Here is a 72,089-nt window from a genome sequence, read left to right as displayed (position 1 = left end):
GACTCAAATCTTGAATCAGGCTATGACTAAGACCAAACTTCTTCATCAGTTTCAAGGAAAGACGATGTGACAAGTTCAAGAAAAATACACTCAAATCACCCACCGAATCTGAAACTAAGTTGAGACCCTTTGATTTTGATCTGAGGATCAACGTTACAGAATTCGAGGAATTCTGTTTGGAATTCAGACCTGCGATCTAGAAGTCTTGGATACGGATCTAAGATATACTCATTGTATTCAAAAGAAAATCAAAATTGAAAACTTGCATAGAAACCCTATTTTCTTAAAGGACTATCTTATGCCAGAATGCTCGAGGGAGCATTTGGTATATGTGTTTTTCTAAGGGAAGTTCGGTTGCAACCGCTGGCGGGGAGTGTTCAAAGGATAGCTCACGCGGCAAAGCCTGCCCAGGTCTTGACTAGCCTCGGTACGGTTAAAATGGTGCACTTTTCTGGTACGAAGGACGAGGGCCGACAAAGCGGTCTCTGAGTGAAGTGCTAGGACACCTAAGGAGGATCTTGGAGAGTTCTGACCAGGCGATGCACGGGCTAGCGGTGCCGAGGACACCCATGCGTATGTCGTGGAAGATATTGTATGATGGACCAATGTTTATTGTAATCTGCTTACTGGATCTCGTTTTGTTGCTGACCAGCTGGTCTCAACGGAGAGTCGAGAGTGATACTGCTTTTGTTGAGAAACAAGGATTGGATGGAAATTTTGAGTTATGACATCTGTAACCAATAATTATTTATCAATGGATTGTTTTATAAGTGAAAGTTTAAAGAGGAGTGTGTGCGTATCTGTATTCTAAAGGCAAAATTTAAAGAGGAGTGTGTGCGTATCTGTATTCTAAAGCAAAATTTAAGAAAGGCATTCAATTATGGGTGGGTGAGTACTTGTCTGGTTCTACCAATTCGAGTGGTTGGAACCCATGGGCCGAGGCTGGAATCAGTAGAGTTTTAATAATAAAATTGATTAATAGGAATACGCTTAGAACTCGAGTAGTTAAATAAAAGCCTGAAGACTTCTCAAATGAATAGATTAACGGTTGTGCCTGATTCAATTAGGAAAAAGGTGTTGATTCTTCAAGTTAAGTCTGTAATAGTTTCCTTCTATCTGGTTTAATCAGATGAAGGTTAGTTTAGTCTCTTGACCCCGTTAGAAAATTCATTAAGAAATTCAAAAAGGTGGAATCGTCCCCGTTTTCCGGGCAAGGGAAATTTTCCCAGTTTCGGTTTCGGAATGATCACCAGATTAGTCTCGTGCCCGGACATTCGAGGGCGAGGCCCCGAGAGGGAATCCCTACCCCGTGCAAGAGGAAGCTACTTCCGCTGCTACCAACCAAGAATTTTGGTGCGCAGAGGGGGCAGTGGGATCTCACAATACTCATGCGTGCTCACCCATATACTCCATAATCATCATTAGTGATGGACACTGCTGACACTCGTGCGTGCTCAGCATGCTCACCCATATACCATACTTAATGGAGTCTAGGTGAGTTGCCTCATGTTCCGGTGGACCTTTCCTATAACTTTGACCACAACACTAACAACAAACATATATTACACTTCAAGTTGGACATATGAAAAACACAAATGGAGGTGTGAGCCATGTCCTTAGTAGCTGATGACAATGTTCCCATAAGAGCCTGTAACCCAAAAAGGGCTTACATAAGATGTAAGTTGGTGCCAAAGGCCTTGTCAAAATTCCAAGGATCAATATGTCATGCCATTGCAGATGTAGATGCAGCATATAATCATGTGGTAGTACTTTAATTGATTAATGTCATGATGATGAGATACAAGCTGGTGATGATGAATGTGATTGCAGATGTAGATGTAACATATAATCACATGATAGTACTTTAATTGATTGATGTCATGATGATAAGATACAGGTTGGTGATGATGAATGTGATGAAGCCCCTGATGTCAATCATACTATTGTGGAAACCTAAAAGCCATGGAAAATATTCCCATATGAACTTTCTCTTCTTTTTTAGACCTTTTTCACCACTTCTTTGTACACAACCTTAGGGTTATTCAAAAACCACAAAAGAAAAAGTGGTGCAGACTTTATCTTCTTTATGAATGCTACTAAACAACTGTTAAAGTTGGAGGCTCCATCATTGTTGTCTTTCTCTTCTGCTAGTTGATGACCTACAAGGAAGATCTATCCTAGAGATATTTTTCTTGTAATCATTTATAGTAGTCATCACTGGGTGATATTGCTACATCACTGGAGAGTGCTGCTAGGTGTGATTATAGCTACTCAAAGCTACTTGTGAGCATCATGACTATATTCCCACTAATGCTACTTAGATAGGATAGACATTATAGATCTATAGCCAAGGTTGTCTAGTGGGCTTGTTGCGAAGCTACCAAGAGGGGTGAGGTTTGTTGTTTTGTGTTACTTGAAGATGTCTTGTTAAAGGCTCTTATAATTTCAAACTCTCTTCTTCTTTCTCTCTCTCTTTCTTGCTACAATGGGTGAGGAAATTACATAAAGGAAATCTCTCTCTCTAATCTACTCTTTATAAACCACAACTTACTTCCTTTCCACATGGCCAAACGAGAGGGAGAAAAGGGGGCTAGGGAGAAAGGAGGATTTTTGGATTTTTGAAAATTGAGATGAAGGTATGATTTTTAAAGCTTGGGTCTCACTCAAGTTCATGCTTGGAAAAGGTTTTTTATGTTATATGGCTTGGCCAAAGTAACGCGCAGGTCACCTACTTGTGATTATTAAAGAAAAAAAAAGGGAAGTACCCTTGTATGTTGTGATTATTAAACAAAAAAATGGGGAATGCCCTTGTATGTTATGATAATCACCTACTTGTGATATCTTGTGATTATTTTTTTAAAAAAAAGGGAAGTACCCTTGTATGTTGTTTAAGCCAAGAGCTTACCTTAGCCTTTACAAAGCCTATGTTGTTGGGTCTTGTCTTTGAGCTACAACTGAAACTTCCCATGTGGGCGCGCTAGCTCATCCATTGCATCCTCACTCCATTGTCACACCAGAGTTCTCCTTTCTAAAGGGGTGAAAGGGTGCACTAGCTCATCCGTCCTCGCATCCTCACTCTGTTTTGTCACACAGGAATGCTCCTTGCCAATGGGGTGAAGGGAGATATCTCAAAGCTAGATGGAGGAAAGAAGACAGGATCCTTTGTGATGGTTCTCTCTCACAAAAAGCAAGGGAAGAAGAAGCTAATCAAAGAGGGAAGTATACAATCAAACCTATTCAAGCATGCATCCATCAAGCAAGCATGAATTCAAAATCATACTAGTAGCAAGAAGAGGGAATAAAAAGAACTCACAAGAAACTATTACAAGGGAATGATTGTGTATTGTTTATTGTAAAAAAGGAATTATATACAAGTGGCTAGTTTTCACACTAGGCTAGCCAAACTTAAAAATGATCCCATCTCTATTACTAGCTGTAAGCAACTATATAAACTAAGTCCGTAAACTTTCCCTATTTGACATTAAGCTCATGGTAAGGCTACTTTATATACTGTAGAGTCCTCTTATAAAAGTTAAGTTGGGTGGGTAAGATGGAAAAGCGCCTTACAGTAGGTCGTCGGGTAGGCAAAACCATGTTAAACCAATGGAGTATCCCCCTTCCTAATGGTGATTGCATCTAGTATCACCCTAGGCATGCACCCAAGTCGGTGGTGGGGTGAAGCTGTGCCAAGAAGTGGATGGTGTTCATGGTTCAAGATATGCCATGGAGATGGCAGCCGAGTTTATGTGGTTAGGTCGGGACTGATCAGCTTTGGGTAGCCCTGATAGTAGCAAGCAGCTTGCTGAGGTGGCATGGGAAGTGATAGGCAATGTAGAGGAGCCTCTATTGGTTGTGAAAGTGGTGTGGATCCTTCAACATGAGATAGTTGGTAAAAGTGGTCCGCACCCTATGTTTGGCAGAATGAGTGCTAGGACCCCATGGAAATGATTAGCATGGGTGGCTAGGGGCAAGGTTTTACTAGCATTAACTTACAGTCAAAGAAGAGGAAGTTGAGGCAGAGAGCATATAGGCATGGAAGCTCATTGGTGGAGGTACCTACAAGGTTGATGGCATAATGAGTGCTAGGACCCCATGGAAATGATTAGCATGAGTGGTTGGAGGTCGACATTATTGCATGACGTGACAGGGTATTATGGCCAGATCTTATAGTGTTATTCTTAGACATTGGGCTTCTTCATGGAAAATATATTGTCTAGGGGGGTGTGAGGTTTTGTTGGCATTAACTTGGAGTTGAAGAAGAGGAAGTTGAAGTAGAGGATATAGGCATGGAAGCTCATTGACAAGGTCGAGGGTTCTCTAGGCAATGGGTCATACCATGGGCCAGGATTATTCCCATAGTGGTCCCCCCATCCAGAGATGTACTTGGAAGGTACTGAGGTCATTGTTGCCTACATCTTATTCTCCTGACATGGTGGATGGCTGGCTAGGTGAATAAAACACCCCCCCCCTCTCTCTCTCTCTCTCTCTCTCTCTCTCTCTCTCTCTCTCTCTCTCTCTCTCTCTCTCTCTCTCTCTCTCTCATGCACATGCACACACATACAAATGAGCCCCTCTTGGAGCCTACTACCTTTGAGGATTGGATTCACGTTCTTGTAACCATGGAACTCTTCCATAGAGCTTGGGACAAGGTTTACATGATTGGACGGTGCCAAAAATGCATCCATGTTCATGCTTGATGCATTTAAAATAAGAACACTAGTGATGGAAGTGGCTCGCCTTGAGTTAGAGTTCCCCCAAAAAAACCACCTAGCTGCATGGAATGCCCTGGTTGACACCAAGGCAAGCCACAATGTGTTGTCTTGGGAGACGTGGACCTCATTAGGCCACCCACCCCTCGTGCCATCCACAGCCAACCATTACTGTGGTAAATCTATAACCATCAATTATTTTAAAATATAGTTTCTAATTGGATCTAAACTTGCATCATGTAAGTTTTATATGACTACCATAGGTTCATTGAAAGAGAGAATCATCCCCAGAAGGGGATGGATCGCAGCCATGGATTACATCATCAATTGTGGCAAAGAAGCACTGCAATGCTCAAAGCTCCCCTTTGAAATGGTTACCATACCCTTGTTCATCCTCACTTATGAGCCGCCACCTCAAGTAACCTCTAACACTACACAACACTCTCACCTCGCCCCGCATTGTCGACACACCCTCAAACCATGTAAGTGAAGATGAAGAACACCTCCCAAACCTCAGAGTTAGCAAACCCTTTAAGGGAGATCACTAAGAAAGAATAGGTACCCAAGAGTATCGTGGCTAGCCAGGGTAAGTACAATGCCCATGCAAGGAGCTAGGGCCGACCGGCGCTCGAATCCCAATCATGAGTAGAGATCTGCCACCCATGCAATACTGCTCTACCCAAACTCCATGTCTCACTTGATCCCTATTCAAGCTTTGTAGAAGCTAGGGCTTCTATGAAGGGAGCTCGTTCATCTGGGTCCTTAAAACCTCATCATTTACACAATCCTAGGAGAAGGCTACCTCATACAGGGAGGCGGGGGGGGACAACCACATAAGTGGTCTATAATTACAAGTAGGTTCACCACCAATCCATGCCACCTTGGCCCATGCAGGCCTCCCATTGCCTACTAGCCCAAAGAAAGTTATAGATCAACCAGTGAACCTGACCAATGAAAGCCTGAGAAAAGGGCTATCAAGAGGTGACATACCACATAGTGGCAAGAAGGACCTCGTCCCCACCACAATCCAGTGAGCTAAGGAAAACCTGGCTGAACTCTAGTATAGCAACTTCTTTTGAATGCTCAGAAGAAGAGGGGCTAACTATCGCTCCGAGGAAATATCGATACCAACCTGGAATCCAAGATAGAAAACTAGAGTGCCACTCAAGGGAAAGCCTTAATTGGCCTCCAAGTCGTACAAACTCTGAGAATCCATATGGCTTGTGCAAATTGATGTGTGCACCAAATGCACAGCATAAGATCTCAATCGCATCTGGGGGATTATCTAGAGATTCCCTTCATCTCTGGATAAGTATGTTGATGTGTCATTCGCAAACTCTAAGTAAAGAAGCTCCTACAAACGGATGGGAAGACGCAACCCCTGAAGCACTATCTCCTATGCGAAGAGAAAACTGCTCATGGCATCAACAATAAACAAGAAGAGAAAAGGTGCCAATAGGTAGCCCTACTAGACTAAGCGAGAAAGTGGAAATCTATCAACCTTTGGTTCCTTGAATGAGAACCTAGCTGTGCGAAACTGAATAGAGCCCAAAAACACCTCAAACCCACTCCTCTAGAAATCCCATTGCCTCAACCTAGCCAAAGCGGTTGCCTCCCAAAAAGTGAAGATGTTGTCAAGAATACTTGGATCCTGAACAAAAAGTGAAGATGTTGTCAAGAATACTTGGATCCTGAACAAAAACCTGTCTGAGTGCCATGAATCAAATCAAAGAGCAAAGGCTACAGTTGTCTCACCAATGTGGCAGGCTAATGGATTTAGCTAAGATTTTGTATGCGGTCCCTAGGAGGGAGGGTAATGGGCCTCCACTTGCCAAATCACCAATCTATCACCACCCTCCTTGGAAATCAAATGAATCAATCCTTTTTATAGCCTCTTTTTAGCATGGAGCTTGTCGTCATCTACTGCCTTCCACATGAGATCCCAATGATGACAAAGAAATAGGGAAACATAAAGCCCCTCCTCTCTAGGGCATCTGCCCCTGGGAGAGCCAGCAAAGCCTCCACTAACTCCTTTGAAGTAAAGTGTTTCAAAAGGAAAGTCTACAAAGCAGGGGACCACCTCTCTCATGTCATAGGCTGCCAAACCTGCTCATGTGCATCCATCACCTGAGAGGATAGGGGGGCAAGTAGGGAATGGAAGAAATCCGTAGTAGGCAATGCTCACACCTAGGGGGGGATCAGCAACTATGGATCCATCCTAGCCTTGTAATCTACGAATACCATCGCTCCACCTATGTGGGCCTATAATCTCGAAGAAATCTTTGGTGAACCTATCTCCCGCCTAGGTCCAAAGCCTAGGTCCAAAAGAAATCCCTAGCATCGTATTTTTACTCCACCCTCTGCTCCTCAATGGGTATTAGCTTTGCATAGGATGTAGCCATCTAGGCCTTCATCTAGGGGCTATCTGGGCCTTGATCTAGGGGCTATCTAGGGTACTCTCTGAAGCCCTAGGCAAAGAGGCAAGGCTTCATTGTTAGAATCTCTCTGAAGCCAGCCCCACTCTGCTCTGTGCAGTCTCCTACAACAAATTGATCTCTGAAGCTAGCTAGTTTGCTTTATGTGGCCTTTTGCAACAAACTATTGATCTCTCTAAGGCTTGTGTTCAAAGCCCCTACAAACTGACTCCTCCTTATCTAAAGAATCTTCTCGTAAATGGTAGGTACAACCCTCGATTAAATGATGCTCCTGTTATTATAGGAAGAGAATGTCAATAGGTATGCAACCAAAGCTTTGTCAAGCTCCTCTCTGAGGATCTTGCACCTTTGCAAACACTGCAGTCCTCCCAAACCCTAAATGTTCCATGAGACAATCTACATAACTAAGAATGATGGGAGGTGAAATTGCCAAAACTACCCTCCACTCAAGGACTCTTGAGCATGGGTTTGGATGGAGAGTAATCACAGTCTATCTTCGGCTAAAGCCTCACCAAGTGGACATGAATCTTGCCCTCCATGTAGAGCCACTCTGTCTAGGCCCTAGAATATGCAAACTGGGCTTCATTTGTCACAATGAAGGTATCTGTAGGAGGGAGGGAGGAGTACTTCCACCAAAATATGAAGAGATACAAAGATAAGCACCTCCAGATTGGAGGATACCAGCTCCATATCTGCCCCCACTGAAATATGAAGAAATACAAAGATAAGCACCTCCAGATTGGAGGATACTAGCTCCCCTCTCGGGTCCTTGTGGCTAAATCCATTCATATCCATTTGTGCCAAGGGCCAAAAGTGAGTGACCACATCCAAATTCTAGAAAGGCGGTAGGACATAGGCTCCTACTCTAGTCTGTCCCCTAGCACCACACTTAGAGGGAAGGAGAAGATCATCGTGCCACTCTTAGGGGTGGAAGGCCTAGAGTGAGAGAGATAGATGGAGGCCACATGCTCCTCAAATAGAACCATAATAAACATTATCAACCAACCGAATCAGCACCATAATAAACACTATCAGCCAACCGTATCAGCACATGTAATAAACACTATATCTTTCGAGTTTAGTACCGAGTGCACTCACAGGTTCCCACACGCTGGCTGTATACAAATTCCCAAGACAAGCGTAGTAGACTAGCAAAGAATTCCTCGTATTTAGTAATCAAAATTGAGAATAAGTAAATTATCCCCACAATATTAAAAATAATGGGCCCCACCACAATGAAATGATTGGTTTAGGTAAAAGGCACAGACTAATTGAGACTAAAGACAAAATGTTTCTAGGATTGGTAGGCCAGACATGATTTTGGATTGTTGTAATCTCTCTACTATTAGAAAGTTTCTGAATATATAATGTATATTGAAATAAATATTTACACAATGAGAGCCCATCACCCAAGACTTGGTCTCAAGTAGTCTTGTCACGAAGCTCTGCTGGTGGAAGACTTCTTTGCATTCATGGCTCGCATCATCGGAACCCCCCCCCAAAGTTGTTTTGGGCATTGGGGTTTCTTTATTATTTTTCTCGGTATGAAATAGGCCTATTTGGGGCACATCTATGAACTAGGCATATGACAGGCACTTTTACTAGATACTTTAATTCCCCAATAATTACAAAGGACAAGAATTTTCCTTGGAATTTGTAGAGCTGGTACAGATTGTATGATTGGAAAGTCTTCCAAGGACATGGGTAGGCCAAGGACATGGGTCGGTGTGTCCGTAAAGGTCTTTCTATAGCGATAATAATTCATCCATACTATATTAGGTATGCCTACCTCTAGGCTTACATTTGCAGGTTCATGTGTCCATGCTCATGGCTCATGTGTCTAGACCCACAGCTCACATATCCAGACTCACGGCTCACATGTCCAGACTCATGGCTCATGTGTTTAGGCATGTCTCACGTATCCAAATTCATCATGGCTCATGTGTATGGGCTCATGGCTACGTATCCACACTCACAGCTCACGTGTCCAAGATCATGGCTCACATTTTTAGGCTCACGTGTTCAAAAGTGGGCTCATGTCCCTTATCCAAGAGCTAGTCTGGCTTGGTTTTTGGTGGTTTTGTGATTTTTTAAACTTGATAGGGTGTGTTTAGTATTCCTAATCCTAATATTGGTTATAATGTAACTAATTAAGTGTTTTAAAATTTTTTTAATGGTCTAGCATGCTTCTACTCTATCAATTCGACACTGCATGCTTTTTTTTAAATGGTTTAGCATGCTTCTACTCTATCAATTCGACACTGCATAAACCAATTATGAAAAAACATTGAATGCATGAACAAAAATTGACAATTTCACTCTAATTCAAGCTAATGGAGCTTAATGCTCATGTTTTCGGAGTGGGGTCCACTCTTAATCACGATTTCTAAGCTAATTCTTGGATTAAGGCAATGAAATATAAGCCTCTTAGGCTCTAATTTCATGCAAATCACAAAAAAAAAAGTCAGATTTTGCCCTACCAATAAATGAACATAGATTGCCTTAATACAAAATAAACTTTAAAAGGAAATCAAGATCAATAACCAAACACATCCAATGCTCCAAAAATTTATGTTTTTTGGAGTGTGACGTCATAATATTGGGTGATCCCCAATAGCCTAGAATGGAGGAAAAAACGGAGCTATGCTCTAGGCTACTCCCTAGCAGGTGACACCAAATATGTTTTAAGTCATAAGCTTACCTTAGCCTTGCCAAAGCATGTGTTGTTGGGTCTTGCACCATAAATATAACTTACTATGTGCGTGCGCTTGCTCATCCTCATGTCCCCTGACTCTGTCTCCTCACTCCGTTGTCACATCGTAAGGAAAGTGCCATGCATGAAGTAATGTGAACCATCTTTGACCTTGACTTTAGCAAAGTGTCATGCATGAATTAATATGGGCCATCTATTAAGGGTAAACAAACCATTTGAATAAATATGTCCCTATAACAAATGTGTATAATAAATATGTGTGCCGCCATTTTATGTACAAGATAATGACAGCCACCAAGCCACTACATAAAATATCACATAAATATAATGTCGCAAAAAATATAATATTGCCTTGAACAACATAGTGATGCCAAAATGTGCATCCAATATACATGGAAAAAATAATCATGATGCCCGTAGCACTAGCCCTGCCACCATTGATCTGCTATCAAAAACACATGCACAAGATTATATCTAGTGACTATCTACCTAACATGGTGCGACCAGTACTACCTAGCGGTATGTCACCGACCATGTGGCAAATAATAAAAAACAAACATCCATGAAAATTATACCACTAAAATATTTCAATAATTACCATAATCCATAACATGCCTGGGGGCTAGAAAGCAATTGATCTCAGTTGGTTATGAAGCTAGGAAGATGCCTCAATCAGCGAGTTGGTTATGAAGCTAGGAAGATGCCTCAATCAGCGAGTTTACACAAATAATGTTGCCTCAATCATCAGCAGAGCAAGACTACATATAGAGTGTGTTTTGTCTCAATCGGCGAGTCTGCACACACAAATAGGTATCTGTACACTACCTCAATCGGTGAGTCTATACACATACTGTACTGCCTCAATCGATGAGTCTGTACACACAAATGGATATATGTACATTGTCTCAACTAGCGATGCACATAGTTGGAATCAAGGTGACTATGAATGCTAGGCAGTAATCAAGGCACAATAGCCAGATAACAATGATTCAGGTATCCATTGTGCTTTCTCAGCAGAGTGATTGTGGGATGTCCAATCTAAAAGCATTGTCATTGATTTTCTTGAGAATCCTCAAAGGCCCATAAAAACATGGAGCGAGTTTAAGCTTGGGGTGCTTTTCAATGCTCTTAAGTCTACGTTTTTTTATTCTTAACCAAACGATGTCATCCTCTTGAAATTGCATAGGTCTTTGCTTCTTGTTTTTACTTGCTTTGTATATCTTTCTTGAGCTTTTTGAATAGATTGAGTCACTTCAGCCAAAATCTGGGTATGATTACAAGCAAAATGGTATGCAGCTAGAACTTGTGTTTCGATTCTAGAAGTTAGAGTAGGTAATTTTTTACCATAGACAACTTCGAAGGGTGCCTTTCATGTGGCAGAGTGGGTAGTATTGTTATAAGCAAATTGCAAAATGTGCAAATGCTCATCCTAATTAGAAGGTTTGTCAATGGTATAGGCCTTGTCGAAGGAGCAAAGCTTTCTCTGTATCATAAGCAAGAGAAATAGCCTCATAGAGAGAAGAAGGTTGGAACATATTCACCTCTGCTTGCAAGCCTTCTTCAAGACCATCCTCATACTTTTGTTACAAAGTGTCATGAACATCTTCTAGCATGTGAAGATGTAATAATGTTTGCCAAAACACTCAGTGTATTGTGACACATTGTCACGATCATTCGAAGAGAATTTTCTCCATGCACAATGTGCCTGCAAATGAAACTGAGGTGGAAGGAAAGACTCTTTGACTTTATCTTGGAACTCAAGCCAAGTGGTTAGCTTGTCAGCAGCATTGCGGAGTACATTCCACCATAGAGATGCTTTATCAACCATGTGATTAGTGGCATATTTAATTTTGTCTCTTTCATCAGCAAAGTAATCATCAAATTGACTTAACCATGAAGAACAATGCGGCCATCCTTTCTACAATCAAATTTTGTAAAAGTGAAAAAGCGATGACTTATCTTTGATTCCCCAAGTGCTTTGGGCTTCAGAAATTGCTTTGAGAATCTTGGTGAGATGATCATCTTCTAGAGAATCATTGGCCCGTGCAGCACGCACGCTTCTCATGCTCCAATAAGGATTTCGTGTGCATGCGGCGTTGTTGCTCTTCTTGGAGTTAAGCTTGGATCAAAGAAAGTCTTTGATCGAGTGTGGACTCAGGAAGTGGAGAATTGGTGATGCTATGAGCATTGTTCATATGCAAATCATCACTTGAAGAAGAATTCATTTTGAATTTAGAAAATTGGTTACCTCGTTTGCATAATGCAAATCACGATTGGGTTGAGAAAAGAGATGTCGAGTGTTAAATGTGGGAAGAGGATCACCTTGCTTTGAATAGATCAAGGACAAGAGGTAATACTTCCACAACGAATCTACTTCAATTTTTTGCTTTTGCACCACAAAATAAATATTTGAAGTCGTTGTTGATGAAGCAAGAGGGTTAATTTAAGAGGTAAATTGCTGATGGAGAGGCCAGCATTCACAAGCACATTGCTTATGAATCTTGCAAATCACTTTGCACATGAATTAACAATGATTTTTTTTATTGCTATTTAAAATAAAATAGGGGTGTAATAGCTGAGAAGAACGAGGTTGATGAGGTGAAGAGGGGAGAATTTACAGAGGTGAATTTGGAGGTGCGAAGTGGATTTTAAAAGCAAAATAGTATAGTTTGGGGAGAAATTATGGAGGGAGGTGGGTTTATGGAGGGAGGTGGGTTTATGAAAAAGTGGGAGGGTGAATGAGGAGAGGGGAGAAGGAAAAGGAGAAATCCCACAAGCCAGAAGATGGGGAGTGGGAAGTGGGGTATACATAGTGTGTTGGTTTCATTTACATGTATCCAAGAGGTGAAAGAGGAGAGAGAGAGCCTTTGGGCTTTGCTCACTTGCTCCTACTAATGACCTTGATCGTCTATAGGGCCTTGGGGCCTTTGTGGGCCTGCTACGATGTACTTGGCTACCGTTGGTGGGTATGCCCAATTCTGTAAACCAGGCTGGCGCCACCGCGTTCACAAAGCGTGTCTCAGGGATGCTTCTTTGCGCAGCAAGTGGCACGCTTACCGAGGACTAATTTTTTGCCCAGCAAGTGACACGATTACCAAGGATTGCTCGTTGTAGCACTTCTGGATGCAGGCCTAGCTCTGGCACCACTGGCAGGAAGGTTGTGGTCCTCATGCACAAATTTAATAAAATAACGAACAAAGCTCACTCTAGCTCTCTCAAAACACCATAGCTTATTGAGAAATAAACTTTCATGAACATGAAAGAAGAGAAGATGCACGACACACACATTGGGTACAATCTCCTCCCACTTGCTTGATGGCTCACCCTTTCAAGCAAGTGTATTTAGATATATTATTTTGTGAGCCAAAAATTACTTTTACACTCCACTTTGGACCTTGCCCGTAAACTTTAGGAAAGTGTCATGCATGAAGTAATGTGAACCATCTTTGGGTCTTAACTTTAGCAAAGTGTCATGCATGAATTAATATGGACCATATACTAAGGGTCAACAAACCATTTGAATAAATATGTCCCTATAACAAATGTGCATAATAAATATGTGTGCCGCCATTTTATGTACAAGATAATGACGGCCACTAAGCCACTACATAAAATGTCACATAAATATCATGTCACCAAAAATTAATATCGCCATGAACATAGTGATGCCAAAATGTGCATCCAATATGCACACCAAAAATGTGTAACCATATACCGCATGCACGAGCTATCAAAAACACATGCACAAGATTATATCTAGTGACTATCTACATAACATGGTGCGACCGGTACCTGGCGGTAAGTCACTGACCATGTGGCAAATAATCAAAAATAAATATCCATGAAAAATATACCACCAAAATATTTTCATAATTTTCATAATCCATAACACACACACACACAGACACACACACACAGAGAGAATGAATGAATGAAAGCATCCATGTTATAGTTTTAACAAAGGAGATGATAGAACATTTGCAGCCTCCCCCTACAATGGGTTGTTTGAATGTTCCTCCTCTATTATGTGTGCTCCTACGAGAGAGAGAGACACAGAGAGAGAGAGAGAGAGAGAGAGAGAGAGAGAGAGAGAGTCCCTCCTCATCACTGCCAAGACACAAAGATAAACAAACAAGAAAAGCAACATCTCAACAAACCCACCCCTCCAAGCATCTGCGCACGAGAGAGAGAGAGAGAGAGAGAGAGAGAGAGAGAGAGAATGTCATGCATAAGTCCCTGCTCATCAAGGCCAATCCCAACTTGGATCATTGTCTTGTGTGGAATCATCATGTTGTGTGGATATTTGTATTGTTGCAAACTATACATATGGTGTTTTAACATCATGTAAGAATCACCTAAACCAAATTGTTGGTTGTCATACAAATGATTAAAGACTCTGAAGATTTTATGTTGAAGACTTATAAATGTTATGTTTTAAGCCATGTTCCATCATTAAACAAATCTTAAAGCAATTGATAAGTTGATCACTATCATGATCTAGTTCACGTTATAAGGTAGGACATATAGCCCATATCTTTCTAGTATTTCAATCTCTATGAACAATGCTGGTAAGTGAGTTTTGATGTCAATGCAACAATATATATTGACACTTGCCAAGAATTTGCAAACTTTCACAATTTGAATGATGGATTATCATTTTGAATCAAGTGATTTTCTTTAAAGAACACACATCATCTGTAAACAAACTTTGATTTATTAAAGAACACACATCCTCTGCATGCTCAACACAAGTCACATTTTGCAATCAAAACAACATGCTGAATACCTTGTATCCTCGTGCACACAATGTATATTAGGCATGTCAAGTCACCAAATGCCTGCTCCAATATTAAGTTGAAAATTCTGCAGCATTAGTAGGTATTGCTAAGTACAGAAGCTCCAATTTCCATAAAGAAACTTGGCAAAGAAATAAAAGTGTGTTACAAAAGATCCCATTTTGAGTTACAAGCGGTTTGTCTCTGCATGAGAAAGCATAAAGAGGTATTGCGGACGCATCTTGAGGGCAAATTTAGTCATGAAGTAACAGGGATCTTTGATAGACATGCATAGGGTGAAGCTCATCCAATAAATCAATATCCCGAAAGCCATCAACATCCCGTAGACCGAGCCACCGTCTCCGTCTTAGAAATTCATTAAAATCAGCTTCTGTGTAGAATGTCTTCTCCTCGGTGGCATCCATCAGGCGCCCACTTTCATCATGTAAGCACACCTTGATTGTCAAACCTGTGTATCAAAACTTCCTTACAAAGAAGCCAAATATCTTAATGTAATGAATATCCGAATGTAATGCCATTGCAATCAAAGATTTTCTTTTTTGGCCTAGGGCATGGAAGGTCTAAGTGAAGTTCGAACGTATTTTTTGTTGAGAAACTGCTTCAAGAAGTTTAATAGCTCCTCCCCCCCCCCCCTCTCTCTCTCTCTCTCTCTCTCTCTCTCTCTCTCTCTCTCTCTCCAACTTCTCTTGTTTATATATTTACCTTCATCCAAATGCAGGATATAGGACCCCACTGGCATTGCACGATCGAGGCTACGCACAACTCCATAGTCATCCTCCAACCAAAATGCCCGCTTTGTACGTAGTCCAAAAGCACACTTGATTGCTTCTTTGATAGCTTCGGATGTCCCATCGACACCAATCTTCCTAATGGTATCACCATATTTGACAATTATCACTTTCCCCTCATGAGGTAGGTGCTCATCTTCACCTGCAATAAAAATTGGTTAAGCACAAAAGATTGGTTGAGTACCTGCAATAGCACTGTCACCAAAGGCTGGATAATAGAGACTTCTGTCAGAAATGCTTAAGTAAAACTTCAGTTGGTTTAAGGATGTACCATTTGCCATGGGATCTCTCCAAGCCCAGGGTTGTATTCCATTCTCAACAACAGTATCAGCTGATGGCAGGGCCAAAGAGTGCCCTTCCTGATCCAGCCTGCGCTCAAGATTCAGAGCAGATTTGCAAGGTCCTGTAAAATATCAGCATTAATTCCAGGAAAAAAACAGCAACTACATCAGTTGTTCTGGTGCAGAATAGAAAATGCATGCCATCTGCAACTCTGGCATTTATAACAAACAATGGGAGGATCAGACATAATCGCCAACATTTAAAAAAATATGTGGAATCTGGAGAAAAAGAAAGTCAAGAGCTTAAGTTTGATGCAAAGCTTCCTGTCTGTCTCCTAAAATGAGAGTGCATGTGCGCTCTCACATGTGTGCCTGCATGCGCGCAAGAGAGAGAGAGAAATGAAATGAAATGTTATATTAACGTCTTCAAAAGGCCATAATGACCTATGAGACCAAAAAGTTACATCATGGTGGATCTGATACAATGTCTGGATTAAAAAAAAACCAGAAAATGAAAAATAAAGATGATACTACCGGCATCCGAGAGAGAGAGAGAGAGGGGGGGGGGAGGCATGGCACGCGCCAGCCGCGCAGGGGCGGGGGAGGGGGGGGGGGGGGGGAGGACATGTTCTTCTCTCATGAAAAGGCGTTCTACACAAGGGATTTACACGGTGAAACCCTAGAAGCATTTTCAATCGTGTGAAAGAGGCTTTTCGGGTTGCTGCACACGTGTGTGTGTGTGTGTGTGTGTGTGTGCGTGCGCGCGCGCGCGCATGTGCGTGTGCGTCACGTGCACCTTGCACTAGGGTACATAGTGACACTGCTATCATCAGTGCAACAATTGTACAAAAGTTCTACCTTTTTATAGGAATATTTGTCGTTTGCCATGACCCCATTGTGAGCCCTCAATCCAAGGACAGTTAGGCACGAGCTACGTAGGTCAAATAGAGGTCGGTCGAGAGTCAATCCTCTTAACCCACTTGGAGAATTCATCTGATAAATCATGTAGAAGTCAGCCATAGTCTAGGTCATGCATTAGCAAGCATATAGATGCATTAGGTTTGCCTATGGCCAGCCCACAAGAGGCAATAAACAGGCCATAGGGGACCAAAGGTAGCCAGTCGGCAGCCTGTAGGTACCCCATCTGTAGTTGGCCAGCACTAGGTACCCTAGAGCATCAGTCGGCCAGCATGGCAGAGGGCTGTGAATCAGCCAGGCTTGGGACAGCAAAGCGCAGCATTTAATGCTGTTTAAAACAGCATTTTTGTCCATAATAAACATGCCGACAAGGTATGAACAGACCGACCAGCAACCTGAGGCCATATAAAAGCAGGCACATAAATCATTGTCAAATCATTCAGTCTTCAGCTCAAGCATCAGATAGTCATCCTATGATCTCTAGGCTCTCAGTGAAGCTCCTCTTCAGCATTCAGCCAGCATATGTGCAGTCCTATAGCTATCTAGACTTGCATAAGTGGCTCGAAGAGTCTTCTATAGTGCCTCGGATTGGTGAATACTCAGCCGACGTACGGTCTTCCTCGTCCTTGCGTTGGGCAGTCATATTACTTGTTCTCAAGCATTGTACAACATTCTCCAAAGAATTAATATAAGCAAATACTCTTGCTTGCAGGAGGGCCCTTCAATGGGTAATTGGGAACCAATACTGTGTCGTCTACTTCACTTCTATTCTCTTCTCTCTCTCTCTCTCTACTCTGTGAATTGGATGCTAAAGATCTTACCACATTAAGGCATAAAGAAGGCCCTGTTGTGCTTTACCACGATCATAGTTGTTTCAGTACGGCGTAGGACAGCATACCATACGGACTCGTGCAGTTTTTTCCAGAAAAAAAAATTGCATTTTTTTTTTCAAACAAAATACTTTTTTTGGTAGGCAATGGTCTTGTTTTTGCTTGTCTATGGCTGTTTGAGCTTCCTTTGTACTCCGATGCTTTCCTCCTTTTTAAAATACTCCATATCTCAAATTGGAAATACCTAAGTTTATAAGTATTTTTTTAAAGCACCGTATTTTATCATACGATAAGAAAAAAAAATATATCATACCGTATTTTCCCATATGGTATCGTAATGTACGAACCATACCGTATCGTACCTGACAACTATGACCACGATCAACCGCAGTGCATGTAACATTGGTATGAGAGCATCAGGTTGGTGACCAATTGTCACGTGCATCCCACACTTGGATGCCGCGTAGACATATCTGTACAGAAGGTGCAGGACCTAGGATGGTAAACTGGTCCCATGTGAGGCCAGTCCAGGACGAGTCAGCCAAGGTCCCATCCCAGTCGTCCGAGGTCAGGTGTGCATTGTCCTGCATATGAGTCCAAGGTCGGGTGTGCATTGTCCTGCACATGAAACAGTGCAAGTCCGCGCTATGAGTCTCCCTCTGGAATGATGTCAGTGACTCTGTGTATCTGGTATGATACCGGATGCCAAAACACTGTGTGTAGACAGTTAGGGTTTGCATTTAGGAAAAGGGGCCAGCCCATAGGGCTACCCCAGGAACTCTTGTGGGCATGGGGAAAGCTTAAGACAATCCCCATAAGGGCCAAGAAGGCCCTGCCTGTACCCACCAGCCATGGGTAGGTCATGGGAGGGCTACAGACAGCCCTAGGGGCTTGGCATGGGTAGCCGACTGGTTATCCAGCCCTAGGAGGGTTGTAGGGCAAGTGTGGGGCAGCCCATACAGGCTGCCCAGCCTCCAGTACAGCAGGCGCACAGTGCCCAGCCCCTTTTTCCATGCGCCTAAGAGCCCAGCAGCCATTTGATCTTGCGCATAAGTGCCCAGCCTAGTGTGGAGTATTGCGTAGCATTTATTATACTTTTGAATGTATTTATTCAGTCGTGGGACAGATTTGAGACAGCCGACTGCTGTTAACCAGCCGACTGGCTGTCTAGAGGGGTATAAATACCCATGCCGCAGTTCAGTTCATTCATCTCATCTTTTGCCAAGTGCTGAAGCTCAAGCAAGGGCCAGGACAGCCTAGATCAAGCTAACGTAGAAGGGGTTTATGATTGAAGGTCAAGGGTAGAGATTCATCTCAGCCAAGAAGGTTCAGTCAGTCTTTTATTTTCAGTATTTCACATCATTCTAATAAAAGCAAATACACCATTCGTGGTGGGGGCCCTACAAAGGGTATTCGGGACCCAATACTGTGTCCTCTTCTCCCTCTCTCTCTCTCTATTTTTCTACACATCTATATTCAGTTTTGTGCGTTAATTTCATTGCGACAAGTGTGCTGATTTCTGAGCATTGAAGTTACCGATGTTCCCCGAAGCTTCCGCATGTTACAGTGGTATCAGAGCCTACTTCAAGTGTAAAGATTCGGCAAAGTGTAAAGATTCAGCATTGAAGTTACCGATGTTCCCCGAAGCTTCCGCATGTTACAGTGGTATCTGAGCCTACTTCAAGTGTAAAGATTCAGCAAAGAAACCGGAATTTTTTCTCGCTCATGTGGTTGGTTTTCAAACTTTGGTGGACTACCCCTTTCGGAGTGACTCCTGTCCCTCGAGGGACGGTTGGTTTTCAATCTCCGGAAGTCTCCCACACACACTGGATGGTCAGATTGCGCTCCGGAAAGGAAGTGCGTTTTCCTGCTATGGCGAGCTTCGACGACGACAAGAGACCAAGAACCTTGGGACCAAAGTGCACCAGGCAACCCAGCTAGGGCAATAGGCTTGAGTGTTACAGAGATGTTCCAGCATATGATGCGAGCAATCGCAGACCAGACGACCAAGTTGGAAGAGCAGAAGGCGCAGATCTTGGCTCTGGAAGAGCGTACCATTCTCCAACGCCGCATTTTCCATCTCCTCCTCCCTCTCCTTCTATATCCCAGATTCCAGATCCTCTACACAGGGACCCTCTCCCTTGGTCACGACCGCAACCGACCTCTTTGCTTGAGTTGCAGATGCGTGCATTGGAGATCTGACAACGTGAAGAAGAAGCCATGTGACGCGTGGAACATGAGCATTACCTTGCTGCTTTGGACGCCAGATTGACACCAACGGTGCCCTCGAATCATTTTGCCGAGAAAATGAACTTCAGTAAGTATAATGGTAAACTCGACCCCACAACTCTTTATTCATGGTTGCATCGGTTTGAAGCTTACTTTGCCGCAGTTAGAAAGACAGATACTGACAGAGTGATCTTAGCCAATTGGCACTTGGAAGGTGAGGCCATTCCTTGGTGGACCCATTGGACTCATGCCCACACCAGATTAGGCATGGCAGCTTATGTGTGGGACGAGTTTGTCCGCGACCTTAAGTAGCGGTTTCTACCGCCCCACTACCTTGAGCGACTCGAAGACGAGTTCAGGGGAGCGCGTCAAAACGCGCAACCAGTCCTTCACTTTGCCAATAGAATTTCGACTTTATGTTTGCAATTAGGCTTATCTGATTCGAACAAGAAAGGGCAATTTTTGTAGTGGGAGGTGCGTACGTTTAGGCCAGCCACCTTCGAAGACGCACTCTCACTTACGCAGAGTGTAGAAATGAAACATAATGGTGGCAAGCCCAAGACTTCCCAGCCGGCTACTCCCAAGGCTACAGCCTCGGGGGGAAAGGGCCAGATCAAGACGGGGTCTTCCCCAAGACAGAGCATGGGAGCCTCTGGCTCCAAGAACTCAAACACTGCATCCAAGCTTACTCCAGACCAGAAAGCGGAGACAGGCAAGACAGGTGGCAAGTTGAGTGCTGAGGAGATTTCTCAGTACAAGGAGGGTAGGTGTTTCTTTTGTCATACAAACGGACATACTTCTCAGGAGTGTCCTAAGAAGACTACCGCTCCAAAGACCGTCACCGCAATCCCCACAGCTTCCATGGTGAGCCCAGCTCCCACACAGACCCTAGTGGCTGCCCCTAGTTCTTCAAATCCCAATGCTTCAGTTGGAGCAATCATTAGCCGGGAGCTCGAAGATAAGCAGAAGGGCGCCCATGACCAGGAGTATGAGCGCAACGAATTGCTCAAGACCTTTGGCTACATAGGTGGCCAGAGAGTCGTTGTCTTGTTTGACAGCGGCAGCACAAAGAACGTGGTCACGGAACAGGCCGCTCGGCGTGCCCATTTCGTCCTGATTTTGGTGGACAAACAAGTTGAGGATTTTAGCACAGGCATGACAACGAGTGTCAAGTATGAAGCTCTAGGTGCTAAATTGGTTATTCAGGGCATAGATTTGTGCATGATTTTATGGTTGCCCCTCTTGTAGAAGCAGACATAATTTTGGACATTCAGTGGTTTCACAAGTTTCTTCCTGATTTCAAGTGGGACAAGCACACGTTCCACATTACTCGCAATGTGTCAAACGCTCCGGTGACCATTAAGTGTGAGCCAGGAATTCCAAACTTTCCGCCTCTAAGCCACTTACAGGCTAAGCCAGCACTCAGGAAAGGCGCACATTGTGCAATGACATACATCTAGACAGCCCAGACGGTGGCCAGTGCTCCCGAGAAGTATTTGGCTCTCCATGAAAAGTTCCAGAAGATTTTTCTTCGGGACAACCTCCCTCCCCAGCTCCCCCCGTCCAGATCGGAGGACCACAAGATTGACCTCCTCCCAAGCTCGAAACCCCCGAGCAAGTTTTCGTATCGCCTTTCCAAGACAATGGAATCAAAGTTGGACCGCCAACTCCAAGAATTGTTGCAATCTGGCTTCATCTGCCCCAGCGTGTCGCCATTTGCAGCACCAATCTTGTTTGTCAAGAAGAAAGATGGGTCTTCTCGGTTGTGTGTCGATTATCGTGCACTCAATAAGCTGACTATCATGAGCAGATTCCCAATGCCTCGAATAGATTATATTCTTGAGAGGCTGAATGGAGCTAAGGTATTCTCGAAACTCGATTTAAAGAGTGGGTACCACCAGGTGCGGATTGTGGAGGGGGACATCCCCAAGACAGCCTTCCGTACGGAACGGGCCCACTATGAATTTGTGGTCATGCTGTTTGGCTTGACAATGCCCCAGCTACATTCAACTGCATGATGATGCGTGTTTTCCGGGATGTATTCATATTTCTGGACGATATACTAGTATTTTCAGCTACTATGGTTGAGCACCATGACATTGATGTGGAGAAAGTCCTTAAGTTGCTGGAAAACAACGAGCTCTACGTCAATGAGAAGAAGCCAAAATTTTATTTGTTCCAGGTGCATTACCTAGGATACATAATTAGTGCAGAAGACATTCGACTTGATCCGGCTAAGGTGGCCGAGATTGTCAATTGGGAAGTACCTCAGACAGTTTATGACATCAGATCCTTTGTGGATATATGCCAGGCATACTCCACCCACATAGACAAATTTTCTGACCTCTCGGGGGATCTCACCGATCTGCTAAAGGGTGTCAAGACAAGAAGGCAACGGATTCGAATGACTCCACGAGCACTGGAGGCATTCAAGAACCTCAAGATGGCTTTATCAGAAGCGCCTTGTTTAGCACTTGCCTCATGGGACGATCCATTTCAAGTGATCACCAATGCGAGTAACATCGCAATTGGTAGTGTGTTACAACAGAATGGTCATCAAGTAGTTTACATGTCTCGTAAGTTACTGCCCGCAGAGAAAAATTACTTAGTCTACGATCGTGAACTCCTTGCAGTTATACAAGCCTTGAAACATTGGAAACATTTTCTTTATGGCCGTGACTTTGAGGTTCGCATTGACCTTCAGGCATTGCGCTGGATTCAAACAATGCCAAGTACACAGTGGAGTGACCGACAACACCGCTGGAACCAGATATTCCAACAATTCGGTGGTATGATTGAGTACCTTCCAGGAAAGACCAATCCAGTGGCTGATGCATTGAGCAAGAAGGGACAAGTGACTTCGATTCAGACCACTAGACTCGACCTTGTTGGTACGGGACTAGACGACATGAAGCACATGTACGCGGATTCCGAGAAATTCGGTACACAGTGGAACAGGCATTGGATGCCATAGGACCATGCCACTTTTTGATACACGATGGTTGGCTTTTCTACAAAGGCCAACTATGTGTCATGAAGTCGTTCAAGGTAGCTCTTCTCCATGACGCCCTTGACGCCATTATTGGTGGTCTCTGGAGAAATTGGAACAGCAATATTATTGACCAAAGATGAGGCGAGATGTGTTTTCATATGTACAACGCTATGATATTTATCAAAAGGTGAAAGCTCCTCGTGGAAAGAAGATAGAATTATTACACTCCTTGCCAATTCTTGAGGGACTTTTCCAAGATATTTCAATGTACTTTGTCACGAATCTGCCTCCCAGTCCGAGTAAGCGTAATACTCAGTGCTTAACTATTGTTGATAGATTTAGCAAATTTGTTATGCTTATTCCTTGTAGGGCCAATGTGACCGCCCGAGGATGTTGCCCACTTGTTCATTCAAAATTGGTACCCGATTGGCGGGATTCCTAGGACCATACTGTCAGACCGAGATGCCAAGTTTACCAATCATTTTTGGAGGGCATTGTTTGATAACTTTGGTACTAAATTGAATTTTTCCAGTGCATTTCACCCACAGACGGACTGAAACCGATCCCGTCAAGTGGGAAAGACTCCGTTGGACATCCACACGCTTAATAGCACAACTTTAAAACCACAAATATGAAATGGACAACTTAAAACAACTTGAAATTTAAATGAAATGAAATGGAAAATGGACACCAGCACTGGGGCCGGAACGGGCCGACCCCCCCCTCAATATATGATATATTTATTGGGAGTATTTAATGAATACAATGCTCCATGGGTTCTGAGAACCAGATAATGTCCATGTACATATGAAAACAGTACCAAACAAATAGCTCGAATTTCGATGTAGAAGCTCGAAGCAGATCGACCACTGGTGTGGTCCAATCGCTACGGTCCTGTGCTTTCACTGGACTCCGCGGAGAGCACCACACTGGTGTTCCGAGACCACGCACAGACAAGCGCTCTCGTACTAACGCCTGGCTCTCCCGATCTCAGCACCTTTGGACCGAGGTTCGCCCATATAGCTTGGACAACCCGGCACCGAACGGGTGTAGGCCGAGCGGGACGAATCTTTTACCAGATTTAAACATATAATACTTTACTCAAATCTGAAAATCACTTACTTGTGGATGGTTGATAGGAAAACCAATACTCATGTGTGCAGTTACTAGCGACGAACACCAAGATGCAACAGCACGTCGAGGGGAGTAGTGGCCTGTAGAAAGATATAGCCTCCTGAGGAAGAGGGAGCAACCGCCTATGAAAGAAGACACAACCTCTTGCCCAAAAAGAAGTTGGAGTAGCCGCCTTAGGAGAGAATTGCCTTGCTGACTGCAGTGGAGGAAAGGCAGCCTGATGGAGGAGATGGAGGCATACAGTCACCTGCAGCCTGAGAGGCAACGTAGCCTTGCTAGAGATAAAACATACAGGCAGCCGACAGCCTATGGTGCAGTCGCCAGCAGAGATGGTCAGCCGCCTGTGAAGAGCAGCAGCGTAGCCTGCAGTAGAGGGTCGCCTGTAAAGAAGTCAGGCGCTGCCAGCAGTAGGGTCAACCGCCTGTAGAGTGTTTGGCGCAGGCAGTAGCAGCATAATCAGTCCTCTGCAGTTTTCAACGCAGCCACCCACAGCAATGTTCAGTCGCCTGTAGAGGGGCAGAAGCACATATGGATTCAGCAGCAGCCGCCTGAGAGCATGCTTGGCTGCAGCCAGTCCACAATCGCCTCCAAGAGAGGAAGCCCAGGTTGGTGAAATAAACGCCTGAAGGAAGCGATGGGTCCCCACGCTTGAGAGAGAGATTTCTTTTAATTAAAATTCAAGTGAAGTTAACCTTAGAGCTACCCACGCATGCATGTGGGGGATGAGTGGGGGTTGGTGACCATGCCCACCCCCACACTCACTTAAAAGTGAGGCTCCCCACCTTGGCCCCAAAGTGGGTGCCCAAAGGGGGTGCCCACTTTTAAATAAGTGTGAACCCCTAACCTTATAAATCAAAGGGTTAGAATTTAATAACATTAAACAACATGTACCATATACTTACCACCTGTTCACATGCACTGAAACTCGTCAGAATACAGAGCAGACTTCACGACTCACTGGCAGGCGTCCCCGCTCAGTAAGTAACACGTCAAGCAGGCAAACACACGAATACATGTCATGCGCAAACAGTTTCAAGCATACAAATATGTGTGCATGTGCAAATAGTAACATGGACATATCTCCCGTTCATGGAACATGTACAAAATATCTGTCGGCACAAAACTGGCACGACATAAAAACATAAAATCCTGGTCTTCCTATGGAGTGACAGTCCCATAGGTAAGACACAGTTCCAGGCACGAGTTTCCCTAGGTGTGACAGTCCCATAGGTAAAACACGGCACGAATACTGGCTCTTCCATGGCGTGACAGTCCCATGGATCGAACACAGTCCAGGTCATACACGGGTGGCACTGATCTGGCTCCCGTCCATACGACACCATCTTGCTAACACACGGGTGGCACCAGTCTGGCTCCCGTCCATGTCAGCAAAATACTGGCCTCTGCACATGAGACACCGGCCTGGCCTCAAGTGAACGAGACGCAAAAAGTAGGAATGGACCAAATGGTCGGCCAATTGGTGACATCCCCCCGGGCTTCTAAAGAGTTGACCTCAACTTAAAAGCCTCAAGATATGCCTGCAACAATTGCGGATAATCTGCAAAATAATCCTCATTTACCCATTTGGCATCAATAGGCAAATAATTTTTAAACTTCACAAGGTATCTCCTGGAAAGCTTTCCTGCAGGTAGCTTTCTCTCCTTGTGAAAAACAATCTGTTCTGGCTGGAGGATCTTCTCAAGCTCTTCAATCTCTGGCGGATCTTCTGTGACAGGCTCATCAGGATCTGGCCCCACATACTTCCGAAATAGACTCACATGAAAAGCATTGTGAATCTTCCAATGACTAGGTAAAGCAAGCCTGTAGGACACTTCATTGATCTTTTGAATCACCTTGAAGGGTCCATAATAGCGAGGAGAAAGCTTAGGATATGATCCTTCTCGTCCTGGCCTCTTCCGAAGCCTAGCCTTCTCAAATTTCAGCAATACCCAATCACCTTCTTTGACTTCCATGTCCCTTCTATGCTTGTCAGCAGCCTTTTTATGCTTATCCTGAGATCTTGCAATGGCTGTCCGCACCTGACTAAAGGCAACATCCAAGTCACGAACATATTCATCAGCTGCAAAAATCTCATCCTTTGTACGAAGGATGGGTGGCAAGACCACTCTGCCATAAATAATCTCAAACGGAGCCTTTCCTGTGGAAGCATGGATTGTATTGTTGTAGGCAAACTCAACAAGTGGAAGATACTTCTCCCATGCACTCTTTTGATCTGCTACATAACACTTCAACAAATCCAACACAGCTGAATTTGCAGCTTCACTTTGGCCATCCGTTTGGGGATGATAAGCTGATGAAAACTCAAGCTTAGTACCCATATTATCAAACAAAGCCCTCCAAAATAGGCTAGTAGTCCTGGGATCTCTATCCCCAACAATGGATTTAGGCATGCCATGATGCTTGAAAATATTAGCAAGAAAAAGCTTTACCATATGATCAGCTTTGATGGTTTTCTTGACGGGCAAGAAATGAGCTTGCTTGCTAAACCTGTCCACAATAGTCCAAATAGCATCATTCCCATGCTGGGATCTAGGCAAATCCATAATAAAATCCATCGTGATACTTTCCCAAGGTTGCGAGGGAATAGGCAATGGCTGAAGCAAACCTGGAGACTTTTGCCTGTCAAATTTCACCTTTTGGCAAGTAATACATGCACGCACATAAGCCTCAATGTCTTTACGCATGCTTGGCCAAAAGAAATACCTCTGAATCATGCGAGTAGTAGGCATAATACCTCTATGACCAGCATATGGTGGAGCGTGATATTCGTCCATAACCTTAGGACGCAAATCCTTCACTACACAGAGGCAATTATCCTTCATGAGATAACCCTCATGGATAACATAAGAGGCATGTGAATGACCAGCCATCAAATCAGTCCAAATATGGCAAAAATCAGCATCCAAATGATACAAATCTCTCATAGCAGATAGATCTCCATGAGAGGCCACTGAGACTGCAGCAATATAAGGCCTCCTAGATAGTGCATCGGCCACTACATTTTTCTTTCCTGGAGTATGCACAATCTGAAAATGAAACATGGAAAGAAAATTTGCCATTCTCATCTGCTTCTCTGAAAGCTTAGTTTGAGATAGAAAGTATCTCAAGCTTTGATGATCTGTCTTGACTACAAATTCAGCCCCAAGAAGATAATGTTTCCAAATCTTTAAGGCGTGAATTACAGCCAAGAGCTCTTTCTCATAGATATCCATATGAAGCTCAGCATCATGCAAACGACGGCTCTCGTATGCAACTGCATGCCCTTCTTGATTTAGGACAGCTCCTATGCAATCACCACAAGCATCACATTCGACCACGAATGACTTGTGCAAGTCAGGAACAATCAATACTGGTCCACATATGATCGCATGCTTGAGCTGCGAGAAAGCATCCTGTTCCTTTGAAGTCCATTTGAAAACAGTTTTCTTCTTCGTGAGATCATGTAGAGGAGTGGCAATCATGGCGAAATGCCTTATGAAACGCCTATAGTACGAACATAATCCCAGAAAACTACGTACTTGATGTACGTTTTGCAATTCGGGCCAATTCCGAATGGTCTCTATCTTTGCAGGATCCATTGTAACTCCATCCTTGGATACAATATGTCCCAGATAATGAATCTCTGAAAGGAAAAACTCACTTTTCTTGGCATTGACGAAAAGTTTATGCTTCCGCAACTCTTCGAACACTGTGACCAAATGAGTTCTGTGTTCCTGCTCATTCTTGGAGAAAACCAAGATATCATCAAAGAAGACTCCTATAAACTTGCGATGGGATCGGAATATCCTATCCATCATACGATTAAAAGTAGCAGGAGCATTGGTGAGACCAAAAGGCATTACCAAGAATTCATATAATCCGAAGGCTGTCCTGAATGCAGTCTTATGGACATCTTGGGACACCACACGAATCTGGTGATAACCACTCTTTAAATCAAGTCTGCTAAAGCAAGCTGAACCATCAAGCTTATCCAAGATATCATCAATACGTGGAATAGGAAATCTGTTCTTGATGGTAAGCTTGTTCAAAGCTCTATAGTCTACACACATACGGAATGATCCGTCCTTCTTTTGAACTAGAAGCACAGGAGAGCAGTAAGGTGAGGAACTGGGCTGAACCAAACCTTTCTCTAAAAGCTCGTTTACCTGCTTCATAATTTCTTCTTGTTGTGCGGCACTCACTCGGTATGCGGGTTTGTTAGGAGGAGAACTACCTGGCACAAGATCTATACGGTGATCTTCGGGCCTTTGGGGAGGTAATTCACCTGGCAACGAGTCAGCAAAACAGTCTTTGAATGCATTGAGAAAATTCAGCCTATCATTAGACATAGCATCCACATTTTGATGATTTGGCACAAGACTATCATGCACAAAAACCAAGTACGCTGAAAGACTCGTTTTCATTGCTTTATTAATTTGGATGTGTGATACAACTGGGATGGAATCCCCTTCTTTGCCAGCATCAATAAAGTGCATGCGGCCTTTATGCATAAAGGAAATCATATTGGACTTGTAGTCTTTGCGGGGCTCAAGCCTATGATGCCACGGCTTGCCCAACAATACATCACATCCATTCAGAGGAGCAACTAAGAAATGCTCATTATCAAGATAGCCCTGTATATGGATACGCAACTTCCCAATCAAAGGGGTAACCTGCACCTCTTTGCCAATAAATGCAGCTTCAGCTTCAATTTGAGGTCCCATGTTTTCAACCTCAATACCCAATGCAGCTGCCATTTGCATAGAGATGAAATTGTCAGTTGCACAGTCATCAAACATGAATAATGCGGGCTGATCCTTGATTTGCCCCCAAGCCTTGCAAACCATTCTCTCTTTAGCATCATGACCTGTATTACCTTGCACATCAGGAACTGCATGAACATTTGCTTTGGTGTGCTTGTCCTCGTGCTTTGGTTTACGATCTGGGCATTGCCGAAACATGTGGTCTTTGCTACCACAAGAAAAGCATTTTCCATCCTTAGCATATTGCTCTCTTTGCTCCGGAGTTAATCCAAATTTGTTCTTTCTTGGACCCTGTTCTTTATTTTCAGCTTTACCACCCTTGTAAGGCTCCCGGAAGTTCTTTTTAGGTGGCTGTCCACCCTTTTGCTGATTTGGGACAGCCTTGTCCTTCCCCTTAGAACCTCCTTGATCTTGCTTGATCTTGAGCACCAATTGCTCTGTAGCAAGGGCAGAAGCTGTGAGTTGCTGCAACGTATGTTTTGGGTGCAATTCAATACCCGATCTATATGCAGGTTGCAATCCAGAACGAAACTTCCTCTTTCTTTCCTCCTCAGAGATTAGCATGAAGGGAGTCACTTCCAGCAACACTTTCCAAAATTTGTTCACATACTGTTGCACACTCTCATTATCTTTTTGTTCCAGCCTGTCCCACTTTTGAGTGAGAGTTTGCTCTGCATTGGGTGGCAAGAACTGAGCATAAAATCTATCTTTGAATTCCTTCCAAGTAGAGATGGGATCCTTGGTGATCTTTTCGGTGATCCACCAATGGGCAGCAGTGCCTTTCAGAAACATGCTAGCATGGCGCACCTTCGACTTTTCTGTAAAGTCCTCATCGCTAAAAGCAATGTCGAACTGTGCCACAAACGCTAACACCTTAGAAGCATCATGTTCACCATGAAAGACATCAAATTTAACAGATTTATCACCTGCTTTGAACTCCTTGAGCTTCCTGGCATGAGGCTCATGGTCCTCTCTTTTTCTTTTCCCCTTATCCAACGGGGTAGCCCTGTCTGCATGGGCTCCATGGGCCGTCAAAGAAGCTTCATGGGGCACGGTGGCATGTGCTCCACGAACTCGAAGCTCAGATGCATGTGACTTACCTGCATATGGCATGGTCTCTCCATGAGACAACTCAGAAGGCAAAATTTTTCTGGAAGCAGACCTGTCACCATGAGATACATATTTTGCATGCATGTGACTTTCGTGCCCTCCATAAGCACTGGCATACATAAATCTGTCAGGCTTAGTGCCTTGTGGAGAGGATGCATGACGAGAGGTGACAGTCACCTCTTCCTTTTGCATAAAAGATTTCAGCCTCTGGGATGCGGGATCTCCATGCTTCAAACGAGGTGGATTTCTGAAAATCAGCTCTCCGTCATCCCCCTCTTTGATATCACCTTTGCGAAGGAGATAGGCAAGTGCCAACTCCCTTGGTTTCTTGCCTACTTCACGAGCCATTGATTCAAAGGTTACATCAACCATAGCATCAGCCTTCCTGGCTTCAATAGCACTTTGCAGATGTGGATCTTCATGCAAAAACTTCAATTCTTGCTCTTGAGCCTGCAAAAGTTTTCTCATATGTTCCATTTCAGTTCTCATAGCATCAGGGTCTTGTTCAAGCATAACTGTCTTTCCTGGAGACAGTTGACCTTTGGATTCACTATCAAGAACCCTTTCAAGGGGCTTGTGCCTACCACGCAGGGCATCAGACCCACGAGAGGCACTAGAGGGACCCCTCGAATTTGGTACTTCCAAAGGGTTGCCTTGGCTGTCCATTGTGTTCAAAGTTTGCTAAAAGCGGGATGTCCAGTACACAGGTTCGTTTCCCCACTAGGAAGAGGGAAACAACCGTGCTCTGATACCAATGAAACCGATCCCGTCAAGTGGGAAAGACTCCGTTGGACATCCACACGCTTAATAGCACAACTTTAAAACCACAAATATGAAATGGACAACTTAAAACAACTTGAAATTTAAATGAAATGAAATGGAAAATGGACACCAGCACTGGGGCCGGAACGGGCCGACCCCCCCCTCAATATATGATATATTTATTGGGAGTATTTAATGAATACAATGCTCCATGGGTTCTGAGAACCAGATAATGTCCATGTACATATGAAAACAGTACCAAACAAATAGCTCGAATTTCGATGTAGAAGCTCGAAGCAGATCGACCACTGGTGTGGTCCAATCGCTACGGTCCTGTGCTTTCACTGGACTCCGCGGAGAGCACCACACTGGTGTTCCGAGACCACGCACAGACAGGCGCTCTCGTACTAACGCCTGGCTCTCCCGATCTCAGCACCTTTGGACCGAGGTTCGCCCATATAGCTTGGACAACCCGGCACCGAACGGGTGTAGGCCGAGCGGGACGAATCTTTTACCAGATTTAAACATATAATACTTTACTCAAATCTGAAAATCACTTACTTGTGGATGGTTGATAGGAAAACCAATACTCATGTGTGCAGTTACTAGCGACGAACACCAAGATGCAACAGCACGTCGAGGGGAGTAGTGGCCTGTAGAAAGATATAGCCTCCTGAGGAAGAGGGAGCAACCGCCTATGAAAGAAGACACAACCTCTTGCCCAAAAAGAAGTTGGAGTAGCCGCCTTAGGAGAGAATTGCCTTGCTGACTGCAGTGGAGGAAAGGCAGCCTGATGGAGGAGATGGAGGCATACAGTCACCTGCAGCCTGAGAGGCAACGTAGCCTTGCTAGAGATAAAACATACAGGCAGCCGACAGCCTATGGTGCAGTCGCCAGCAGAGATGGTCAGCCGCCTGTGAAGAGCAGCAGCGTAGCCTGCAGTAGAGGGTCGCCTGTAAAGAAGTCAGGCGCTGCCAGCAGTAGGGTCAACCGCCTGTAGAGTGTTTGGCGCAGGCAGTAGCAGCATAATCAGTCCTCTGCAGTTTTCAACGCAGCCACCCACAGCAATGTTCAGTCGCCTGTAGAGGGGCAGAAGCACATATGGATTCAGCAGCAGCCGCCTGAGAGCATGCTTGGCTGCAGCCAGTCCACAATCGCCTCCAAGAGAGGAAGCGCAGGTTGGTGAAATAAACGCCTGAAGGAAGCGATGGGTCCCCACGCTTGAGAGAGAGATTTCTTTTAATTAAAATTCAAGTGAAGTTAACCTTAGAGCTACCCACGCATGCATGCGGGGGATGAGTGGGGGTTGGTGACCATGCCCACCCCCACACTCACTTAAAAGTGAGGCTCCCCACCTTGGCCCCAAAGTGGGTGCCCAAAGGGGGTGCCCACTTTTAAATAAGTGTGAACCCCTAACCTTATAAATCAAAGGGTTAGAATTTAATAACATTAAACAACATGTACCATATACTTACCACCTGTTCACATGCACTGAAACTCGTCAGAATAGAGAGCAGACTTCACGACTCACTGGCAGGCGTCCCCGCTCAGTAAGTAACACGTCAAGCAGGCAAACACACGAATACATGTCATGCGCAAACAGTTTCAAGCATACAAATATGTGTGCATGTGCAAATAGTAACATGGACATATCTCCCGTTCATGGAACATGTACAAAATATCTGTCGGCACAAAACTGGCACGACATAAAAACATAAAATCCTGGTCTTCCTATGGAGTGACAGTCCCATAGGTAAGACACAGTTCCAGGCACGAGTTTCCCTAGGTGTGACAGTCCCATAGGTAAAACACGGCACGAATACTGGCTCTTCCATGGCGTGACAGTCCCATGGATCGAACACAGTCCAGGTCATACACGGGTGGCACTGATCTGGCTCCCGTCCATACGACACCATCCTGCTAACACACGGGTGGCACCAGTCTGGCTCCCGTCCATGTCAGCAAAATACTGGCCTCTGCACATGAGACACCGGCCTGGCCTCAAGTGAACGAGACGCAAAAAGTAGGAATGGACCAAATGGTCGGCCAATTGGTGACACGGACGGCCAGACAGAGATTTACAACCAATTGGCCTTTGATGTGCTGAGGTGTTATGTCCATGATCAGCAAGGTAAGTGGGAATCATTTTTGCCTTTAGTTCAAGCTGTTTTGAATGATTCTTTTTCTTCAGCTATTGGCAAGACTCCCTATGAGGCAGCGTTTGGGAGACCATTCCGGTCATTTTTGACCAGGACCTCGTCTTCAGTACCTGAAGCAAACAGAGTGACGGAGTCTTACCATGAGATTTAGAGTCAGTAAAAGACAGGTTGGCTAAAGCGCAAGACGCCTACACTCGACAGGCTAATAAAGACTGAAGGGATATGAAGTTTTCGGAAGGGAATTGGGTTTATTTTCGGATTATGAAGCAAAGGTTGAAGCAAGTAGGCAAGCAATGCCCAAAGTTGTCTTTCAGGAGCTTCGGACCTTTTCCCATCCAGAAAAAGATTAATGAGGTGTCAATGCAGTTGAAGCTACCTCCGAGTTGGACTATGCATGATGTGTTTCACGTCAGTTGGTTAAAGCCATATGCACGTCCGATCCCTTCAGAAGTTAAAGACGAGGCGGAACCAGATATTATTGATGAAGCTGAAGTTATGGTTCCATAACAGATCCTTTTGCACCGTTTCAAGCATGGCTCAGGCCGAAGGCAAAGATAGTTCCTCACGAAGTTTCTAGACCGAGGGACCCAAGAAGCGGTATGGCTTGACAAAGAGTTTTTCGACGACTATCCGGCGTTATTGACGGATTATTTGGAGGCTATGCAGCTTCCATCAAGTTAAGCAGAAGGGGATGTCACGTGCATCCTGCACTTGGATGCCATAGACATATCTGTACAGAAGGTGCAGGACCTAGGATGGTAAACTGGTCCCATGTGAGGCCAGTCCAGAACGAGTCAGCCAAGGTTCCATCCAAGTCGTCCAAGGTCACGTGTGCATTGTCTTGCATACGAGTCCAAGGTCAGGTGTGCATTGTCCTGCACATAAAACAGTGCAAGTCCGCGCTATGAGTCTCCCTCTGGAATGATGTTAGTGGCTCTGTGTATCTGGTATGATACCGGATGCCAGAACACTGTGTGTAGACAGTTAGGGTTTGCATTTAGGAAAAGGGGCCAGCCCATAGGGCTACCCCAGGAACTCTTGTGGGCATGGGGAAAGCTTAAGACAATCCCCATAAGGGCCAAGAAGGCCCTGCCTGTACCCACCAGCCATGGGTAGGTCATGGGAGGGCTACAGACAGCCCTAGGGGCTTGGCATGGGTAGCCGACTGGTTATCCAGCCCTAGGAGGGTTGTAGGGCAAGTGTGGGGCAGCCCATACAGGCTGCCCAGCCTCCAGTACAGCAGGCGCACAGTGCCCAGCCCCTTTTTCCATGCGCCTAAGTGCCCAGCAGCCATTTGATCTTGCGCATAAGTGCCCAGCCTAGTGTGGAGTATTGCGTAGCATTTATTATACTTTTGAATGTATTTATTCAGTCGTAGGACAGATTTGAGACAGCCGACTGCTGTTAACCAGCCAACTGGCTGTCTAGAGGGGTATAAATACCCATGCCTCAGTTCAGTTCATTCATCTCATCTTTTGCCAAGTGCTGAAGCTGAAGCAAGGGCCAGGACAGCCTAGATCAAGCTAACGTAGAAGGGGTGAAGGATTGAAGGTCAAGGGTAGAGATTCATCTCAGCCAAGAAGGTTCAGTCAGTCTTTTATTTTCAGTATTTCACATCATTCTAATAAAAGCAAATACACCATTCGTGGTGGGGGCCCTACAAAGGGTATTCGGGACCCAATACTGTGACCTCTTCTCCCTCTCTCTCTCTCTATTTTCTACACATCTATATTCAGTTTTGTGCATTAATTTCATTGCGACAAGTGTGCTGATTTCTGAGCATTGAAGTTACCGATGTTCCCCAAAGCTTCCGCATGTTACAAAGAAGGAGGGTAGGTGTTTCTTATGTCATACAAAAGGACATACTTCTCGGGAGTGTCCTAAGAAGACTACCGCTCCAAAGACCACGCCACAGCCTCAACAGCTTCCGTGGCGAGCCCAGCTCCCACACAGACCCCAGTTGCTGCCCCTAGTTCTTCAAATCCCAATGCTTCAGTTGGAACAATCATTAGCCGGGAGCTCGAAGATAAGTAGAAAGGTGCCCATGACCAGGAGTATGAGCGCAATGAATTGCTCAAGACCTTTGGCTACATAGGTGGCTAGAGAGTCGTTGTCTTGTTTGACAGCGGCAGCACACGGAGGATGTGGTCATGGAACAAGCCGCTCGGCGTGCCCGTTTCGTCCAAACTTCAGTGGACAAACAAGTTGAGGGTTTTAGCAAAGGCATGACAACGAGCGTCAAGTATGAAGCTCTAGGTGCTAAATTGGTTATTCAGGGCATAGAATTTGTGTGTGATTTTATGGTTGCCCCTCTTGTAGGAGCAGACATAATTTTGAACATCTACCTCCTTCTGCAAGTAAGCAACTATCACCTGCCTGGCTTTCCAAGAGGTCCTCGTGGAAAGAACTTCCTCATCTACAGGAGTTTCTTTGTCCCGAATACTACGAGACATCAGAGCATAAGTTACCTGTAAAGTTTCCTCTCGACTGACGAACACAAGAACTACCAACATCTGTACTGGAAAGTTCCTGCCAACTGCTACCATCAACTGGCAAGCTATCCTCCATCAGGTCCCGGAAAGCCTGCACCTGCAACGTATCCACACTTAAGTGGCCATTACCAAACTGCCACTCATCACAAAACTGAGGACCTGGGAGAGAGAGTGTTGAAAGTTTGTAAACTCCATTCTCCACTCCGCCTTCCCAAACTACCTGGCCTGTTGCTTTGTCCCGGAGAGCAACAAAATGCTCATTAAACTCCACCCGTACGCCAGTCTTGCAAACCTGATGCACTGACAACAGATGAAAACCAAGTGACGGAACATACAACACCTAGGAAGAATGCTTCCCCCCTTTGCCATCGGGAACTATCTCCAACCTATCCTCACTGTGAACTGGGATAGTGGATGTATCCCCAATAAGAATGTGACCAGAATACCTACAGAGATCCTGTAAATCTGAACGGGAAGGAGTCATGTGCCTGGAAGCACCACTATCTAGAATCCACTCCTGAGTATCCGTAGCAGCGAGTCCTTCAACCTCCTCCTTGCCCGAAGAAAATGAAACATCGATGTCCATCACCTCCAGGTACACAAATGCTGGAGTCTTCACGATTGCTGCCGAGGATTCTTCACCCTTCTTGGTGTTCCGCTTGGGACACTGCCTCCAATAGTGGCCTTTCTCGCCACAATCATTACAGGTCCTCTCTGCTTTCAGTTTCTCGCGGTCAGCGTCAGACTTCTTCTCAGATGACTTCTCCGGTGAAGCCTTCCCTTTGCCCTTGTTACGGCCTTTTGACCGTTGGCCAGTTAAGGCCTCCGAACCTCCACCTTGTGGAGGGTTCGAGAATCTTTCCTCCTGATCCAAGACCATGGGCACAAGCTCCTCCCACGTGATGGTGCTGAGCTTGCCATTGCTAATCAAAGACGAGTAGAATGCTGAGTACTGAGAGGGCAAATGCGACAGCAACGTTATGGCCATGTCCTCCGATGATATCTCCTTCCCAGCCTGAAGAACTTCCTGTTGAAGAGCCTGTAGCTTGTTAATGTGCTCCCGCATCGTCGATGACTTTGCAGGGTTCATAACCCGCATCTGTACTTCCAAGGAAATCCTCATGGGCGATACCCTATTATAAAGAGAAGCCAAATGCTGCCATACACCTCTGGCCAGTGTCATATGCCTTATATGATTGATTACCTGCGGTGTGCGGTTGAGGAAGATGAATGAACGGCCCCTGGCATTGACACGATCCCACAACTGTGCTTGTGTCTCCCGGTTCTTCCGAATCGACGGTAACTCCCCTTCCTCTATCTCCGGCCGTGGAACCCCAACAACGATGAAATCAGCAAGGTCGTATGACTCCAGAACAGATTCCATCATAACCTTCCATATGCCGTAGTTATTCCCATCCAACTGACAGTCCACTGGGAACGTGGGGAGTGTCGGGATCTTCACATGTCTCTCAGCCAATCTCAAGCAGATCTGCCATTGCGGGGATGTAACTGAAAAGGGTGGGTGGGTGGGAACAAAGAAGAACTTAACCTGCAAGTGGCTGTCCAGCAAATCAGCCCGCCTTCCTCTTGCTTCTCCTCTTCCCGAATAGTCCAAAACAGTCCACCAATCAGCAACGCAACAGCCCCCCTCTTGCTCACACAATTCCCAAGAACTATCAAGAGCCTAGGGCTCTGATACCATGTCAGAATATGCAACGGAGATGAAGACAAAATCTGAGAACACGCCAGTGTAGAAAAAAATACAGCAATGGAGAGAGAGAGAGAGAGAGAGAGAGGCGTGTAACTCTACTCTATATACACAAGAAAATCCCGAAAAACATGATACAATGGCATGGGGAATGGGGCCATTTTATATGGCCCCAAACATGCAGTCAGCCCGCATCAAGGACAGCCGACAGGACACCAAAAGGCCACGACCTACAGATGTGTACAATCGGCCAGCAGAAAGGTGTCAGCCAGCATCTGTGAAGTCCACGACTCATGCAAATCAGTCGGCCACCTCCCAGAGTGTGGACACATGCAAATCAGTCGGCCACCTCCCAGAGTGTGGACACATGCAAACTGATGCAGTTGGCCAGCAATTGGGTCCTCCTGCCATCACAGGGCAGCCTCCCAAGCCATGGAAAAAATAGGGAAAAATACGGAGAGTGGGGAAAAATGAGAAAAAACCTAATACGGGCGGGCACACCCACAACAGAGGCCCTGGTGTATATGTATAGACAGGAGACGACTTCTAAAAGTTCTCTGGTCAAGGGGAAAGCTCTCTAGTTTTGTCATTTTCCCAATGTGTGAGAGATCAAGTTGTGTGGGGATTATGGCACAAAGAGGTCAAGATGTGTTGGGCTTTCTTTCCACAAAAGATAGACTGGATGTGTCAAACTATTCTTTGTGAAGCTTTATGATCAAAAGCAATTTGGTAGCCAAGGGGTTATGGGAAATCATCTCTAGTGATGAAACTCATCCTCCTTCAGCAGAACCACCCGCAAACCCTAGGACTGTTGCTCAAGTGGTTGCAACAGCCGATCGACAGGCACCTACTCTAGATCAAAAAAGGTGGGATTCTTGTGATGCCAAAGCCATGTCAGTAATTGCCCTTTCGGTAAAAAGAACCGTCATACCACATCCTATCATGCAGGACATCCAAAGCCGCATGGGAGGTCCTTGAAGCCATGTACCAAACTCGTAATGCAGGCAGAGTTCTTTTCTTAAAGCGGCAGTGAAAGAAAGTGAAGCAAATATAAAACACACATGTAGGCCAAGGTACAAGACCTGTAAATGCTGGAAACTGATGTTTATTGTTGCTGAAATCTGAGCATGAGGGAAGCCCGTAGGTGCTGTACAATGGTGAGAAGCAATAGCAGCTGCTAATGACCTCAATTGAATACTGAAAAATGAGATGAATTGGGGGAAAGGGAGCCAGCCCTTATATATTCCCCCAATATGCTGGTCGGCCAGCTGTAGCAGGCCAACAGCATGGCAAGAGCATAAAATGCTACATAAAATGCCTAAAAATACCAAAAAATGGTAGAAAAAATACTGAATAATCTCTGCTAAGATATGCCAATGCAGGGCCTCATAAATGGCCAATACAAGCATGAAAAAGGTGATGTAGACCCTCTGGAGATGATATAATCCAACAAGGAGTTGGATAACCTCAAGATGAATGAGGGAGATTCAATGGCAGATCACCTAACAAAGGTGAAGGATCTCAAAGAACAGCTCCTCAACATTAATGAAAACATTAAGCAGTTCGTAACCACTACCCTCAACTCCTTGCCAGACTCCTATCTCAGTTTTCACGCATCCATCAACTTGTCCATGAGAGGTGGTGTAAACACTTTATCTTTTGATGAGTTGATTGAATTATTTCTTCAAGAGGAGCAGATAAGGAAGAACAAACATTATAGGGGGGAAGAACACATTTTTCTCTCTAAACGTAAGGTGGATCCAGGATTACAAGGTGATACATCCAAGAAGAAGAAAGGGAAATGTCATTATTGCCACAAGGCTAGACACTACATCAATGAGTGTCAGAAGCGGCTCGCCAACAAGAAGAAAGAAGCTCGAGATGAAGCTGAAAAGGCTCCATCTTTCCATGTCATACCTTGCTTAGATTGGTAAGCTGATGTAGGCTGCCATGTGTGGTCAAGCTCTTCTATCGGGCCTAACAAGAGGGTTTCAGGTGTTGGCACACTGTTCTTTTGTATCATGTGTGAGCCCAAATCACCATGGCTACTGAGGGTCTTCTCAAGCATCTCCACCTTCACTCCGAATGGGGAGTTTGTTGGGATTCAGAGTCTCGTGTGTGTGTCCCCTTATGTGTGAAGCCCTGTTTGTGTATCCGTATGTGCGTGTGGACAGCCCCTAAAAGGGTTATTGTGCTAGTATGTGTGTCCTCATGTGTGAACCCTTGTTTGTGTATCGGTTATTGTGCTAGTATGTGTGAACACTCTTATGAGTGAATAAGATAAGTGTGCCATGTTGAACTAGGAGTAATAATTCTCACACGGAGCACTTTTTACCTTTGTATATCAAAGGGTTTTTTTCCTCGTGTGTGAACACAACCTTATGGTGTGTAAGCGACCTTTAAAGGTCAGATTTTGTACTTTCTACCTAATCTCATTATTATGTGTGCATCATGCATGCTCACTCTCATTCTCCTAGTTCACTCTGCATTTTATGCTTCATTGCTAAACCTAAATCTAAAACAATTACATAACATCATTCAACATAGTTTGGAGGTGTATCCAAACCACACCATTCAGCAACTTACACATTTGGCTATGATTGCCGAGAACTTGCATATAAAGTAGCCCTCAAAAAGGTCGCTTGCAAGGCAAAACAAAGGCAAATATAATCAGGTCATGACCGGAAAAAGGGTGGGCAATCACTCAAGAATGAACCCGAGGATGCCAGAGATGAAGAGGATGACTCGACTACTAAGCCTCGGGAAGGGGGGGAAAATATCCTAGAAATAGGCTGTCCAAACAACAAATAGAGGACTATAGGTGTGAAGCAAAGTGTTTTAAATGTGGAAGCAAAGATCATGTAGCTACTAAATGCCCAGAGAAGAGGAATGTGGTCTGCCATGATTAGTCTTCTACACATTTTGCTTAGTATCAACATGTATACTGTTCTTTTGTAAATAAGTTTTTAGGATATGGTATTAGATATGCCAAGCAATATGTATCGGACACTTTTGTTATGAGGAAGTTATTTTCTGTAACATGCAACTGGTTTGATCGTGTAATGCACAGCAAGACCACCTTTATACCTTTATGTTAGTGAGCATGAAGCAATCCACTTTTATCTTTATACACAAGAGGTAGAGCAAAAGAGAGAGAGAGAGAGAGAGAGAGAGAGAGAGAGAGAGATGACACCAAACTGGGTTCCAATTTAACCATTTAAAGGCCCTCTCCCACAAGTAGGAGTAATTCCTTTATTACTTTGTTACAATGCAGAGAACTTACTCAGTATGACAGACGAAGACTACCAAACGCAAGGACAACATAGACAGGACGTCCCACTAAACCATAAAGTGGGTATTACAGACCACCTGTGTGGTTATTTCCCCCCCTCCCCCTGTATGAGATAGTTTTCTCCTCATAGGGCAGCCAACCGGAGGAGAAGTGCATCTTTCTCCACCCCTTGATCCTCTGATCCCCACCCCATACATGGTGGCGTGATTGTATCTAGCCCTTCATGGTTGTATTTAGCCCTTCGTGTCTAGTTTTTTGTTAACTAATAGAAGGATCTTTTTTCCATTAAAAAAAAAAACATAAAGTGGGTTGAAGACAACTTTGAAGCCACTTCGAAAAGCCAAATCTATTGAGGAAGATGCACTACTGAAGGCTAAATGCTAAAGCACAACTTTGGACCTTGGTACTAAAGCACTAGGTGCTTGGCTGAGAATTATGCATGCAAAAGACTAATCTTTATAGGCACACATGTTCTACACTTTTCTACTGCTAAATGAGATGAAGAATGGCAATGAATGTGGGGGTTCTTATATACACTTTCAGGCTACTAGTCGGTGCTAATGGCCGAGTCCAGTTTAGATGCCCACGACTGTGATTTCACAGTATTTAATTTTGTCTCGCCCATTTATTTTAGGATATTTGGACTTATGGGACTGTTTTGTCTCGCAGACTTATTTGGTACGTCTTACAATTATATTGGATTTTTGAGACTGTCTCATCTCACCCACTTGATGGAACATGATTAAATGTAACTCCAAGTGGGCTGGTAGAAGGGGGTTTCACAAAACACTTGACCATTAATGCAATTAAACACTGAAATTGGCCACATCCTTAAACATATGCTACTTAATCCATAGAATTGTAAAAGAGAAATGTGCACAGCTCACACCGCATAGAGGCCGGAATGGGTCACCCCCCCTAGGAGTATTTTATTACCCAAGGAGAAAATATCATGTACAAGCTTTGAGGACCTTACTCTCCCCACGGGAGATGCCGGATTATCCATATACAAATGCCATAACACAAACGAGGCAACCATAAAATTCAGCCAGTATAGCTCTCCATTCAGCCGGTACAACAATAACATGGGCTGGTACAATAGGTACAGAATCTGAAACAACAGGTATAGCCCTCCATTCAACCAATATAGCAAGTTTATGGGCTCGTACAATAGGTACAACCCTCAAATCAGCCAAATACAACCCTCCATTCAACCCGTACAATACATAAATCAGCAGGTACAAGGACGGTGCATCCATCAAGAGGTTAAAGAAACAAAGAAACCTTCTGTTGAGGGGAATGAAGGAGTGTAGGAACTCTCCACAAGTAGTAGTTGACGAGAATGTGGGCAACCAACATGGTAGAGACTAGTGTGCAGCAAGAGAGCCTCCCTAAATGAAGAGATGGATCCAATTTATAGATTTGGGACTCTCAATGGCAAGTAAAAGCTATGATGACAAGTGTAGAGCTAAGGTGCCAGCGTCCGATGGGGCTGCAAACCCCCACTCACACTTTGATCCACTATCTGCCACATGTTCCAATTTAAGAAATGGTTCCCCCCATAAACTTCAACTCTAAAAATATTTCTACTCGCAAACATTCTATCAAAGGTGCTTAAGCAACCCCCGGGAAGGGGGGGGCAAATATCCTAGAAACAGGCTGTCCAAACAACAAACAGAGGACTACAGGCGTGAAGCACAGTGTTTTAAATGTGGAAGCAAAGATCATGTCGCTACTAAATGCCCAGAGAAGAGGAATGTGGTCATATCCGATATAAGCCATGATTAGTCTTCTACACATTTTGCTTAGTATCAACATGTATACTCTTCTTTTGTAAATAAGTTTTTAGGACATGGTATTAGATATGCCACGCAATATGTATCGGACACTTTTGTTATAAGGAAGTTATTTTCTGTAGCATGCAACTGGTTTGATCGTGTAACACATAGCAAGACCACCCTTATACCTTTATGTTAGTGAGCATGAAGCAATCCACTTTTATCTTTATACACAAGAGGTAGAGCAAAAGAGAGAGAGAGAGAGAGAGAGAGAGAGAGAGAGAGAGTAGAGATGACACCAAACTGGGTCCCAATTTACCCATTTAAAGGCCCTCTCCCATAAGCAGGAGTATTTGCTTTATTACTTTGTTACAATGCAGAGAACTTACTCAATATGACTGACAGAGACTGCCAAACGCAAGGACAACATAGACAGGACGTCCCGCTAAACCATAAAGTGGATATTACAGACCACCTGTGTGGTTACTACCCCCCCTCCATAGTCACAGGAGACGTGGGGGACGGACCCCTGAGACGGGGGAACGCCGTCCAATAACGCGCGGGAACGGAACCGGACAGGGGACGGCCAGGGGACGTGTGAGCCCACGCTACAACAAGGGGACGGCGATTCCGGGACAGCGGGGCGGTTGTTTGTGTGGGACGGAGTTGAACGGGACGGTCAGCGGACCGTTGCGCAGTCGGCCGTTGCGCCCTATAACCGTTGGGCGCCCTGTAGCCATTGGGTGCCTAGCCGTTGAGCAGCCCTCCCCACTTGGCCCATGGGTATAAGAAGAGCCCCCATTGGCAGGCTCAAGCAAGGCTCAAGCAAGGCTCAAGCAAGGCTCAAGCAAGGCTCAAGCTCAAGCCTCAACGCTCCTCAACTTTCAAGGCTCAAGTGGAAAGCTCATTGGCTCAACACTCCTCAACTTTCAAGGCTCAAGACTCAAGTGGACATTGGGCAACCCGGCAAGGCTCTAGCTCTCCTCAAGCCTCAAGGCTCAAGTGGCATTGGGACCTTGGGTAAGTTGTAATTTCAAGTTGTCACTTGTAGTCTTGTTGCTCTCCTACACTCACCTCTTGCTCTACCCTCTCCATTGGCAAGCCTCTCCTACTCTCACCTCCATTGCTCAAGGCTCAAGGCTCTCCTACATCTCTCTCCTACACTCACGGTCTCACCTCCTCTTGCTTTAGCCTCTCCTACATCTCTCTCCTACACTCACCTCCACTGCTCAAGCCTCCTTGGCACTTGCCTCCATGGCCCGCACCTCGTTCCGGCGGCGCCAATACGAATAGAGGAAGGAGGACCGAAGGTTGGTCTTGGTGGGAAGAGGTCAACTCCGATCATCCCGGAAGTGGAGGAGGGTCTCGCCCATGGTCCTGCAAGCTATGTCCATATAGGCGAACAGGTGGGGCGGATAAAGTGGGAGCTCACCTCTTGCATGAGCCCGGTCATGAGGTCCGATTTTGTGATCAGGTCACACCGGAGACGAGAAGGAGGCTTCTTGAATGTGTTGCCGCACATGAGGCCTTGCTTTCAAGGAGGAGAGTGCCACATGTGGCCGTGGATCCCACAACACTAGTGAGGCCACCCCAAGGTTCGGCATCCCCATGTGCATCCACTTCATCGGCACCCGTGGGCGCATCACCCGCCCCACAAGAACGGGCCCCAACACCATCCTTCTCCATGCCGACCGCATCCACACACTCACGCCGGCAAAGTACTCTTGAGGGTAGTTGGGACCCCAAGAAGAAGGAAGAGGTAGATACGGCCATAGCCCGCTTCTTCTTTCATGACAACATTGCTTTCCATGCTGCCAGGTAATCAAGAATTAAGATGTCTAGTTTAAGATCTATCATTCAAGTTACTTTAACTTTGAACTTTGAAGTTGATCGGTTATTAAATTATTCATTTTTTGTGGATAGATCGGACTACTTCAAGGTCATGGTGAAGAAGATAGGGGAGTATGGTCCAAACTATACGCCCCCATCATCGGAGTCCTTGCGCACCACATTGCTAGAGAAGGAGAAGAGGCTTGTGGAGCAAGCAACAGAAAACACGAAGCGAGAATGGGCAAGGAATGGAGTGTCCTTGATACCCGATGGATGGAGAGATAGGCGGAAGAGGACCATCCATGGCCTTGTCGCAAATTCCCGCAGTGAGATGTACTTCATCGCCTCACATGATGCTTCTGGGACCAAGAAGAGTGCTGATGTGCTAGCAGCAGAGTGGGCTAGTGGCATAGAGATCATTGGCCCAGACCTAGTTGTGGGCTTTATTGCTGATGGGGAGGCTTCAAACAGGGCAGCTGAAGCGATCATTGAGAGCATGTACCCCAACATCACCGTGTCATTTTGCATGGCACATTGCTTAAATAATCTCTTGAAGGATATTGGGGACTTGCCATGGATCTGGCCTATCATCCAAGTGGGCAGCCAAATAGTGACATTTGTCACAAACCATCAGTTCCTACACCATGAATTCTCCAAAAAATCTAGACGTCAGCTCCTCAAATACTCAGATACGAGGTTTGCCTACAACTTCTTGATGCTCCACCGATTGAAAGAGTGTAGTGGTGCATTGAGATAGTTGTTCATTACTGACGAGTTCACTTCTTCACCATTGGCTTCCACTGAGACACGAGCTCTATGCAAGGAAAAAGCAGAGAGCCCTGATTTTTGGGAAAAAGTGAAGCGCATTGATGCTATGGTTCAACCTATTGTCCACTTGATGAGGCTTGTGGATGGTATGAAGCCATGCATCGGCAAGGTATATGAGGCTATGGACAGCATGATAGAGAAGCTGAGGGATTTGGAGCCAGATGAGGACAGGTACCAGGAGATCCGTGCCCTGTGTGTGCGTAGGTGGAACTCCTACTCCTCTCCTTTGCATGCAGCAGCCTATGTGGTGGACCCTGAGTTTCAGGGTAAAGGGCAAGAAAGTGACGCAAAGGTGAGCAAGCTACGGAGACTTGTCTTGACTCGACTTGTGCCTGATCCAAATGTTACGCGGAAAATCCGTGACCAGTTGTCCAGGTATAGGAGCCGCACAGGATGATCCCTTCAAAGTTGGGGCTACTTTGTAGTGGGAAGATTTTGGTTCGGATGGACCTGAGCTTCAGTATCTAGCCATCCGCATTCTCAGCCAGGCAGTGAGTTCCTCTTGCCTAGAGCAACTTTGGAGCTCATACAGTCACATTGCATCGAAGAAGAGGAACCATCTTGGGGTGGAATGGGCAAATGATCTAGTCTTTGTGAGTGCAAACTTGCGAATGCTTTGCAAGAGTGCAACTGCAAAGGCTGATGCATTTACCGAGTGGGAGATGTCTCAAGATGATGAGGAGTTGGAGGAGCAAGTGGAGGACATCTCTATGGAGCCTGCAGGCATTGCAGGGACCCATGATCGTGAGGCCAGCACTTCACATGCCCCTTGAGGCTTTTTGACATATGTACTACTCTAGTGATAGTCTCTTTTTTGTATGCCACTTACGTGGTTAGGGCCTAGGCCTTTGCCCTTGTCTTTCGCTTTAGCCTTTGGCGACTGGGTCCTGGGTGCCCGATCTCCTTTTTTGTAACACCCATTTTTTTGCTAGTATGACTTAATATTGATGCTTTGGAAGTGTAAAGTGACTTTGTTTTAGTATTGTTAAGTTTCTTAAATGAGTGCTTACTTAAAATTGCATATTTTGTATGCCGTCCCATGCCGTTCCCCGTCCCGATTCCCAGGAATCCCCGTTCCCTGTTACGTTCCCCCTCCCCGTTCCCCGTCCCATGTTACTATGCCCCCCTCCCCCTGTATGAGATAGTTTTCTCCTCATAGAGCGGCCAAACGGAGGAGAAGTGCATCTTTCTCCACCCCTTGATCTTGTGATCCCCGCCCCATACATGGTGGCATGTTTGTATCTAGCCCTTCGTGGCTAGTTTTTTTGTTAACTATAATAGAAGGATCTTTTTTCCCCAAAAAAAAAAAACATAAAGTGGGTTGAAGACAACTTTGAAGCCACTTCAAAAAGCCTTATGCACGCCCAAATCTGTTGAGGGAGATGCACTATTGAAGGCTAAATGCTAAAGCACAGCTTTGGACCTTGGTACTAAAGCACTAGGTGCTTGGCTGAGAATTATGCATGCAAAAGACTAATCTTTAGGCACACATGTTCTGCACTTTTCTACTGCTGAATGAGATGAAGAATGGCAATGAATGTGGGTGTTCTTATACACACTTTCAAGCTACTGGTTGGTGCTAATGGCCGAGTCCAGTTTAGATGCCCACAACTGTGATTTCACAGTATTTAATTTCGTCTCGTCCATTTATTTTAGGACATAATTATGATATTTCGACTTATGGGACTATTTTGTCTCGCTGATTTATTTGGTACGTCTTACAATTATATTGGATTTTTGAGACTGTCTTGTCTCACCCACTTGATGGGACGTGATTAAATGTAACTCCGAGTGGGTCGGGGCCTGGCAAAAGGGAGTTTCACAAAACACTTGACCATTAATGCAATTAAACACTGAAATTGGCCACATCCTTAAACATATGCCACTTAATCCACATAATTGTAAAAGAGAGATGTGCACAGCTAACACTCCATAGAGGCCGGAATGGGTCACCCCCCCTAGGAGTATTTTACCTTACTCTCCCCACAGGAGAAGCCGGATTATCCATATACAAATGCCCCCCTAGGAGTATTTTACCTTACTCTCCCCACAGGAGATGCTGGATTATCCATATACAAATGCCATAACACAACCCAACAGGAGGCAACCATAAAATTCAGCCGGTATAACTCTCCATTCAGCCGGTACAACTCTCCATTCAGCCGGTACAACAATAACATGGGCTGTTACAATAGGTACAGAATCTGAAACAACATGTAATATGGGCTGGTACAATAGGTACAACCCTCCATTCAACCCATACAATACATAAATCAGCAAGTACAGGGACGGTGCATGTAACTTGGTTGAACACAATGCTAATCAATACAGTTAAATACACTAAGATTTGAAGGACACTTGCTCATATACAAGAAGTAAATTGCTGAATTGACAAGAGACACACAATGAGCCGGAACAGCCGACCCCTCCCTTGAGTAAATTGTATTACTATTGGAGAAATTCAATACATAGCTTCACGGGTATCTATTGCCAAATCCTCCATGCTAATGCATATGAAATTCAGCATTTAGAAAACAATGGTATGTCGATGTAGATCACCAAGGAGCTGCCTTGATATCCGGCCCGACTTCAATGCCTATATTCTCTACCATTGGCTCTATGTTCTACCAAGCAAGGTAGCAACATCTTCAAGAGCACATAGGACAAGAGAAATACTACACATGGTGGCTAAACAAGGAGTCCTACCCTTCTACTAAATAAGTAATGACAACACATTGTCCAATTAGCTTACCAGTCTTCATAGAAGTTGTTGCAAGCGGAAGCCTTCGCGTTGGAAGCTTTAGAAGTGTTGATATCTTCGATTTGCCGCAATCCTTCGCGACAAAAGTCTTCAAGAGGATGAAGGGAACCCTGGGAGAGCTTCCCCTATGGTTCAATTTGAGAAAGGAAGGTTGAAATTAGGGTTTTCAGCAAAAAGACCAGAAATTACAGCAAAAATGAGAGCTGTTTTGCTGAATTTCAGTCATTGGGAGTGAGTAGGAGAGTGATTAGCACTTAGAAATACTCTTGGAAGCTTGGAAAACACCCTAGCAAGTTGGGTATGGCTATGGAGAGCTTGGAAATGGAGAGAAATGGTGGAAAAACAGAGTTTTCAGCCTCCAAAAATCCTCATGAAGAGAAAACACGAATTTTCTCTTAATAAGTAAGTGAATTGGGGTCCAATTAGGTGAAGGGACATGGGGAGATGCTCATTTATGAGTAGAAAGGGAGGATCAGGTCCTGGATATTGAGTCTTGTCCGCCTCAGGACTTCAGTGAGTGTGAACTTGGAAGCGATCATAATTTATAAGTGACTTTTGGGCGTCCAAACTTTAATGAAGTGGGAACGCACTCACTTATAAATATTGGCTAAGTCCTAAGGGCTATTTGAGCCTAGATTGGGTAATACTTACCACTTGTTCACATGCCACACAACCATGTCAGCAGATAGTTTCACACACACGGTTCACGGGCGGGTGTCCCCTAGCCCGGAACTACACATAGGTCATGCAGGCATGAAAACAGCATGCAATTTCATTTGCAGACAAGCACATAAAGATGCTATGCAATGCAGCATTGGCATGAGTAATTTCCGTTCATGAAACCATATAAGACCAGGCGTTTCCAGGCAAGTATATGCAATACCAGACCCAGTGGAAAGCCAATCCTCCAGGCGTTTCCGGACATGTACACAAAGGCACAAGTCCCAGCGGAAAGCCAAGTCCTCCAGATATTCCGGTCATGATAACATCAAGTCCCAGCGCAATATCATATCCAACTATACAGCATGACACGTGTCAATCACATGCATAGACACATTCCATAAGCCATGGACACCAATCCAATATGTACAGTGTGAAAGCAAGAGTGAACCATTCGGGTGGCCAAATGGTGACAGTGCAACCATCAAGAGGTTAACGAAATAAAGAAGCCTTCTGTTGAGGGGAGTGAAGGAGTGTAGGAACTCTCCACAAGTAGTAGTTGACGAGAATGTGGGCAACCAACATGGTAGAGGCTAGTGTGCAGCAAGAGAGCCTCCCTAAATGAAGAGATGGATCCAATTTATAGATTTGGGACTCTCAATGGGAAGTAAAAGCTATGATGACAAGTGTAGAGCTAAGGTACCGACGTCAGATGGGGTTGCAAACCCCCACTCGCACTTTGATCCACTATCTACCATATGTCCCAATTTAAGAAATGGTTCCCCCCATGAACTTCAGCTCTAAAAATATTTCTACTCATAGACATTCTATCAAAGGTGCTTAAGTCCCCCCCCCCCCCCCCCCCGGACGTAATGACGTGAGCAAAATTTCCATTTGGGGTTGTCCAAAAATAGTAAACCCTCCTAGATTTTAGGAGTGTAATCCTTTGTATTTGAGGATAATCCCCCATTCCCAAAGCTTGTACTTTCCAAATATTTAGACATCGTGGAGTTCATGAGACCTCTTTCATACTAGGAAATGTCCAAGTAGGTGACATTGCCTATGTAACATGCCTTATGGCTGGCCCATGTACCTATACTTCTACATGCTTTCGTATGCTTACTGTATACACCCATAAGGACTGACTTCTCATGCCCTAACCTCAGATGACCTAAATGCTTGTTCTCCAAGTGGGTTAAGGGACTGACCCTGACACCTAAGTCTACTTTGCTGCAGGACCCATGCTCTTGATGAGGGCTCTGCTGATGGCTGGGGGCTGGAATGGAGAATCATGATGAATAAGGGGTAGGGGTCGTATTTATATATAGCCCCATGGGGCTAAAAGCTGCACAACTTGGCAACTTAGCAATACCAAAAGATGTTCCACTACAGAAACTGTCATTAGTGATAGCTACCTCTGCTATGCTTGTTGGCTGATTTCTTGACGTACTTGGTTGCATCTGCTAAGGGCTGAAAAACAACCGTGGATTTGTTCACTCTTTGGTAGGATTCGAAAGAGGTTGTAACACCTCCTTCATATGCGCCACCATGATGGCCAATGTAACACATGCGTGCAGAGGCCTGTGACTGATTTGTCCAAAAGCGAAGGTGCTGTATGATAACAAACAAGCATAATGTCTAAAAAAACACAGCAAACACTACAGGGGGCATAGTTCACTTCAAATTTGAGATTGGATGCAAATGCTAGTTCAAATCAACTTGACGATCAGACCATAGATCTACCAGCACATTAACAGATCAGGGCTTTAACAACAACAATGTTCTACCTTGTCAATAAGAACGAGGACTACCGACATGCTTGTCAGCAGGCCCATGCATTCCACTCCTTTTCATGATGCAATGCATGTGCGATTTGAAGGAACACTACATGGTGTTTTTTGCCACATTTGCATCACTTCCTTCAAATACTTGTGTGCTTGCTAATGAAACAAAATAATAATTGATCCCTGTTAGCATACCATGTTGTCATATGGGGTACCTTTGGGAGAGTATTGCATGTATGGCTCCAGCTTCCCAGGGCTTCGGTAGGGGGCTGCCACCTTAGACCGTTGCCGAAGAAGCTCCTCCAAGTCCTTGTAGCAGGACATCTTTGCCGAGCCAGCCCTGTCATTATGCTTCACTTTCTTGTAATCCTTAAGGAGGTTCCGCCATTTGTCTGTACACATGGCCGGTGAACGGTCGAAGCCCCTTTCCCTCATCTTCATGGATATCTGGTCCCACAGATGCTTGTTGGATTTAGAAGTGTTGAAGTGGTTATCGACTTCTGATCTGAATGCAATTAGGGCCCTAATTTCTTCTTGGACCCATGTCTCTGCCCTCTTTTTGGGAGCCTTGGCTTCATGGTCCTCCCCACTGCTCTCGTGCATGATGAGCTGCTGAGAAGGAAGGTGCAGTGATGGGGGGGCCATGCCATTGGCCAAAACCTCCATCTCTAATGGGTATCGCTCAAGGATTGCTGGTGGAGGCCTGAGGTCCGCCAGGATGCATGTGGCAAAAGGGAAATTCTAGCAGAAGCTGCAAGTATGAAAGCTCTGTGTGTGTGTGTGTGTGTGTGTGTGTGTGTGTGTGTGTGTAATGCATATACATACAAGGAGAATTAAAAGCGTCTTTGACGCCCACTTGCCTGCAATTCTCCTCTGAGAGTGGCCCGATTCGAAATGTGGATTAGGGTGCTTTGGCGGTGAGAGCGAACAAAACTACGTAGGTTGCCTGGAGTTCGGAGTTCTGTGCAGAAGAGGAAGTTCACCCAAGGTTAAACCCTAACCGCACTCAGCCCATCGTTAGAAGCCCATGGTTAAGTGTTCAAAAAACATCACATCTTTAAGAAGTTAACAAAAATTTAAGGTTTTTGGTTAACGGTCTTTTTTGGTAGCAAATCTTTTCTTATCTTCCTGTTTTGTTTCTTTTTTTATAGCGAATCTTTTATTCTCTTGTTGTTTTTGACTAGTGGCATGACCCGTCTCCGACAATCGCGAGAGATATTCTTACATGCGTAAAAACGCATACATGCTTACATCATAATTACATAGATACACAAACATTGTTGAATGAGAGGCGTTATATAAGTAGAATACTTGTTTTCCTCTGTCAACTACTCATCTTTGCACAAACCTGGCAACAAGTGCCATCTCAGCCATACCGTATCGTTCTTATCTAAAGCCCATGAAGAACAACCTCCACAACAAAATTTGTACTCAATAGGCACATATTTGCTATCTCTCTGTCTCACTAATTATGGTTACTTGAATAAATCATCCCAAAAAAGTGTGGCCAAAATTCGTAACCAAAAGTATCCTTCCTCTCATGAGCCACATTAAAATGCCAATAGTGTCAAGTTCTTAAATAGCACAAAACACTCCATAGAGCTCCATCATCATTGACCTGCACGTAAATAAATTTATAAGTCATATATATTACTCTTTACTTTTGTTCATCTCGTTAAGAGAAATGTTGTGGCGAACCTTCAGAAGAGTCTTCGAGCAAGCGGGTGCCTTTGCCTTAGAGGCGCGTAATCATCACATGGACCTACCTAACCAATATATCAAAAAAATTAATGTTAACGATTATAAGACTTTAATATTTAGGATAGAAAAAATTGTTGAAATTTAAACCTTACTGTGAGCTAAGGAAGGTGTATGTATAGGCGACACGATTGGCCTATAAATCTTGGATCCAAAGAGACAATATTATCCAGAGCCCTCGGTAGTCCATAAACATGAGAGTAACATGGAGCTGACTAGCGATGATCTGCAGAGCCATAAACATGAGAGTAACATGGAGCTGACTAGCGATGATCTGCAGGCCCAGATTGTAGAGTCCAAGGATGCCAAATCTTTCTATCCAAAGGTCTTGTCCATACAACCCTAGCAACAATCTTGGTTCAAAAGAATAAAGACATTCCATGTTCCAAAGATAAATCCATGTTCCAAACACCTATACACTCAAAAGAATAAAGATATTCCATGTTCCAAAGAATGTAAGCTTTCATACCGTAAAACACATGTACACTCTAAGAGATCGACTAACAGTGATGCACTTGCTTGCTCTTTCTACATTAGAGGATCTATAATATATAAACAATAAGGATTATTAGCTTATAGAAAACAATGAAAACCATATTGTAGCAAATATTATGAAAGAATGATTAATTGGATTAATTAATACCTTGGATCTATTGTCCCTCGCCAAATATAAATGGGAAGGTTCTCCTTGTCGATGACATCAGGTTAGTGTTCGTTAAATAGAAAACCCACCTAAAATTCTCTCATATGTCAATCAGCACACGTAGAAAACTCTCTCTCTCTCTCTCTCTCTCTCTCTCTCTCTCTCTCTCTCTCTCTCTCTCTCTAAGTGCATGCATATATATATATATATTACACTTTACTTCTTTTCATCACACTTGCTTGCCCCTACTAAGAAGGAGGATCTATAATATGAACAATAAAGATTAATTATAGCAAACAATGAAGATTAATTATAGGATAGCAAACAATGAGAACCTAATTACTAATTAAGATAACAGTTACCTGGGACATCTTAATATAAAGGTAAATGTTCTCCTTGTCAATGACATTCTAAGTGATATCACTCACCATTAAAAGGAAAATCTTCTAAACTTCTCTTACGTGTCAACCAACATGTAGAAAACTCTCTCTCTCTCTCTCTCTCTCTCTCTCTCTCTCTCTCTCTCTCTCTCTCTCTCTCTCTCTATGTGTGTGTGTGTGTGTGTGTGTGCGCTTGAACGAGACAATTTGAAAAAGCACTTTAATTTGAGTAAAAAGTATATCTCCTTCAAATTGATAGGTAAACATCTACATTTTAAATAAAATTATGTCTCGTACTAGAAGAAAAATCTAAAGACATCAATGAAGAAGATTATTTAGTTTTGTAGGAGGCATTACCCGTTGGAGAAATTGAACTATACTACCAAACAATCTACATGGGGTAATAAACCCCTTTTAAATCTTTTTGAAGAACCTTGTTGATGCTCCGGACTTGCTGCACAATTCACAAACATCACACCATGCGTTAAAAATCTTAACATAAATTCATTGAATATCAAAATATTTTCACTTCCATATTAGAGACAAAATACTAATATACCTTTTTTTTTGTTATTGTTCATTCTAGGTAATGGTCATGGGCCAAAAAATGTATATCTAATGTCATGATATACTCCACAACCACTTGCCATCCGTCCAAAGGAGATTCACCCAAGTAGGTTACATGAAATTAAAATTGACGTTGATGTTTGTGTGTCCTCATAGCATTGACCATGTAATAGCCATGGCAAGTAAATTGACACTCTTCATTATCGTCTATAATCTCAAAGTGAACCATTGCAAAAATGCACTTGTTTGGAATGTCTCTGTAAACACAAACTTCAATATCTTCCATCATAAAATTATGCATGCCCTCTCCATATATTGAGAATCTGCACAGGGCTCTAGTTTTAACTTGAGATGTGCTATCAAACCAAAATCAAGAACAATGGGTACATTTGAAAAATGTTACCAGAAACAATAGTGCCGGTGTCGATGATGAAGCTAAAGAAATTGGTCATCCTTCTCCTAATGAATATTGTCTCATATAACATGATAATGAATAAGTCTAGGTCAAAACAAATCTTTAATCAACTTTGAAAGAAGAACAACGTACTCAAGGATCACATGTAATATACTTGTGATATCTTTGCAATCATTTACCTTGGATTTACGTACTTTAACAACATAAGTGATGCCACATATAAAGATCACCATGAGTAGTCCAAAGAAATTGTAATAAAAGGTATCAATATCATATTCACTACCTTTTAGGAACATATGTCATATGTATCCATCTGGATGCCATATCCAAAACCTCTTTGTACAAAACATTAATTGTATAGACTCCATCCATTTGCATTGCTACTTTCGTTATCTACATTATCTCTCGCATACACTTTCACTGCATCTGATGATCTTACACGTGACACAGCAACATATAATTTTCCATGTGTAAAAACTTAGGTAGCCAAGTAAAACCTCAAGACACTCAATGTCTATCCTTGAGACTTATTTATGGTCATATCGAATGCTAGCCTTACTGGAAATTGTCTCCTCCTCATATCAAATGGAAGCTGAAGTATAGTTGGTATGAATGTTATTCCTTGGGTAAAGACCTTATCACCAATTTTAGTGCCCGTGATAATTCCTGCTTCTATCATTTTTGTGTGAAATTGCTTGCATATTAGTCTGGTCCCATTACACAATCCTCGTCGGGGATCTAAATTGCGTAGCAAGATAATAGGGGCATTTATCTTTAAAAGTAAGCGATGTTGGTGAGGATAACCACCACCCAAATTCAAATTATTTAGGTACTCAACTGTATACAAAAGACTGCTATGTGTGTAGAAGAAGCCACTCAATTAGCACTAAGGTACTCCCTTGCTTGTCCAACCATTACACTCACGCGGCAAGATTGTTGATCTCATCAACCTCTTGGTTTTGGGGTGCAAGGATAGTGTGGTCTTTGAAGAAACTTGCATTCTTTGAAGCAGCATTCATTATGGAATTACCACCATACCTTCATTATTTGGCCTATTTGTTGTACTATCTCCAATGTCTAGAATCCATTTACTGAATTCTTGTTCAATGCAATCAAAAGCACTTTGATGGATATGTATATTTTGGGTGAGCTTTAGAACATTAACGTATCTCCATATATATGAGCAGCACAATGTTGCATTGACTATATCCTTGTGTGATCCCTTAAGCACAACTAGTAAGGTTTACCTAAAGTCACCACCTAAGAGCATGATTTTACCACAAAAAATCCTATCATTTTGCATTATGAATTTAAGCATCTTCTCCAATCCTATCATTTTGCATTATGAATTTAAGCATCTTCTCCAATGCTTCAAATGCATGATGATATGTCATATAAGCACCTTTTCCCAAATTATTAATTTAGCTAGTTTTAGTACATCTGCTAATGGGTTGTTCACCTTGATACTACATGTGCTAGATGCATTCAAAACCAATGGAATTTTGAATCATGAATGAGCAGTATGTCCATTTGATAGTAACAATGCAGCTATACTAGAAGATACACTTGCCAAAGCAACATGATTCTCTCTACATAGTCGAGATAGCAAGGCATTATAAAGATAGGTTTTTCCAGAACCACAAGGACCATCAAGGAAAAAAACACCAGCATTATTCCTAGAAACAGCCTCGAGAATACTATCATATGCCCTTTGTTGATAATTATTAAGACTTCTTGCCATTGAAAGAGCGATATTAGCCTGTTGTACATGCTCAAACATCATCTCTTCCATCAATAAACCATTGGTTACTGTGGCAACATTGGATCTATCAAGAAGGGGCATCCCTTCATAAGACGTTTTCCATGCTAGAGAAGAAGGTCTTGTAAGTGTCACAAAGCTTGATTTTTTGCTAGAGTTTGGCAAGCACTGACATTATTACATCTTGACTGTAAACCATGAAAGAAATCCTCAGAAATTTTAGTAGAAAACGTGTTCCAAATCTGACTAGGATATATAGGCTCCACAAAACATTTAAAAAACCACAAATAACTAACGCAGTTGAGATCCCATTTTTTTGGAACGCATCCTCCTTGAAGACATGTATACCACTCCTCATCACTCTCCAATAAACCTCTAGCTTCACATGCTTCCTTGAAATTAGGATATAACTGGCCATTAACTATATGCAACTCTTCAAATGACTTGCAGCCCTTACACACAGTGAGTAAAATGTGCAAGAAGTATTGCTCTCCTGTAGTAGCTGGGCTCACATTATACATCCGACCAATAATATTTCCCCTTTGTTTTCTACTCCAAGTTCTTGAACCTTGTTCCACACCCAGTTTGCAAGGAAAATCCATGTATAGTAAGCTATTTGCATCAGCATGCAATTGGTTGGGCATCTTAGGCCAACCCACCCTCACTCTTAGAAAAAATAATGTGCTAGATGCTGAAGGTCAAGACCTCAAAGTCTGGGGTTATTTCTCACACACAATTCTTAATCAGGATGATAGCATTGACAAATGTGAATTTCGAGTTACCCCTAAGGAACTTGAGGAACCCTAAGTTACCCCTGAGGAACTTGAAGAGGTTTCGATTATTTGTTGGTCACAACACATGGTACTCCATTGATAATGAAAGACTTCTTGGAGACCCCTATAATATCCTTCACATTAATCTTATAACCAGATGAGCCCTTATATAAAAGTGAGACCATAGAGTCTGAAAACATCTTACCAAATTTAAAACAACTGAAAGCTTAATACATCTTACCAAAGTTCAAACAACTGAAAGCTCAATACATTAACACTTCAAAACCTAAGGCTCTAGAACTCTTTTTGGACACGTGGCCAAGGAGCGAAATAGTCTCCTTTATATATAGTTACAGGTAAGTGCAATAGTCGTCTCACTACCATGCACCATTGAATGAGAGCATCATCAAGAGGGGATTAAGGTGGGGGCTCAGGCTAGGGCTAGGTTGTGAGTCATAGCTTAAAAATGGGGGAACCTCTTGTTGGAGAGAAAACAAGGGAGGCACATAGACATTGTGTTGTAGAGAAAGGACAGAAGGCAACGCAAGGCCTTAGGGGGTGGCCACTAAAATGTAATTAAGGGTTGACCTTAGTATTGTGCATTAATATGCCCACGACATTAATTAATTCATACTATGAAGTGTTCGTGAATATATATGCCCCAAAATGGTGTTTTCCATTAAATAATTAAGAAGTAGCCCTATTAAATGGGAAAAATAACATATTGTTTGGACCTTGCAAAAAGCACAACTGCTTTGAAACGAACACTTCATACTATGAAGTGTTCGTGAATATATATGCCCCAAAATGGTGTTTTCCATTAAATAATTAAGAAGCAGCCCTATTAAATGGGAAAAATAACATATTGTTTGGACCTTGCAAAAAGCACAACTGCTTTGAACCTTGGAATATTGCCAAGATACAAAATTAAGATATTTACAGGATTTTTTATTGCGTGTCATTTTGTCATGCAAAAGCGCATGCTCTCTCTCTCTCTCTCTCTCTCTCTCTCTCTCTCTCTCTCTCTCTCTCTCTCTCTCTCTCAGGGTTTATCCTGTCTCTATCTCTCAGAATCCAGCCTCCTTCCTTTTTGTTGCTCTTACTCAGATAAAAAGGGGGAGGAGGTGGTATGTGACATCTCTCTCTCTCTCTCTCTCTCTCTCTCTCTCTCTCTCTCTCTCTCTCTCTCTCTCTCTCTAAATGTCTGCGCGTGTGTGTTTGTGCATGTGTGCATGCTTGTGTGAGTAAAAGAGTGCTAGAGGTGAGGCATGTGGGAGTGGAGTTTTCTTGGATAATCCAATTCACACTAAGTAAACTCTTTCACCTCATGCTAGCATTGTTATGCCCAAATGTAGGACATAACATTCTCCCCCTCCTCATAAGAAGAATACTTGAAGGCAACATTTTCCATCTAATCATCCATAGAACTCTAGCCTGATATCCATACATCAATACAAAAGTGTCAATCTTGGTCTTAGCACTATTGTAAGTAAACTCTACCAACAAAAGATACTATACATTACGTGAAGCCAACCCCCAACTAGAGACCACAAAATCAAGGCATGCATGTATTATCATGCACCCTAGGTACTCACAAACTGATATAGCTAGCTAGGGAGTTGACCGATAGCTAGGCCCTTGGGAGTGCCCCTCTCCCAAGTTTGTATCCCCCACACAAAGGAACTCTCTCAATAATGATACATAACCCTTAGGAGTGCCCCTCTTGCAAGTTTGTGTCCCACGAAGGAACTCCCTCAATAATGAGACACAAGCCAACTAGATAGCCCAAGAATCCAATTCGCATTAAGTAAATTGTTTGGTCTCATACTAGCCTCGTTATGTCTAAACATTGGACAACTAGTGACTCTAATCTTTGAACTCTTCATCTAGTTACATGCATTGAGCTCTTTGAGGCATCGAACATAGGAACCTTCTATTTTATTATGTCAATAGTGATATTTTGAAGGTAGCTGTCTTTAGTCTATGTAAAATCATAGATATGTATTGCTTGCACTATCTCCAAGCTATACTTTCCTTTGAATACATTTGAAAAAGGTCTTCTCTACCAATGGACCATATCCAAGCTATACTTTTTGCATTTGAATGTTATGTTATCTACCAATCGACCAAATGTCTATCCCTTCATGGTCCTTAATAAGTATGGCTTTGGCAATCCAAATGAATGGTGGCCTAGTGAATCCCTAGCCAAACTTGTATTCAATGTATGGTGGCCTAGTGAATCTCTAACCAAAGTTGTTATCAATGGGTAATCAATGTACCTATGCTAACATCTTGTGTGATGAACCATTCCACATCTTTGTGAAGCACTCTCTTGCTTGACAATACCTTCATGCTCCTAACTATAACTCTCTTGGATCATGGAAAATGATATGCTAGATCTCATGAGGTATGGAAACGGCATTATGATGTTGGCGTGTTAATGAGCTAGGAACGAAAATTATGGTGATTTTGGAAATTCCAATCATTCTTCTAAACTTTATTTAGAATCACCTTCTCATTTTCAAAAAAAAAAATCTCACAAAGCAATATCTTGCTATCTTGCATACTTCTCAAACTTTTATATTATCTTCTTCTCCTGAATGAATTTGGCCGCTTCTGTGGATTCTTTAAAAGATTCCCAAGGTTCCATCACTGCCTCTCTCGTTATGGATTACAAAACAAACATCAAAAAATACAAAATGTGCATTGAAAAGTTAAGTTGTTGAGCTACTTAAAGCAACGAACAATATTATTTCTTGTGCCAAACAAACATCCAAAAATACAAAATGCGCATTGAAAAGTTAAGTTGTTGAGCTACTCAAAGAAACGAACTATATTATTTCTTGTGCCATTTCTTGTTGAGCTACTTAGAGCTACTCAATGTAGTGAAGTATATTATTTCTTGTGCCATTCACATAGGGAGGTGAATCAGCAGGGATGTTTTTCACATAGGGAGGTGAATCAGCAGGGATGTTTTTCATTCTCGTATATCGATACTTTTATATGGGTAATATTATTTTCTTTCCCCACACGAGAGAGAGAGAGAGAGAGAGAGAGAGAGAGAGAGAGAGAGAGAGAGAGAGAGAGAGAGAGAGAGAGAGAGAGAGAGAGAGAGAGAGAGAGAACTAGCTCACCCCACAAATAACACTTTCTCCATGTTACCACACTTGTCGTATTGGATTACTCCAAGGGATAGTTGACTTGGTCTCTAGCTTATTCTTGAGCTTTAATTAAGATTAAATGCCTTAATGGTGACCTTTAAATTTGCCATCATGTTATCATTTTGTTATTGCTTCTATTCTCTTTAAGCTCACTTATGTATTCATGCTAGCTAAACTATTTAGAAACCCATACCTTTCTTCTTCTCTATTTCACATGTTCATGCACATATTAAGCATGGACCCATAGTTGCTTATTAAAATTTTACGAAGATTTATTTGCAAGAAGATGACTCCTATTGGCTATGGAAAGGTTAGGCCCCCACCTTTATTTGGTTTCTCCCTATGCCACCCTTTTGAGGACACTTCCATCCTAGGATATAAGGTTATAGCGTTTCCTTAAGAAATTCTTGGCATGGTTTCACTTGCAACTTGGTGCATTTTGATGTAACAAAGAAAATTATGTGCTTGGATGTATTGCACGTGTATATGTGGGATGAGGGTCTAGGCACATAATAGGGGACATAGGACCTGGGTTTATGGGCAGCCCATGTGTAAATCGTCATAGGAGTAAGTGACTATATAAGTCACTTATAGGACAACTTTTGCACCTTCTTGATATATTTTGATATCTTTTGATATCGAACCTTCTCTTGAAGCCTATGGCTCAAGGATCCATGGTGTTAGTCCACTCGTGTCATTCCATGCAATGAATGCTAGGATGTGGACTCCATCCTCAAAGAGTGCTAACCTTTCTTGCATTAGTATCAAAGCAAAGCCTTTGATCCATCTTCTTCTTTCTTTCTTGCATTTCTTGCAAAATTTTCAAAAAAAGAGAGGCGTGGTCCTTGATTTTCTTGATCTTTCACAACATTTTCTTGGAAATATTCAAGTTCAGATGCTAAGAACCATGGCAATGGTGATCTTGAGTGGTAGCCATGGCATTAGGACATGATTTTGTCTCATTTTGGAGTAAATAGGACCATTTTTGATAGCCGGACAAGGTGGGGTCAAATTTGGATGGTAGGACATGGTGTAGCCAAATTTTAATGAGTTGTGGACAAAGTTTTGATGGTGTGGACCTACATCTTCTTCCCCTTTCATCTCTCACATTTTTGCAACCATCGTGGATCTGGAGCATGTTTGGCACCGTTGAGGCATGGGAAGGCACTATGGAGATGATTTGCAAGCTAGGGAGACTTCCATGAGCAAAACCGGCATCGATTTCTGCTACATCCTCATGGGCTACATCCTCATGGGCTACATTTGAAAATCGTCACCTTCTTCTTTGGTGCTCTTTTCAAACCTTAATCACCATAATAGCCTTTGTGCTTTGCTTTCCTCTCATGTTATAAAGCATATAATGCCTACTATGCTTGAGTTTAGTGCTAGTTCTTGCTTAAATGGGGTAAAACGGGCTACGTCAATGGGTTGTTGCAAGATCAGGGTATCCAGTTTTGTCCAGTTTATGCAGAACTGGGACATAGCGTGGAGAGCAAATTTTGGGGGGCAAGGTACTTAAAATTAGATCAAGCAAATAATAAAAAATACACTTGCCCTTAAATTAACCTAATATAACTTAAATTAATATAAATTAGTCTAATTAATCAAAATTAATCAAAAATATGATGAAATAATAAACAAATGATCTTTCCATACTTAGAGTGATCCAATTTATTTTTCCATAGATGCACCATTACAAGTACACTAGTCCCTATAGGTTTTAGATGATTCACATCAAAAATGTAATTTTACTAATTAGATTATTAATATTTGCAAGCCTTCTGATAGTCTGGAAGAATTTTGAAAAAGAGATCATTAAAAATCCAACCATTGGATTTGCAATTTTTACTAACCACCACATTCTACTAATGTCTCAGTATCTACCCACTCTTTTGATCTACAAGATTGAGGATTTTAAGTGGTAGCTATTGTGGGTACAAAAACAGGCGTATATTATAACACTTTAGAGACCTTGAAATATTTAAAGAAAATAGACAAATATCTTAAAATTTTCTTGAAAAATCAAGTTAAGCTCCATATAATGTGAAGATCTAAGGTACAAAGTGGCAATCTCATATGAGTTTATATGTAAAAGATATTAGCATTTTATGGAATCAGTTCAAATTTGGGACAGGGAGTATACATTGACTTTGTACCTAAGAAAATGAGGACTTTTGACCATCTTATGCTTAATCAAATTATGCAACTATATTTCCAACTTTGAATATGATGTTCCAACAAAAGAACTTGAAACGAAATTCCTTCATTTACTAGGAGAGATTAGCCACTAAAGGTAAACAAATGCCTGTTTTTTTACTGTTTACAGGGTGCCTGAGTGGACAAAACTGGGCACCCTGATCTTGCAACCACCCCAATTTGTGTTAGGGTTTCGTGATGAGATTTATGCATATTTGAAGCTTCTCTTGCCATACTTTCTTTTAATTGATGCTTCCATACACCAATCTCATCATGTTTAGTAAAAACCATTATACTGCTTAAGTTTTGGGGATTTCTCATTGACATTAGGGTTTTAATGAGTCTAATGATCAACATATGAGCCCTATTACCACTCTACATTGCCATATGACGCTTCTCTACCGTATTTTCATGATTTTCCTCTTACAACATGAATATAATGCATAAGGAATTAGGGATTACAGTTTTGATCCACTTTGATTGAACCAAATTTGACTTCATAGAGTTGGATAGTATGATCTTAGACCATCCAATAGAGCTGAAGAACTCCCAAATCGAATACCATTTTGAGGGTCAAAAGGGCAATTTTCTACTGATAAATTTTTTCATAAAAGTCAAAACAAAGAGTACTTGTCCTTTGACTGAAGTCAAATCTTTCATAGGGTTGTTGGTACTTCTCAATAGCTTCCCAAATCAAGCTATAAATCATTCTATTTGGATCACTCATTAGGGATTTATGGTCATTTTGAGTTGTACATTAGAAAAGAGCACTTCCGCTTTGATCGGCCACAAAGCAAGTTGAAATTTGGCAAGTGCATCTCAAGTTCTTTCCAACAAGCCTTAGTTCACTTGATTCCTATATTTTTATCATCCGATGTCCCATTTGAGAAGCCATGGAAGATTATGATTCTCATGATGGTGAGAGCTATGACTATGAGGGTGATTGCTATAGCACCGACAATGGTAGTTACACCGATGAGATATAAGATTGCATGGGTTCCAACATTGAGGATTACAGTCCCAATGGGGATGGTGGAAACCTTAAAGACTCCACATGCATGGACAATGGTGGCAGTGAAGATGTAGGTTTTGATGCTAATGTCTATGTGATGTAGATTATGTTTATGACCTTCAAAATGGCATATGAAAGATGTGGATTTTGATGAATATGCCTATGATGAGCATGCTAGTTATGATTCTTCTCACACGAGGTCACTTATAGCAATGAGGATTGGGTCAATAAAAGTGAAGATGAATCTCAACTCAACACCTATAAGGTTAACAATGGTAGTGAGCTTGTGGACACATGTGATGAGGATGACGATGAGGGTTTTGATGCTATGCAAGCAAGAGTCATTGGTTTGAATGCAATGCAAGCAAGTAGCAATAATGCCCTTGTTAAGAATCAATACGCTCAATTTGAGCCTTTTAAAGTCGTCAGCATGAAAAGATTGGAGTCAACCTTTGATAACATAATGAAGTCCCTTGAAAGCCTTAGACATAGTCAAGGTGAGTTGTACAAACTATGGAAGAATCAACTACATTCTTTACCTTGGCCTATGAATGAGTCATATGGTCAAATGTCTTCTTCTTCACAAGGCATGGATGGAGGAAAAAGCAATGTGCAAAGTTCTATGGTGGAGCCACTACAAGTGAAGGCAAGATAAGGACAATCAATGTAAGTGAATTTCTAGCACCATCTCTTGGTTTACCTCTTGCTTTGAGCGGAGATGGAAGAGCTATTATACACTTAATTTTGCAAGAGGTTGACTCTACAAAGGACAAATGAGGATCTCCATTCACTCTTTCATATGGTCATTGCATGGACTATGACTATGCGAGCCTTTGTGAGTTCATATGACACATCCAAAAGTGAATGCCTTGATTGCATAAGCCATCAAACATCATATCGGCATCCAGAAGATCCAAAGATGCACACCTCATCGTAGCTGGCATCTGTATGGGCATGGGTGTGATCATCTAGATACACATGCTCTCACTGTAAATACAAACCCCCAGCTCACCACCACAAGTAACATGTGCACCAAGCATACGGAAATCTCCACCATCAAGCATAGAGCATGCAATAGTCTCATAGTGGGTAACTCCATCATCAATACTACCATCACATGCATCATCATAGGCATCCTTGCCCTCATGATAAGTGGTCCTATAATGATAGTCCGAAAAAATCTCCATAGATATGTCTCTCTCTCTCTCTCTCTCTCTCTCTATGCAATGAGCATAGCACCTATCAATGTCCCGTGTACAAAGAGAGTCACCATACACATAACGGAAGCAAGAAGCATCTCCAATAGGCGTGTGTAAGGAATCATTGTCATGCATGTAACACTTTGATCAATACATGTTAAATCCTCATGTGCATAATCTTCACCACATGTGTAATCTGCCCGCGTATCCAAAGTACGATCCTCAAGATCATCATAAGCATGATCCTCATCAACACTGACTCCAATAAGGCATCCACACATCAAGTGGTCTCATAGAGCTCACAATCATACACTTTCCACTCCGAGCTCGAAAAAACATCAAAAACCGGATTCACATACGTAGTCCATAGACCATCCCTCAATGCATCCATAGGTGAATCCCAAGCATGTCTATCCACACCAATCAATGCATGTGTAACACCCTCCATAGTTGTCCACACTATGAGCATCACATATGTCCACACATATGTCCACACCATGAGCAAATGCACGGATGTCGTCGTCATACTCATGGATACATGCATCACTTGACCATTTCTCTTAATATAAAGGATAATCATATGCACCCATAGTTGATACATCCATGCGATACAAAGTGTGTGTAGCCCCCGGAACCACATCCAAGATAGAGACATCCATATCCACCTCAACTATAAGATATCATCATGAGAAATCTCATCACAAGTAGCATCTATCAAAGTTGTAATGCCCAAAGCAAAACCATCCACCTCCATAGCATATATGGATTCCACCATCTCATGCCCCCCAATATTTCTTGAGGCTGACTCCACATCAACCCAATGAAAAGATGTCACCAAAAGAAATTTGGTTCCAATCCACGTGTACGCTGCCCACAACTGTCATCAATCCATGCATCACAAAGGCAAGTGTGAAGAGTCTTTGAGAAAGGTAAAAGAGGCTCGTCCACACAACCATCAATGGGCTGTGAATTTATAGCCATCACAAAGCTCATCATTGGCTCATCCACACAACCATCAATGGGCCACCAAATCAACACGTGAATGTTTCCATCATAGGAAAAAGATCTATGCACATTGGAATATCACTGACGCATGAGACAATGTACAAAACCTTATGCACTTGAGTGTATGGCTTGCCAGTTGCTTCCTAGAAATTTTAGCAAGTGTATTACTCTCATGGATAACCACAATTAACTCACAAAGGCCCACATAATCATAGTCCATGCAATGACCATATGCAAGAGTGAATGGAGATCCTCATTTGTCCTTTGTAGAGTCAACCTCTTGCAAAATTGAGTACTCTCTTTGTATATGGGACATTGATAGGTGCTATGCTTATTGCATAGAGGATGACATAGAGAGAGTTATATCTATGCAGAGTTTTTTGGATTATCATTGTTCTACTACTTATCATGAGGACGGGGATGCCTAGGATGATGCATGTGATGGTAGTCTTGATGATGGAGTCACCCATTACGATGATGCATGCTCTATGCTTGATGGTGTATATTTTTGTATGCTTGGGGTTGGTGCACATGTTACTTATGGGAGCTAGGGGTTTGCATTTACAATGAGCATGTGTATTTGGATAATCACACCCATGCCCATATGGATGGCAGCTATGAGGTGTGTATCTTTGGGTCTTGTGTATTTGGATAACCACACCCATGCCCATATGGATGGCAGCTATGAGGTGTTTATCTTTGGGTCTTGTGGATGTCAACATGATGTGATGGCTTATGCAGTCAAGGCATTCACTTTTGGATGTGTCATATGCCACTTGGATTATTGCCTATGGAGGACACATGACTAGCTTTATCTTAGAGATGAGGATTCTTTGCATTTCACATTTGATTCAGGTGGCCATGTGGACTGTGGATCATGACACGGACGTTTCAGGACATGTGGTCATGCAAATGTGCATCTGGATCATGGGCTCCCATTTGACCGAGGAGATGGTGTGGTAATTGAGGATGCATGGCTATACCACATTTTTTATCCAAATGGTATTATGTTTTTCAGCTTGGGACTCCATCTATGTAGCTTTCCATTTGATCGAGGAGGTGACATAGATTATTATCTAGGATCATGCATTGGTAGCTACCCATTATGATTTATGAATCATGTGGGCTACCTGCATCTATGAGGTCATACGATTGATTTTGGCTTTTGTATATAGCCTTTGTATACTTTGTGTGCACAATGAAACAATGATTTTGAGGACAAAATCATTGTAGGAGAGGATGGTTTGCAATGAAGGAAATAATGTGCTTGGATTTATTGCACCTGTATATGTGGGATGAGGGCCTAGGCACTCAATATGGGACATAGGACTTGGGGGTTTATGGGTAGCCCATGTGTAAATAGTCCTAGGGGTAAGTGACTATATAAGTCACTTATGGGGGGATAGCTTTTGTACCTTCTTGATACATTTTGATATCTTTTGATATTGAACCTTCTCTTGAAGCCTATGGCTCAAGGATCCATGGTGGTAGTCCACTCTTGTGTGCATTCCGTGCAATGAATGCTAGGATGTGTGCACTCCATCCTCAAAGAGTGCTAACCTTTCTTCCATTGATTTTCATTAGGGCATCATCCCCCTTATGCTTCTTGAATCCACCACACAATTTAGTGCTCATATCTAACAATATCCATTCTTCTCTAGCCTTGAGTTGACTTTAGCCCATTTATGTCCCTAGTAATAAAATTAATCATTTGGGGTCTTTTTGATCAATTGGTTGCACTTATTTTAAGGGGGTTCAGATTTGGATATGGATTTTTCCCTTTGCTTTAGCTTTAGCTGTGCATTGCTCTAGGCACCCACATCTACCTTCCCTTCGCTTTATCTTTAATTGTGCACTACAATCTAGGCACCCACATCTACCTTAAAGCCATTGACATTAAGTGATGGTGTTATGCTCTTTGACTGGCCTAATTTTTAGGTTACTTAGCATGAGCATTTGGCCTCAAAGATTAATTTAAGGGAAGGGTGCTCCTTGATAAAACTTCTTCATAGATACCCAACACTTATTTTTTTGACATGTTTTATTGCCTTTGTGCATGTAATAATTGTATAGGCACCCACCTTTATGTATCATCTTTCCCTCATTGTTTTTGATGGAGTGGAGACAAAGGAAACAATCTATGCACGGATGCAACAAGCAAGTAAAGATAGAGAGAAGCACAACACTCAAAGTAGATTAGTGAGAATAAGTGAAGTACGATTAATGAGAATGAGTTATTATTGGAGTTGAGACAAAGGAAGCAATCCACACACAGATGTAGTAAGCAAGAACAGATAAAGAGAAGCACAACACTTAAAGTAGATTAATAATAATAAGTGCAATGCTCATGAAGCGACATGATAAGGTCACATACACACTCACTCATAAGAGTGTGTGAATATGCTTAGGGGGAAAAAATTTCCTAAAGAGGGAAAAAATGTCTCGGTCCATTATTAGTCTACGCTCACACTATCATATAAATGGCTACAAATCCCCCTTATATTGACAATGTGAACATATACATAGATCATGTAGCTAATCAATCCCCAAATGGTATAATAAGCCCAAATATTTACAAAAAGCTTCAAACTTCTCTAGTGAGAGAGCCTTTGTGAACACATTTACCATATTGTCATGTGTAGAGACATAAGCTAGGCTAATTTGTCATACAATGAGCCTCTCCCTCACATAATGATAATGCACCTCAATGTGCTTTATACGATTATGACACTGGACTCCTTGCAATGGCCAATGCACTACAGCTATGTCTCCAACAGCAAGATCTACCAAAAGGCATCTGCTAATAACAATTGTCCAACACTAAGAACTATCAAAAGGCGGTTGAGCCATACACACCCCAAAGTCACTGTAAAAGATGCCTATACTCAGTTTCACAGCCTAAAGTTGATATCATCGGTTACTTCTCACTAAGCCATGATATACATGAATCACCAAGATAAAAGAAAAAGCCACTAATGGATACTCACATGTCATAACATCTAGCCTAATTGGAGTCACTAAAAGCAATTACTAAAAGGATGCAGCTAAATATCATCCCCCTTAGCATAGAATAGCCCAAGGGACTGATAGGATGATGAGTGAGTATTCTGATACTTATAGGTTACTCAGTCCCTTGGGCTATTCTGTGCTAAGGGGGGTGATATTCAACTACATGCTTTAACTATCCTTTGTCGCGACTACTCTTCTTGTTGCTAAGCCATGATATATATATGAATCACCAGGATGAAAGCAAAAGCCACTAATGGACACTCATGTGTTATAACATCTAGCCTAATTAGAGTCATTAAAAGCATGCAACTGAATACCCCCCCGCTTGGCATATAATAGCCCAAGGGACTAAGTGCCCTGTAAGTATTGGAATACTCACTTGGTAGAGCTTGCCAATTAGAGTCATTAAAAGCATGCAGCTAATACCCCCCGCTTGGCATATAATAGCCCAAGGGACTAAGTGCCCTGTAAGTATTGGAATACTCACTTGGTAGAGCTTGCCAATGCTTACTTCTAGGACTGTGCCTAAATGTGCTTAACTGAGGGACCCCAAACTGAATGTTTGGCCTCCTTTTACATAGATAGATGAGCAACAACCTATTGATAAAGTGATGCATCAAATAGTTCACATGTATCTTGGAGATTGAGCTTAGCACCTATCTCTACTAGAGTAGTAACAGGCTTATAGCCTTCAATACCAAATTGTGTAAGTAGTTTGCATGTACTATGATCTTGGAGATTGAACCTAGCACCTATCTCTACTAGAGTAATAACAGGCTTATAGCCTTCAAGACCAAATTGTGTAAGTAGTTTGCATGTACTATGATTACAACATAGCAATACCATCATCACCCTACATAAATTGTGTGCCCAAGTAATAATCTGCTATCTGAAATAACATATGTAATTCAGCCTTGAAGGCTAAAATATTCTCCTCATTAGAGCCTATAAGAAGTGTTTGTATATACTTTGACTGCAACATTGTAATACACATAAATTGTATGCCTAAGTAATAATCTGTTACCTCAAATGACATATGTCATTCAGTCTTGAAGGTTGAAATCTTCTCCTCATTAGAGCCTATGAGCAACATGGCATCAACATATACAACAAAAACATTGTAATACACATAAATTGTATGCCTAAGTAATAATCTATTACCTCAAATGATATATGTCATTCACTCTTGAAGGCTGAAATCTTCTCCTCATTAGAGCCTATGAGCAACATGGCATCAATAATCTATTACCTCAAATGACATATGTCATTCAGTCTTGAAGGCTGAAATCTTCTCCTCATTAGAGCCTATGAGCAACATGGCATCAACATATACAACAAAAACAACTCTTACTCCTCTTTACATAGAGGAGTACTCTTTACATAGAGGAGTACTCTCAATTGGACTATTGTAAAAATCATTTGCAATCTCATACCCTGCCGTGGAGCTAGCTTAAGGCCATATAAAGATTTTCTTAACCTTCATACTTTAGACTTATGTCTCTTTTGAACAAAACCACGAGGCTAAGATACATAAACCTCCTCATGAAAATCACCATTCAAGAAGGCAATCTTGATATCCAACTAATATACATTCCATCCATGATGCACTGCCAATGCAATCTTACACCGCATTGTAGTACAAGACGTGGGGGCAAAGGTCTCATCATTATCTACATCTTTCTCCTAAACATAACCCTTTATAACAAGCCTTGCCTTGTAGTGCTATCAGCGCTACCATTAGCTTTACGCTAAGATTATAAACTCACTTTATACTAATAGCCTTTTTCCTATAAGACAAATCTACCAAATACCAAGTGTCATTTTTTGAGGATTGAGTCATAGTCATATTACATGGCCTATATTCAATGATCATTTTACATGGCCTATATTCAATGATCATTTTTTGAGGATTGAGTCATACTCATATTACATGGCCTATATTCAATGATCATTTTCATTTCTCAAAGGTTGATGAGAACATGCACATGTTTCCTAGGCAAAAGGAGTAGCAAATTTGCTATCCCACAATGTCTCCTATCCTGCAACTCCTACACTAGCCATTTTATTGACATACCCTTAAATTTTTAGAATTTTTAGCTCTACATAGACATTGATACATGTGTGTTTCATATAGGATTAGAATGAGGACCCCTTTTATATTTCTTGCTGACTCCTCTACTTGGGTGGAAGATACACAATTACAAAAGTACTAAGGATGTTGCTTATGTGTCTTTAGTAAACAACACTAAAGTCCTTTACCTAAGGATTTATGATGATCCCTTTCTATGGAGAGCTCTTGTTCCTACTTAGTTATGGTTGAGCTATTGGACATGGCGAAATTTATGAGTTAAAATTCCAAACTTTTTTTATGATTATTCTTTGTGAAGGAGATAACATTTTTTGGTACATGCATGAGTATAAGGGATAGTGTTATTATAACAAGTACATTCTTAATGTATATGTGTTTATTTTATCTTTTTGGATGGTCTTGAGTGATTGTTTTGTTTTAGCTTGATGGGGTTGTAGGCTCTAAGAAGAGTCCATTTTGTATCGATGTGTTCTTTTTGGCTACCAAAAGCCTATTAACTGCCTATGGGGCATGGTTATAATGAGGACTATTTATATAGCCTTTTTTGAGGTCAATCTGTACTCCTATTAAAGAAGATGCGACATCTATTGACTAAGGTTGGTTGAATATTGTGAGTGTATGATTGTAGAGCTCTTTGTCTTTGAAAATCCAAAGCTCTTATGGGTTGTATGTATTAACTAGAGGTACAAGTCAAGTCTGGAGTATAGGAAGTCTATTTTATTTACTATCTGTGTAATGCAGATTAAGTTTGGAAAAATTTTAGCCTTTGCATACACATTGGCACGTATGTATTGTAAATAGGATTAGGATGACATGATCTTTTTTATTTGTCACCGACTCTCATGCTTAAGTTGAAGATACACAAATATGTAAGTGCTAAGCATTTAGCTTATGTATTTTTAATAATAATACTAAAGTTATTTACTTAAGAAAATAAACAGATCCCTTTCAATAGACTCCTATCTATGCTCAGTTGTTGGTTGACCTCCTCGAGATGGCAAGTCTTTGCAGGTACATATTCTAATCTTTTCTTGCTAATTATTCTTTGTGAAGAAGAGAGTGTTGTTTGGTTCATGCATAAGTGAGTATAAGTATCTTCTTTTATATAATAGGTTCATTCCTGATGTAAGTCCTTGCAATCCAAATTGCATCACTGTGTCTTACTTAGGTTATCGAGAGCCTACTGATTGTTAAGCTATTAGGCATGGTCATAATGATGACTATATGTATAGCTTTTTGAGGCCTACCCGTACACCTATCCATGAAAGTACATCATCTAATGACCAGGGTATGTTAAATGTTATGATTGTATAATTGTAAAACTCTTTTGTCTCAAAAATCCAAAGTATTTAATGGGTTTTTATGTATTGCCTAGGTACATGCCAATTTAAGAATAGAGCTAGCAGTTCTGAGTATAGGCATCGTCGCAGAAGCATGCACAGGACAACACGTACACGTCATCTTTTTGACTAACGAGACTCTACGTCTGTAGCACACCATGATTCTATGACACCATCTTCTAGTTTAGGGTCATTGTATATGAGTTTTTTTTTTGGTGGTCCTTATATAGGTTATGATGATCTTTGTATGTGATTCATTTTGGTTACCACATTTTAGTATATTCTATTATATTCATGAGATTTTTTTAGTGACCACTTTATAGCGAAAACTTTTGTATGTAAGGCATTTCGGGCACCACATTTTCGTATAGTTTTCAAATGTATTGTTCTTTGTGTATAATGTTCATTCATGATTCTAATTATTGTTTTGGTCATTTACAAAATTTCAAGTTGAGAGAGAGAGAGAGAGAGAGAGAGAGAGAGAGAGAGAGAGAGGTGATGAAATCTATGGATTGGAATTTGGATTACCTATTGAATTGGAGTGGATTAATGCCTATATCCAACCCATCGTCTTTGGATGAACCCAACAAGTTAGTAGTTTTGCTACACTAGAGTGAACATGGTGCATAATTTGTTTGTGACTTAGTGATGCAAGTCAAGTTGCGATCATTGATGTTATGATACCCATCATTCGTGTCTCAAAGTGTAAGCTTTGGTGGGACATTGGCATTGGGTGGATGATGGTAAGGTGGTTGTGAGATTGATGAGAAGACAGAAGCGAGATGCATAGGCCACTATAAAAAGGGCCCTGAAGATGTGGTATGAAAAATATTGACATTCCACTTCGTGGAGGAGCTCTCATTGAGCATTTGAGTGAAATTGTGACCAGCCCCTGCCCATTGAAGATGGGTGAGGCAGCAGGTTATAAATAAGGGCTACTTAAAATAGCAGCCTTTTTTTTCTGTTTGCCAAAAAAATTAAGGGGAGATTTAGGTAGGCCAAAAATAATGAAATTTGGGAAATTTATTTTC

At 42.6% G+C, this 72,089-nt stretch overlaps 1 protein-coding gene across 2 annotated transcripts; it reads right to left on the bottom strand.

Annotated features, from left to right (window-relative positions):
* Nucleotides 1-14,614: 14,614 nt before the first annotated feature.
* LOC147604616 (trihelix transcription factor GT-1-like) lies at nucleotides 14,615-50,795 on the bottom strand. 2 transcript variants are annotated; one of them, XM_086794608.1, is made up of 4 exons: nucleotides 49,968-50,795; nucleotides 15,713-15,844; nucleotides 15,356-15,583; nucleotides 14,615-15,101 (listed from the first exon to the last, which is right to left on the bottom strand). In XM_086794608.1, exons 1-4 carry the CDS (start codon nucleotides 50,416-50,418, stop codon nucleotides 14,887-14,889), a joined length of 1,026 nt encoding a protein of 341 aa, XP_086650734.1. In that variant the 5' UTR covers nucleotides 50,419-50,795; the 3' UTR covers nucleotides 14,615-14,886. The 2 variants fall into 2 exon arrangements, with proteins under 2 accessions (XP_086650734.1, XP_086650735.1); XM_086794609.1 differs by having other exon boundaries at nucleotides 14,615-15,114; nucleotides 49,968-50,785.
* Nucleotides 50,796-72,089: the final 21,294 nt, after the last annotated feature.

Source organism: Cibotium barometz, chromosome 61, assembly GCF_041138505.1.
Source record: "Cibotium barometz isolate CiBa-2024 chromosome 61, ASM4113850v1, whole genome shotgun sequence".
Taxonomy (NCBI): Eukaryota; Viridiplantae; Streptophyta; class Polypodiopsida; order Cyatheales; family Cibotiaceae; genus Cibotium; species Cibotium barometz.
The sequence above is the reverse complement of the archived record's forward strand: the minus strand, read 5'-3'. Positions and strand labels throughout refer to the sequence as shown.

Coding starts and splice junctions, on each gene's coding strand:
- LOC147604616 (XM_086794608.1), bottom strand. CDS start 50,418: ATGGAGGTTTTGGCCAATGGCATGGCCCCCCCATCACTGCACCTTCCT. Junction 15,845..49,967: donor CATGCAATACTCTCCCAAAG/GTACCCCATATG, acceptor GATATTTTACAG/GACCTTGCAAATCTGCTCTG. Junction 15,584..15,712: donor GAGAGATCCCATGGCAAATG/GTACATCCTTAA, acceptor TTTTTATTGCAG/GTGAAGATGAGCACCTACCT.